The 72,089-nt window shown below is 36.9% G+C and overlaps 2 protein-coding genes and 1 long non-coding RNA gene across 18 annotated transcripts; 1 reads left to right on the top strand and 2 right to left on the bottom strand.

Annotated features, from left to right (window-relative positions):
- Positions 1-19,601: 19,601 nt before the first annotated feature.
- On the top strand, positions 19,602-54,213 carry LOC113297310. Its single transcript, XM_026545747.1, has 64 exons — positions 19,602-19,899; positions 20,837-20,940; positions 21,034-21,168; positions 21,271-21,321; positions 22,173-22,267; positions 22,348-22,465; positions 24,435-24,536; positions 24,643-24,834; positions 24,914-25,074; positions 25,495-25,665; positions 26,302-26,394; positions 26,503-26,827; positions 26,947-27,051; positions 27,135-27,230; positions 27,317-27,384; positions 28,068-28,188; positions 28,263-28,469; positions 28,558-28,761; positions 28,850-28,959; positions 29,440-29,536; positions 29,629-29,727; positions 30,684-30,845; positions 30,945-31,019; positions 31,146-31,613; positions 31,695-32,036; positions 32,130-32,261; positions 33,265-33,378; positions 33,461-33,645; positions 33,751-33,859; positions 34,842-34,985; positions 35,140-35,427; positions 36,125-36,781; positions 36,877-37,071; positions 37,378-37,481; positions 38,354-38,643; positions 38,782-38,866; positions 38,975-39,328; positions 39,587-39,949; positions 40,023-40,512; positions 40,935-41,098; positions 41,185-41,347; positions 41,481-41,750; positions 42,041-42,238; positions 43,020-43,062; positions 43,365-43,489; positions 43,680-44,186; positions 44,874-45,653; positions 45,747-45,820; positions 45,978-46,323; positions 46,404-46,502; positions 46,598-46,753; positions 47,605-47,786; positions 48,100-48,618; positions 49,144-49,321; positions 49,427-49,563; positions 49,869-49,995; positions 50,563-50,784; positions 50,874-51,233; positions 51,369-51,527; positions 52,060-52,341; positions 52,422-52,643; positions 52,728-52,780; positions 53,188-53,296; positions 53,467-54,213. The coding sequence occupies exons 1-64, from the start codon at positions 19,803-19,805 to the stop codon at positions 53,809-53,811; spliced, it is 13,128 nt and encodes a 4,375-aa protein (XP_026401532.1). The 5' UTR covers positions 19,602-19,802; the 3' UTR covers positions 53,812-54,213.
- Positions 54,214-56,739: 2,526 nt separating this feature from the next.
- Positions 56,740-61,178, bottom strand: LOC113297312. Of its 16 annotated transcripts, none has more exons than XR_003333440.1 (7): positions 60,906-61,176; positions 60,675-60,730; positions 59,331-60,564; positions 58,746-58,991; positions 58,383-58,630; positions 57,803-57,914; positions 56,740-57,118 (listed from the first exon to the last, which is right to left on the bottom strand). It is a non-coding gene; the product is annotated as an uncharacterized LOC113297312 (long non-coding RNA). The 16 variants fall into 16 exon arrangements; XR_003333435.1 differs by lacking the exon at positions 56,740-57,118 and having other exon boundaries at positions 57,139-57,914; positions 59,331-59,543; positions 59,699-60,564; positions 60,906-61,177; XR_003333433.1 differs by lacking the exon at positions 56,740-57,118 and having other exon boundaries at positions 57,139-57,914; positions 59,331-60,390; positions 60,525-60,564; positions 60,675-60,773.
- Positions 61,179-69,601: 8,423 nt separating this feature from the next.
- Positions 69,602-71,208, bottom strand: LOC113294635. The gene is made up of 2 exons (XM_026543022.1): positions 70,267-71,208; positions 69,602-70,120 (listed from the first exon to the last, which is right to left on the bottom strand). Exons 1-2 carry the CDS (start codon positions 71,206-71,208, stop codon positions 69,602-69,604), a joined length of 1,461 nt encoding a protein of 486 aa, XP_026398807.1.
- Positions 71,209-72,089: the final 881 nt, after the last annotated feature.

Raw genomic sequence — 72,089 nt, 5'->3', positions numbered from 1 at the left:
ACAAGAACCCTTATCATCTTTCCTATTTACAATACGATCAGAAGCTAACACTTTCCTCTCATTTCGAAAACCACCAATCTCAGTTTCCTCATCGTACTCTCTGTTGCCCCTTCTTCTTTCCTGCCATCTTATCCTCTGTTGAGAAAACCATGACAACCCCTTCCTCTCGAGCCTCACAATTGAGTTTGTCAATCAAATATAGGTTGTATTCTCAAGAAGTGAGCAGAAATTGTCTAAATTCCAGTTCTTTGCAACACCAGCAGAGCCAGCAAGAAAATGACAACATTAGGGTGGCCAGTCAAGATGAAGTCTATCCACAAAATGGGTTAGGGTTGTGCTTCAATGACAAGTTCGGGCGGCGCTGTACAAGCATCAAGCATGATAAGCTAGGTCTGAATTTGTTGTTTCTTCAAACACCAACAAAAGCAGCAGCAAAAATGATAACTGAAGGTCTGAATTTCAAGCTCTCTTCAGCATCAACATCGACAGACAATAGAGTGGTTGTGTACAGTAAAGACTATATACATCAGTGATGAGTGATAAAGAAATCAAATCCCTAATTTATTTTATGCATCTATTGATTATTGGGATTTGGATATTGGGAGAAGTCTTGTATAAATAGGAAAGAGTTTTCATTTTGTAAGGCAAGCCCGGAGTAGCCGGTGCAAGTGATCGTGGTTTTAGGTTTTGGGTTTATTTCAGTGTTTGTTATGTTCTAAAATCTCTGCTAGGGAAGAGATGAAACTTTTTAGTAATTAGAATTCTCTTATTTGATTTTACTTGTTCTTCTTCATGGATTTTTATTGATAAACATGTCTTAATTTCTGAATTTTGTCAATTTTCTTTCACCTTGTATGTCAATCATCCTAGGTAGTTTGGTTAACTCATTGTCAAAATTCAAGCCTATGTGAACTGATTTTAGTTCAGTCTTTGGTTACTTGTGCCTTAGAAAGACAAGTAATGCTAGGGATTGACATATTAGCTGAGGTTAAGTCATATATGTGTACTAGTGATTATATCACATCTTCAAGGTAGCTTGAGGCTAGCATCTTTATTGCTCATTGATTAATGGAGAACTAGTATATCAAATTAGAGATTCTATGCGTTTTGAGGGTGAATTCAATGCCCTACTTTACCATTTATTGCTTTGTAATCTTATTTCTTTTGTATAATCATCCATCACTTTGTCGTATCGACGCAAACAAAACCCCTTTTTGTTATTGTTTGGATTGAATCAGTTGTAGTAAGGCCATAGTTTCAACTCAACACCCACCTTGTCCCTGTGGATCGACCTCTGCTTGCCCTGTGTTGCATATCAACATTGTGCACTTGCAGTGATCAATGTAGGTTGTTAGTGCATTGCTCGGTTGAACCCGCCAAGCGTTGGTATGTCAAGTTTGGTTGTCATATTTTAGTGAATCAAAACTCATGTTAAGAGTCGCTTGATTATGTACTAGAGTTAACTTCGTATAGGTTAGCTTGAAAGTATTAGGATATGAGACATTACAAGTATTGTGAAGTCTTGAAGATGTGAAGAAGCAAGGAGCTACAACGACAACAATCATCCTTCCACTTGAGGTTAGTGATATTTGACTTGAACTGTTTCATTTCCTAACGTATCTTTCAAGTCGTGCATATTGAAAACAAAACTGCGAAGCATATTTGAACTCTATATAGACATAGTATTAAGGAATACAATACGAGTTTTATTGCTTAACCATTAAACTTTGTAGATAACACATCGCCATTATCATTTGCATGTTATTGTGATTATGTATGGGTATGAGGTCAGGATTTCATCCTAAGGAACAATGTTTTACACGTGTTCTAAGGAAGTAAGTTCATAGACTTGTTTGTGAACCGAAAAGGAAATTTCCAGGCGTTATTGGTTTTGTTATTCATTGCATATCTTATGAACAACCAATATGTGTGATTGAGTATAACCGTTCACGACTTGTTGTGTTCTTGGTAGAACTATTCACAAAGGCCATACTTATGTATTGGTATGACTTTTATTAGTGAAACCGATCTTAAGTAATCACCTGAGATGGTATGATCGGGTTTGTGATTTTATGTCTGACCAAATATGGGAAAGGGGAACCGATCCTAGTAAGAGGTGCAGTACATCACAAAGGGGAACCGATCTTTGTATGAGGTGCATCAAGGTTTATAGCAGAAAGGGGAACTGATCCTATGAACATGTGCAACACGTTTTTTGGCAAAGGGGAACCGATCCCATGGACATGTGCAACACATATAAGTTAGATACCATATATATGTGGGGAACCGATCCTAGTACCTAGTCAACCGAATTTTGGAAAGCTAGTGTGACTATACACGGTACTCACATGGAAGATAGAACCGAAACTTGTTTTGGTAGAACCGAGAAACCCATGATTGTGATTGAATGTTATTTGATCAATCGCATAGTTCTTGAAAGTCAGATGAACCAATTCTAAACTTGTTTGGAAGTGTGGCAAATCGGTTTCAAGTTTGTAAGTGTGAAAGAGAACTTACATAGTAAGGATGTCGACATACTTTGAACACATGCCATGAATGTTTATTATTTAATCGTTCAAAGTTATTCCTTAATAGATAAGGGAAGAGAATCCCAGGATCGAAACATAAATAAGTTAAGAATCTTTTAATTAAGGTATTTAACTTCATTTTGTAGGAAAATAAGAATTAGTAATGTGCATTTACTGATTAGAGATTTTCCGAGAGATTTAAATCATTATTTTTGGACAAAGCATTTCCAGGAATTATGAAAACCGAATTTGTGCTTTAATGAATATCTTGAGAATATTTTCGGTTTTGGAAATTCCTTGGTGTCCAAACTTCCTTGTCTATAAATACTTGAAGTTTGTCTTTCTAGCAAACTAATCCTTCGTGACAACAAGCTTCCTCTTTGTTGTGTTGTTACTGGTGTAGCCGCCTATTCGGAGAGGAGAGTAACCTAATTAGGTGAAATCTCTTACGACCGCTCAGTTTAAAGTCTTCTTTGGGATTGAGAATCTCTAGCATGTACCGTTGGTGGGAAACTAATTAATTGCGGTTTATCTTTTGTTTTCATTGATTTGATTGACTAACGGTGGTTGAACTTTGATTGCACCTAGTTTTTTTATGCTTGAGAATATTCTCTTCTGATATAAGATTCACTCAAACTAGTTCAGAGTTTCGACATGGATCTTTAGACTGTTGTTAGTTCTAAAGACGATCTTGTGATAATCCTTTGTTAACAGACTCTGTTCTGTGCATGATTGATCACAAGAGATTCAAGTGATTGTGTGCAGGTTATTATTGAAGATCTGAGAAGATTTGAAGACGAAGAAGATATTGAAGATTTCTGATTTGTGGGTTCATAATCTTTGGTGTGCACAATACTTGTTTCGGTAAAATAGGATCCAATTAATAATCGGTTTATCTTTGTGAAAGATTGGATTGATTAATTGAGTAGATCGACATCAACACAATTCTTTGGATTAATAGTGTTGTTGGCTTAATCTTAAACGATTACTTTGATAATTGAATATAAGATAGATCTAAGGACCTGACGAAGGTGTTTATGTTAAGATAAACAGATGAGCCTTTGTCCAACTCATATCACTTGGTTGAATAGAGTTGATACCAAACAGATTTGTTGTTCCTTTACTGTTTGGAAAACAAACCAAATGAATTGTTCCAAGTACGTGACTAAGTTCGGAGGCGTGGGAATACAGACGTAACTAGGTGAACTATAGGTTTAGTTGCTTGGTATCAACTATACGAAGTTAGGTGTAATTTTGTGTAGCGGCTTAATCCTAAGAGTATTCAATTCTGGACAAGGTCCCGGGGTTTTTCTGCATTTGCGGTTTCCTCGTTAACAAAATCTTGTTGTGTCATTTACTTTATATTTCCGCATTATAATTGTTTTATTATAATTAAAGTATATTACACAAACGTTAATTCCTATTTATTTGATAAGTGAATCCTATTGTGTTTGGTTAAGTCTGAACCTTTTTTATCAAGTAACATACTTCGTTGTTGTATTGTCTCGATCTCGTATCCATAGACGATCACACGAAGTGTGAACCGATTAGTTGTATTGTCTCGACTCAGTCCATAGACAATCACTTTCGGAGAAAGGACTTATAGGTAGGAAAAGTTTTAGCTCGAGGTATATTTGGGTACCCTCGCCTTTTCATAGGTACTGTTTAGAGACCTACCACAAGACTGGAAAAGTAATTTTTCAGGGAATTCGTGGTAAAAATAATTTTTATCTCTTGGATACTCAGTTTAATAATTGTTGAAATTTGACTAAGGTGGAATCTACACATATTTGGAATGAGCGTTTTGGTCACATAAATTATCGCCTTCTAACTAAGATCATTAACAAAGAACTTATTAAAAGTGTTCCCAAAATAAATGCTAAGATTGAAGGTGTCTGTGGTTCCTGTCAAAAGGGTAAACAAACGAAAGTTCCACATAAATCATCTCGAGACATTCTCACTAAAGCTCCACTTGATTTGATCCATATGGATCTCTTCGGTCCTATTCAACAACCTATTGTTGCTGGAAAGAAGTATGCTTTGGTTATGGTAGATGATTACACCAGATTCACTTGGGTATCATTCTTAGCTCATAAGAATGAAACCCTTAATTAGTGAGTTCAAGATTATTGTTAATAGAATTTAGAACGAACATGGTCGCAAGATAAAGAAAATTAGAAGCAACCGTGAAACTGAATTCAAGGACACTAAAGTGTTTGAATTTTGTGATAAACTGGGGATTATTCAACAATACTCGCCACCCATTACTCCATAAACTGGAGTTGCAAAATGGAAGAATAAGAACATTTAGGAAATGCCAAGGGTAATGCTCTATAACAAAAACTTACCGTTAAAGTTTTGGGAAGAAACTGTTTTTATAGCGTGTTATTTGATCAACCGTGTCTATCTACGGTCAAAGACTGTTAGAGCATTGCTCGGTCGAACTCGCATGCGTTGATATCTCAAGCATGTTTGTTAATGTTAGTGATCAAAACTATAAGTCTTGACTTCTAGTCTACTATAGATAAGGTCTCGGACTAGGATAGAAAGTGTAGTTGAGCTCAAGAACTCCATGGCAATCATCATACAATACGAAGGACTACTCAAGGAACCAGTGGATCTTCATCGACTAAAAGGTATGTGGAGACTTGAACTCATCTATCACTCAAAAGTCTATTTATCTCCTATCTTGAGACAAAAGTCATTTTGCTATATAGACTTAGATTATACACATTTTCTATTTCGAGCCGAGTTTATCTCGCCTATATATTCCTCGAAATATGTGTTGGTAAGCTTTCACTTTAACCAAGTTCATATTTACCTAGTGACGAAAGTCATGACAAGTTTCAATCACTTTGGAAATTGCTTATTTTGACGAAAAATAGTTTGTGAACAACTATAGAATATCAACGTCCTCTAAGAATGTTCCAATGATTGAAATGAGAGTTTAGATTATATAACCATTGGAGGATATAAGCATTGTTGTGGAAACACATATATATATATATATAAGTCCTTATTCCTTGAACCGAAGTTTGCGAACTTTGTTGATCAAGAGAACCGGCGTGGTGGCGTGAGCCAAGTCCACGAACTGGCGGAAGTTCTTGTCCCGAGAATTTCTGTTGGAGTTTGTGAACTCCGTCCGGGAACTTAAGTCCGCGAACCCAGTCCGCGAACTTGAGTAGGTTATATCTAAAAACGATGTTTGTGAACTTATTCTTATATAAACTAAGGAATGCAAATGCAAACCTTGGCTATATAGTTCATGAACCGATTCGAGTGAATCAAATCGTTTTTGCTTCGATTGTGTCTTGTGTAGTTACATAAGATTTCCTTGCAATTGAAAAACTCTCTAACTAGTTCATTTGAGTCACTTGAACTAGTTATGGTGAAGAAGATTATGGTTGATACGAAAGTGATCATATGGATAACCACTTGGTTGACTATTGTTGAACCAACAAATGTACAAGTTTGGGTACGGTTACACAAGCCTAGAAACGTGCATTTCATTTGTGTGTAACAAGCTAGTTTTCGATCTAACGGTTGAAAGATATTAGCTTGAATCTAAATCAGGTTTTCATCTAACGGTGAATATTGAATGCTTTGTTACCAAGATAACATTGATTGCAAACCCTAATTTGAAAGACTATATAAGGGATAACTCTAGCAACTGGGAAACCTAATCCCCACACCTTATGTGTGATACTAGTTGTGCTAAGATAGAGTCGATTCTCCTTTAACCTTTGGTTTCTTCTTCTAAACCAGGTTAACGACTTAAAGACTTCATTGGGATTGTGAAGCCAGACCGATACTACTTTCTCGTAGTTGTGTGATCTGATCTTGTTGTTTCTATCGTACGAGTACAATTGTAATAATTGGCTTGAGATTGATATCTCTGATAGGCAAGATATAAAAGAAATCACAAACACTTCGTCTCATCGTTTGTGATTCCACAATATCTTTTTTCGCTGCGTCAATTAGGATTATTGTGAGGTGATTGATAATATTAGGCTGTTCTTCGGGAATATAAGTCCGGTTTATCAATTGGTTCCTGTTCACCTTGATTTATCAAAATACGGAACAAAACTTGTAGGTATATTCGTGGGAGACGGATTTATCTATTACCGTAGACTTTTCTGTGTGATACAGATTTGTTTATTAAAGTCTTCGACTTTGGGTCGTAGCAACTCTTAGTTGTGGGTGAGATCAGCTAAGGGAATCAAGTATGTAGTATCCTGATGGGATCACAGACGTAGGAGCATAACTGTACCTTGGATCAGTGTAAGATTGATTGGGGTTCAACTACAGTCCATACCGAAGTTAGTTTGGAGTAGGCTAGTGTATGTAGCGGCTTAATATAGTGTGTGTTCAATCTGGACTAGGTCCTGGGGTTTTTCTGCATTTGCAGTTTCCTCGTCAACAAAATTCTAGTGTCTGTGTTATTTCTTTTCCACATTATATTTTGTTATATAATTGAAATATCACAGGTTGTGCGTTGTCCAATCAATTAGAATATCCGACCTCTTAGTTTTTGATTTAAATTGATTGACACTTGGATATTGGTCTTTGGTACCATCCAAGTTATCTCTCTAGTATTTGATAAAGACTCGCAGATTTCTATTTGCTTGAGTATATATCAAATCGAGAGACTGAGACTCTTTGATATAATTTTTATCTAGATTGAGTATGACTGTCTAGTTGATTCTCTAGAAGTATATTGGAGTTTGTCCATACAAATTGCTAAGTGAAATATTGGGTGTGGTTGTTGTACCCCCACTTTTTCAAATGGTATCATAGCAGGCAAACACGTTTAAGACCTTACAAGTCTGTGTTTGTAGCGATTTGACTCTATAGACAGAGGTGTTATCTCAATTAACGTACCACCAGTCTTCGATGACTCTAATTACTTATGGTGGAAAATTGTTATGCGAGCTTTTCTTCAAGCACGTGATTTTCAATAATGGGTATATGTTGTTAATGGCTATAATGCTCCCGTCGTGGTAGTTGGAGATGCAAACGTTCCCAAGCCTATTGGTGAATACACCCCTGCCGAGATAAATGCTGCAAAGAAAAATTCCGACGGTTTGAATGCCATTATACATGCCATTATCCCAAATCTTCAGCACCGTGTGTCAAGTTTCACGAGGTCTAAAGATGCGTGGGATATCTTAGAAATTGTATTCTAAGGTAACTCCAGTGAAAAGGAAGCTAGGCTTCAAAACCTTAATTCCGATTGGGAAAACCTTCGTATGGCAGATGAAGAAACAATTGATGAGTTTAATCACAAAGTGTCTGAAATTGTTAATGCATCTTTTGCATTGGGTAAGATTATTCCTGAAAAGGACATTGTGATGAAAATACTCAGATCGCTGCCATCTAGATACGACTCTAAGAAGCATACCATCGTTGAGGTAAATAACCTTGATAATCTCTCCAGAAATACGCTGGTTGGGAAGCTTAAGATCTTTGATCACGAACATTCATACAAAACTAAGGATGTTGTGTTCAAAGCACAAAAGGACACTAAATTACTTGATAAGAGTAAAAAAGTGTATATCTCTGAAGATGATCACTCTGAGACATATTCATCAGATGAAGATCTTGACAAGTCAGTCTCGATGATCACAAGACAGTTTAGAGATCTTCTGTTGAAGACAAGTAAACGGTTCTCCAGAGATAAGCCTAAAGCATCAATTAAACCTCATAATCGTATTCCTCCTAAAAACAGGAAAACAAATGAAACTGATGATGAGGATATGCCTCAGTGCTTTAAGTGAAAGGGTTTTGGTCATTTTGCAAACGAGTGCCCAAATCGTAGAAAATACACCGGGAACAAAGTTCTTGCTGCAACTCTTGATGAAATGTCTGACAACTATGATTCCAATGAAGACGAGAAATCAAGTGTTGCACTTCTTGGTGAAAATATTGATTTTGATAACTGTAGTAATACATACATCAATCTCAATATTCTTTCAGAAGAAAACCCAACTAATCTGGAAGAAAAAATTGACTCATTTCTTGGAAACTCTGTTTGTAATGTTTCAGGTTCCACCATGTGTCTAGCTGCGTGCACATCTCAGAAGCCCGACTTTTATCCTAGTTTTACGTGCTCGTATTGTTCTTTAAAGGGTCATGAACTTTCAAGGTGTTACAAGTACAAACACCAATTGAGACACGTCAACAAACTTCAACGAAGAGCAAATCAACTAGCAAATAAGCTTAAAATTGCTCAGAAGACCGCTGAGGTATGTAGGATCTTATCTTCATCTAAGAAGTTAGTTTCCAAGGATAAACAAAGACCATTGGATAAGAGAGTACGGTCGAATCGTTTTGATAGACAAAGGTCTGTGGATTCCTCTCAAGAGGAAAATGGTGGACAAATTGTTGTTCACCGCAACACAACTTGATTGGTTGTTTTGAAAATCTTGTCTCATGTGCCTGATCAAAAGAGACAATGATTTTGTACCACTCAGGCTTTAAGAAAAGTTTTTTTCTTCTTTTCTTAGTTTTTGTTCTTCTCTGTCTATCAACAAAGGAGGGTTATTATCGACAATTCTACTCTTTATAGGGTTGTGAGTTGGACGTGAACTTGTTTAAAGGTTTCGAAACCCTACATTCTTTTTCGTTCCTCAAAACCTCTTTTTATCTCAAGACTACTTGTTGAGTTCAATTTGTGAATTCCTCTCACAAACTCATTCGTATGGATACTCCAAGCATGATGTCTTATGATGGAAAAGATGTTAATATGATTGTTAAGCCATCAATCATGAAGGAAAAAGAGAAATCTCTGTTACCTCCTACCTTGAAAACAAAAAGAAGGAATGTGAGGAAGCCAATAGCCGTTCCTTCAAACTCTCAGAAGTTTTCTGATGTTCTTGAAGAGTTGAAGGAGATGCGAAAGGAGATTCAACAAATAAAGGCTTTTGTATATAAGACTCATGAGATTTAGAAGGCCATGGTTCGACAACATCAGCCGAGAAGGTTTATTGATATAAACTCCTACCTTAATGAACCTTATGTTCCAATGGTTGTTGACGACAAGGAGTTCGGGGACGATAAAGAATTCTTCAAAGGTCTTATTGCCCAGTAAATCTTCTATTTTCTTGTTTTTGTTAGAAGAATAACTAGAGATTGGAATAGCCATTATTGTGATTACACATAGCTATGTCCAACGTTTTCATCTTCTTGTTTTTAGATTTATTGGTTTAAATTTTAAACTTGTTTGGAAGATGATTTTTGCAGTATTAATCTTTATGGTTTTATATATTGCAAATTTGTTATGGGATATGTGTGTTTACGTCCGTGAACTATGATTGTCCCATACCTTGTCAAAAGTAAAGTCTTTCGTATGTCGATATGCATGTATTGATAAAAGAATAAATAGACTTTTGACATATACAAAAGTTAAGCCTATTATGTCAATTATTGATGGAAAATAGGTTAAAATCTTTTGTCTGCAAGAATTATGTCTATTGAATGTCGTTATGCGAATAGTGATGGAAAGTAGAATGAATCCTTGTGTATTCTGCATTATTGATCTTCCCTGATCCATATTTTATGTATTACTGTGAGGCTCCGTAAAGTGTCTTATGTTGAGCATAGAATGACCAAGTTGATTATTTTTATGATCAGCTATGTTGTTGTTCCGTCGTACTTTATGTCGAGCATATTCAACTAAATTAATCATCTTGTTTTGTTATTTAGTTGTTGCTCCGTAAGTTTTCTTATGTCGAGCATGACCAATTAAATTGATTACTTTTGTGATTAGTTTGATTGTGTATTTCGATTAGATTAATTATGGGTTCTCTTGTGATTAATCTAATTATATGTTTCTAAGTCTCCATAAGTTCACTTATGTTGAGCATTTGTTGATTAAATTAATCATGGGTTCTCTTGTGGTTAGTTTAATTGAATATTTTTGGATTCAAATTCATACTTGTATGTGATTTGTTATGTCCAAAGAAATCCTTCTTTTCTTTCGAAATTAAGGTCGCTCTTGTTGTTCTTTCGGGAATGACATTTTATGGGGGAGAGTTCTTAATTGAACTTGTGCTTAATTGCCAAATCTTTGTGGGGAGTGCGGCTGTGGAATAATATAGGGGTTATCTTGTATCTTTACAAACTCCTTGATGAATGCATTTAGCTTCGGCTTTATGATTGCATCTAAATAAGATGATATATTTTTGCTTTCTTTTGGTCAAGAAATGTCTCTTTCAGAAATTTCATTAGGATCCCGTTCTTGTACCTTTTCCAATTTTATTGACAAAAAGGGGGAGAATTAATATGTAGTTCACACTACAAATACATATGGTTTTCGGATCATTATGTAAAGGGAAGTGGTTTCCATGTGAGATGGAGTATTGACTAAGGGGGAGTGATATATATCACCATAGTATTGTTGTTGAAGTTGTGATACAATTGAACTTTGACGCTGTGTAACGATACTATGATACTGTATAACAATGATTGAGAACTCTTGTTTTCTCGTTGTTATAGCTATGGATTTTCAACAACGATGATGTTGAACTTACAACCTTTGGGATCATTTGAGTACTTGGAAGTGACGAAGATTTCAAGTAATATTGAAGATTAGGCGTATGAAATATGAGCTACAAAAGTTACTTTATTTATTTTTTGTATTCCATATGTATTTATAGTTTTCTCACTAAAATTGACAAATGGGGAGATTGTTAGAGCATTGCTCAATCGAACTCGCATACGTTGCTATCTCAAGCATTTTTGTCAATGTTAGTGATCAAAACTATAAGTCTTGATTTCTAGTCTACTATAGTTAAGGTCTCGGACTAGGATAGAAAGTGTAGTTGAGCTCAAGAACTCCATGGAAATCATCATACAAGACGACTGACTACTCAAGGTACCGGTGGATCTTCATCGACTAAAAGGTATGTGAAGACTTGAACTTATCTATCACTCAAAAGTCTATTTATCTCTTATCTTGAGACAAAAGTCGTTTTGCTATATAGACTTAGATGATTATACACATTTGCTATTTCGAGCCGAGTTTATCTCGCCTATCTATTTCTTGAAATATGTGTTGGTAAGCTTTCGCTTTAACCAAGTTCATCTTTACCTAGTGACGAAAGTCATGACAAGTTTCAATCACTTTGGAAATTTCTTACTTTGACGAAAAAATAGTTTGTGAATAACAACTATAGAATATCAACGTCCTCTAAGAATGTTCCAATGATTGAAATGAGAGTTTAGATTATATACCCATTGGAGGATATAAGCATTGTTGTGGAAACACATATATGTATAAGTCCTTATTCCTTGAACCGAAGTTTGCGAACTTTGTTGATCAAGAGAACCGGCGTGGTGGCGTGAGCCAAGTCCGCGAACTCAGTCCGCGAACTGGCGGAAGTTCTCGTCCCGAGAATTTCTGTTGGAGTTTGTGAACTCCGTCCGGGAATTTAAGTCCGCGAACTTGAGTAGGTTATATCTAAAAACGATGTTTGTGAACTTATTCTTATATAAACTAAGGAATGCAAATGCAAACCTTGGCTATATAGTTCATGAACCGATTCGAGTGAATCAAATCGTTTTTGCTTCGATTGTGTCTTGTGTAGTTACATAAGATTTCCTTGCAATTGAAAAACTCTCTAACTAGTTCATTTGAGTCACTTGAACTAGTTATGGTGAAGAAGATTATGGTTGATACGAAAGTGATCATATGGATAACCACTTGGTTGACTATTGTTGAACCAACAAATGTACAAGTTTGGGTACGGTTACACAAGCCTAGAAATGTGCATTTCATTTGTGTGTAACAAGCTAGTTTTCGATCTAACGGTTGAAAGATATTAGCTTGAATCTAAATCAGGTTTTCATCTAACGGTGAATATTGAATGCTTTGTTACCAAGATAACATTGATTGCAAACCCTAATTTGAAAGACTATATAAGGGATAACTCTAGCAACTGGGAAACCTAATCCCCACACCTTCTGTGTGATACTAGTTGTGCTAAGATAGAGTCGATTCTCCTTTAACCTTTGGTTTCTTCTTCTAAACCAGGTTAACGACTTAAAGACTTCATTGGGATTGTGAAGCGAGACCGATACTACTTTCTCGTAGTTGTGTGATCTGATCTTGCTGTTTCTATCGTACGAGTACAATTGTAATGATTGGCTTGAGATTGATATCTCTGATAGGCAAGATATAAAAGAAATCACAAACACTTCGTCTCATCGTTTGTGATTCCACAATATATTTTTTCGTTGCGTCAATTAAGATTATTGTGAGGTGATTGATAATACTAGGATGTTCTTCGGGAATATATGTTTGGTTTATCAATTGGTTCCTGTTCACCTTGATTTATCAAAAGACGAAACAAAACTCGTAGGTATATTCGTGGGAGACGGATTTATCTATTACCGTAGAATTTTCTGTGTGATACATATTTGTTTATTAAAGTCTTCGACTTTGGGTCGTAGCAACTCTTAGTTGTGGGTGAGATCAGCTAAGGGAATCAAGTATGTAGTATCCTGCTGGGATCAGAGACGTAGGAGCATAACTGTACCTTGGATCAGTGTGAGATTGATTGGGGTTCAACTACAGTCCAGACCAAAGTTAGTTTGGAGTAGGCTAGTGTATGTAGCGGCTTAATATAGTGTGTGTTCAATCTGGACTAGGTCCCGGGGTTTTTCTGCATTTGCGGTTTCCTCGTTAAATTTTTTTTGGTGTCTGTGTTATATCTTTTCCGCATTATATTTTGTTATATAATTGAAATATCACAGGTTGTGCGTTGTTCAATCAATTAGAATATCCGACCTCTTGGTTGTTGATTTAAATTGATTGACACTTGGATATTGGTCTTGGTACCATCCAAGTTATCTCTCTAGTATTTGATAAAGACTCGCAGATTTCTATTTGCTTGAGTATATATCAAATCGAGAGACTGAGATATAAACTCTTTGATATACTTTTTATCTAGATTGAGTCTGACTGTCTAGTTCATTCTCTAGAAAGTATATTGGAGTTTGTCCATACAGATTGCTAAGCGAAATATTGGGTGTGGTTGTTGTACCCCCACTTTTTCAAAAACCCCAAATACTCTTTATGAGTTGTGGTACGATACTTATACAAGAACCAATTCATGAACATAATGCCACGGTTTGCAAAATAAGTTCGCATACCTTATTTCATTAAAGTTCCAGGGACTTTAGTTCGCAAACGAACCAGAGTTCATGAGTATGAATTGTCATATTTACCGATTTTAGAACCTGACCACTATGTTCGCAAACTGAGTACGCGAACCACAATTCCAGACTTACCTAGTCTTAGCCGTTCACAAACCACAGTTCCGGACCTACCTAGTCTTAGTCGTTCGCAAACCACAGTTCCGGACCTTTGATAGTTAAACCTGTTCGCAAACACATTTCACAACACAAGAGTTCCGGAACGGAACTAATATTCACAGTTCGCATACAAGGTACACATACTGTGCTATATCCATACATTGGTAGTAGTTCTAAAACTCTCATTTAATCATTGAAACATCCTTAGAAGACAACAATGGTAATCTTACACATACCACTAGCTTCAAGTAATTTTCAAGTGATTAATCGATCAATAAGAAACTTTCCAAGTTAACATCAAATGATTGTCTCACACAAATCATGTAAGATGTTCAAGGTAATTTTCACATGATATCACATAATTGCATGCACCAATAATATTCTAATAAATTTCGTAAATCAATAATATAAAGCACAGTTTGGCTAACTTAGCTTATGTAAGTGGTGGTTCAGATTTGTCCTCACAAGAGATAAATCTAAGGATGTAATCGTTTGTCAAAAATGATGGTTCTGATTGGGATTAGAAATGCATCTAACGGACAAAATTTATAATGTCATTAACGTTCTATAATTCTTCAAAATAAATACTATATTAATTTGCCATGATAATATTTTATTAAATGTCAAATTAAAAATGATAATACATAAATAATTCTACTAATGATGATAATAAATATATTTTTGTACTTAGGATTAGTTTGGTATTGCTGCGGGCTTTACAAAAGTGCTTTTCCGATGTACGTTACTATGCCGAGCTATGTAAAAAAAGCACTTGAATGGTTTCCGATGTACGTTACTGTGTCAAGCTTTGTAAGAAAAATCAATTGAATGGTTGCAAATTATAAACTAAAGCTAAAACTTATTTTAATGGGAAAATATCAGGTTCAACTGTAGTTAGTAAAAAATGACAAAAGCAGACATATCTCTTAAAATTATTTATTATATTTTATTAGAGTACACATATGTAATATTAAATTTACTAATAAGTATTATTACTAAAAGTTATTATTTTTCTTAACCACTTTTTAAAAATTAATAATTGTTTAATCTTTATTGTTCATAAATTAAAGTACATTTCAACAATACAGTATAACATAAAAGATAGTTTGAAAATAAAAAATACTTATCTTTAAAGAATAAAATATAACGAATAAAAATTTGATATATATATTCAGGGATAATTTGAGTCAGTTATAAAATAAGATGGGATAGAATTGGAAAATAAAATATCAAATTAGGGTGAACTATAATATTTGCTTTTGAAGCTTTTAAAAGCTCATTCTCCTCTACTTTTAAAATTGATAGATTTTGGAAGTGTTTTGCATAAAAAACACTTTATGAAATCTTTACCAAACACTAGGATGAAAAATATTGCTATATACCTATGTTTTCAAAGTACTTCTTTTTGAAAGAAAAAAAAACAATACTAAACTTAGTTAGATTGGCTAACAATTATATAAGTGGACCATAATGACGGTGACAAGTATTGTTGCCCAATGAGTAATTTCGCATCGTCTCACGTATTTCTTGATAAATGGTTTAACGTTATATTTATTCAATGATGATGGATAACAGAGTTTATTGTTAGTAGAGCGTATTGTTATTAAGTTGAGTACTTAACGATTTGACTTACTAACTAATCATGGTTTTATTAGTTTTATGCAACGAATAACCTCACATTTGGAAGCATAATGTCGTAGAATATAGTGGCCTTACCTCTACCGATAATGTCCTCACTTAGCCACTGCGGTCATTTGATAGTATAGGGTTTTCAATGGTCACCGCTGCGGATATCCAGCAACAGCTTCTCAGGAGATCACCCATCCCAGGATTACTCAATACCGAGCATGTTTAACTATAGAGATTTTTCACTAACTATGAAGCCAATTATCCTGAAAAGGTCTCGGTGTTAGGAAAGGGAAAACCATTACCTATATTCCATTTGGAGAATCGTACATTCCGAGTCGTAGTACTATAATACCATCAACTTAATTTGGAGCCGTCCTCGGCTCAGGAATATGTTCATTCCTTGACTTTGGCATTTTTTCTCACTCATGAGACCCTTTCCCGACACGATCCATCAAGCATACTCTGTCACCCTCGACAGGTAACCCGTGGTCGACTCTAACACCATTTGCAAGGATCTGATCCTCCACCAATACTGTCCCCACTTGGTCACTGCGGTTATCCGACAATGTGGGATTTTCAACTGACATTGATGTGGTCATCCATCAGCAGTTTTCTGGGAGGTAGCTATCCCAAGATTACTCTCGCCCGAGAATGCATAAATACAATGCTTTTTACCAAATCTGGATCCAACTATGTTGAAAATTCCACAATGTTATGAAAATACAAGCCATTACCTATATTCCATTCAGTGAACTCTTCCTGCCGAATTGAATCATGTACATAATATATCTGGGAATTTTGAAAAACTAGAACTACATCGTATGTGAGTAAAATGGTTGCCATCGGAAATGGATTAACATTTTAAAATATAATAGTTTAAGTGAATGAATTAGCTTTTCATTATGTCATTGAAATAATAAGAACATACAATACGTTGTGTTTGTTGAGTCAATTCTGAGTTTTACTCTATTCAGACTATTCTTAAAGGGGAAAGAACAAGAAGGATACGAACACTGTTATATCTACACAATTATTCTTGAGACAAATGAGTTTAGGTGCTGTAATTTTGTTACAGCTTACAAAATTTAATGTTTAGGTTCCCCTCGGTTATTGGAGTATGTGGCCCGATAAACCACATATGCGTAGCTAGGGATAGTCCCTCATGGAATAAAGAGGAATAAATGTGGAACTTAATAAGCTTCGGCATGTCTATACATAGCACCGAGGACTTTTAGTTAAAAACCCTACACCTCTTATACCAAGGTGGTCAAGTGGGGTTCGGGGTTATGTGGTCGGGCCCTGATTAGTGTCCGATGGTTCGTGAAGATCCTAACAATTGGTATCAGAGCCCATGGTTGGATCTACTGTCCGAACGTATAATTGGTTGTGGATGTCACCCGGTTTAGGGCGCAAGTGGAGTCAGACTCAAGGTGGAGCACGCAAGGCCCAAAGTTGAACTAGCGCTCAAGGTGGAGTTAGTGTCTCACCCATTAACTCAGATGGAGCAGGGTTCTAGATCGGCAAGGCAATGTTCAAGGTTGAACTAGCGCTCAAGGTGGAGTTAATTTCTCACACATTAACTCTCAAGTGGAGTAGGGTTCTATGTGGGAAATAAAATGCTCAAGGTGGAGTTAGTACTTGCCTTCTCATTAAGTCAAGGTGGAGTAGGATTCCAGGACGGATAGTGACAATAATCATGATCGAGGGTAGCATATACAGATGGTAATCATATGATGAAGTCTGATTGGACTGGTGAAGTGGTTTAATCTCGCCAAGGTGGAGATTGTTGGATTATGTGGCGCGATAAACCACATATGTATAGCTAGGGATAGTCCCACATGGAAGAAAGAAGAGTACATGTGGATCTTAATTAGCTTGGGCATCTCCTTACATAGCACCGAGGACTTCTAGACTAAAACCGCACACCTCTTATCCCAATGTGGTCAAGTAGGGACAACATCGGTGCTATGTGGTCGGGCCCATAATAGGTTCATATGGTCCATGAAGATCCTAGCATCGTTTGGTCCATGAAGATCCTAACATCCTTCACTAAAATAAGGAAGATGCAGAAAGGTAATACCATTTCAAAGGATCGATAAGATATCTTTGTAAACTAAAAAACATATCAAATAATGTTTTTTTCTTTTTTTAGGGGGGGTGGGGGTGGGGGAGGGAATATGTAAAAATTAATTCCGGTATAATTTCATGGCTGACTTGAGGATGCAACTCGAGAAAGGAGAGGCATAGTATGGGAGAATGTCAAGGCGGAAAATGCTAGAAAGGATTTGTGGAGTGAAGAATAAAAATATCTATCGGGTTTTCCTTTACTTTTGTAATGATAAAAAAGGTAAACTTGATATAAATATATATTATATTTAATATTCATATGTCGGAAAATACATAACTAAATAAAAAGTATGCACGTGCCATTGCGGCACGGGTTAAGCCCTAGTACTGAGTTACATAGCAGAGAGGTATATACGCTCATCAAGTTCTTAACAACTCCACTTGTTTGCAGAATGCATGCATACAAATATGGAGTTTTACAGTTTTAGCCTTGAACTAAAAACCACCATCAACAATTACATGTTGCAAGTTCATCTTCCAACAACTCTAGAATTTAAATAAATAAATCTAAAAACATGCAAAATGAAAAACGTTGGAAATTGCTATGTGTAATCACAATTTTTGTTACACCAAACCTAGTTATCCTTCAAAAATAAGAATAAATTATTACAAGAAGTTTCCTAGATAAGAAAAAGAGAGATAAACTAATTTTTTTCAGACTCTTCATTGGTTTTAAGACCCTTGAATTTGTCCACGAGCTCTTCAGAGAAAATATCCTCATTGAGAAGTTCACGAACACGAGATTTCATGAGAACAAGGTCATCAAAAACCTTTTTCAACTTAGCCTTCAACATGTCTAGACCTTTGAGCGTTCCAACAAGTTTTAGTTTCGCTTCATCAAATTGTTTAGGAAAATCATAAACAACATCAGCAGAGATCATCGCTTCCCGTTCAATATCTTGATGATCATATGTAAAATAACAATCCACATCAGCATAATCAACAACTTCATCATTGACCAAAGTTTTCTTCTTTCTTCTTGTTTCAATACTATCACGATTAAGAGCTTTCTCCATGCTTTCAAGAATTCGAGACATATGAGACATGCTTGGGTGCAGAATCTTGGATGAAAATCACAAGTTTAGGTATATAAGGAGTTTGTAAAAGATATTCTTAGGGATGCACGTCGGTTCGTGGCCTGATTTAGATATTAGGGTTTTGCACGGTCAAACATTCGAGTTAGCACAAGAATTTGAGTCTGATTAAAATTATCATGGAAAGGTTGCAATATGGAAAAATAAAAAATATTGCTCATCATATTCAAGTACTACTTGAGACAAATAGTCACGCAGTAATCCTTATCCAACAGGACTTTTCATGGATAAGGTTCTAAGACTTGTACCTAGTTTACACAAGGGTGAGTTGTACGCTCACCACATGAATTATGTTGCTGCTTTCTTTTGTTCTTCCTTTTGAAACGTGAAAAACGATCATACAAATTACTGTCATCAAAATAAGAGATGTGATTAGAACTCTTACCTGAAATAGCTTTGAAAAAACAGGGCTATGACAACCACACCCAATAATTCGTTCGTCAATCTGTATGGACTAAACTCCAATATAATTCTGAGAGCACCAGCTTAAAAGTGAAATTCAATCAAGAAATATATCAAAGACTTTATCTCTTTCTCAATACAATCATCAAATCGAACAGATAAAAATCCGTGAGTCTGATTGATATGAGAAATAACTTGGACGATACCAAAGACCAATACCACACAAATTCATTCTAGTAGTATTTAAAAATGTCCCCATCCCCGATCACCATCGATGTCTTCCGTCTTCCTCCGAATATGCCGATTAAGATACGGCCACGTCTATTAAGTACACACCCAGGTGGGAGACGAATCCCGCTAGTCTAAAGTATATTTTTCCAGAGGGCATTTAAGGAAATAAAAAGAAACTATGTCGGCTTCTCTAGGGTATTCACGTTTTTACTTGATTAACACGTGGCGTCGAAAACGGGCTTAATTCTTTCTTTACTTGCTGTTTCTCAAACTTTCTTCGTTGAAATGAAGACACATCTTTATCCGTCTTTTAACTCACAAGATAGATTTTTCATAGACATGATTTGTTTACATGAAACACACACATTCTCTCTTTCTCTTCATTATCAGCTTCCAGGTTTTTGAGAGATGAATTGATTTTATTATTTCCAGATTATAGTTTGTTTGATCAGATACAAGGTCTGATTTAAATAAGATGTTGGAAGATCAAGTGGCGAATTTGTTACAGAGGTATCTGGGGAATTATGTGTTAGGTTTAAATAAAGAAGCTCTCAAAATCAGTGTTTGGCAAGGTTAGGTTTCTTCCCGTTTCTTTTCTTAATTATTTCTTCTCATTCGATCAATATATTTGAGAGTTTTGATTAGGTAATTGTGGAATCGAAGTTAATGCGCTTTTTTTGTTGTTGAATGGTAGTTGGACAAAACTTACATGCGAAATTGTGTCCACTGTGTAGTAGAATCTAAGATGTTTTTTGAAGTTGTTATGAATTAGGTTAAGTTCATTGATCAATGAAGTAAGATGGAATTGGTATAGTCAGGGAACTACTGAACTGAAGAGGTGGAGAAAGTTTAACCTAACTGTAGTGTAGGTTTACTTTGGTCAGTTAATGAATCTACTTCACTTTGGACATCTCTCCCTCTGGTTTAGGGCAAACACAATGACATATGCTTGAAATTTTTTTGCACTCATTTGTACTAGTAATATCACCTGCTACCATGCTAATGAGAAACAAAATCATAGACAAATACCATGTTATAATTAAACAAAATCTGGTTAGAGTGTCACCAGACTAGGTTGGGGATAAATTTAATTTTTGTGAAGCCTTTCTTTGTGACTGTTGCCTAGTTAAGGTGTTTTTAACTGGATAAGGTTGCTGGAACGATAACCGATATAAACCCCTGAATGTTGTTAGGCTTAGAACTATGACACACAATTAATGCAGCTGTGAATATGTAAGGCTTGCAATTGAGATTCCAGGTTGAACTAAAAGTTTATTCGGGTAAAAGATTATCAGGATGAACCATTGTGGTGTAAATTTCGTACAGGACTTTTGATGAACCATTATGGTGTTCCTTTGCTAGGTTTTTCATTCGCTTCTTATCTTGCTTTCCCTGAAAAGCATTATTCTGAACCTTTTGATCATTAGGGTGGATCATTAGGCCGGGTTATTCTCTTATCTGTTACTAGTAGATTTGTATCATTCTTCTTATGCATGAATGGGATTGCAGGGGATGTAGAGCTGTCAAATATGCAATTGAAGCCAGAGGCTTTGAATGCGTTAAAGCTTCCTGTCAAAGTTAAGGCAGGATTCCTTGGATCAGTGAAGCTTAAGGTTGGGAATTCTGACTTGACATTTTTGTGGTCTTAACTTTGAAACACGTCGAACCTTATCAAACTCTAAGCTTCCCCCCTCCCCCAATTCCAGGTTCCATGGAGTAGGCTGGGCCAAGAACCAGTTTTAGTTTACCTGGATCGGATTTTGTTGTTAGTTGAACCCGCAACTAATGTCGAAGGACATACTGAGGATGCTGTTCAAGAAGCTAAGAAGAGTAGAGTACGGGTAAGGTTGCACTAAAATGATTTGTGTAATTTACTAAGCTATTTGATGAAGATAAACTAAAAAGGCAACAAGTCATGTACATATTCTTTATTGTCACTATAGGATATGGAAACAAAGCTTTTGGAGGCTCAGGAGCGATTACAATCTGAGTTGGTATGCTTTCACTTTGTCTCTTTGGCTTCTTCGCTAATTCAAATGATCATTACCTCGGTGTTTTTTTGTTTTTAAAGTGAAGGTAGTGCCTATAGTTAAGGTAACTGTTTAAATTTTTGAGTTTATGGTTGCATTGGCTGATTTTACTGACACTGTTAAGTGAAACATCATTAACAACATTCTTCCGTGTATGTTTCATTGGACTGAGTTTTCATGTAATTATAGTTTTGGACTATGATTTTGTTGCTTGGATATTGTTGGGCGTGATCTTAACTTTTATAGATATAGAATTTAGAGTTGTAGTTGTTGGAGCACTTCGTGTGCATTTGAACTGGTTTTTCCTTCTCTCTGTTGTCTCGCGAGTTCACTTAACAAGGAAGCATGTCTGATGCAATAACTTTAAAATACCTGATAGGGCGAAGATGCCAGTGTGTTATTATCATGTTTATAGATTTTCAATGTTGGTTTTTAGAAGTGTAAATGACACCTGGGATGAAGATTTCTCAATGGAGACCGCATAGCAGCGAAGATGGATTTTATCATTGGACAATTTCCATCCGTTGGGATGTACTCAACCTTTGAACTTAATAGGCCAAATAAAAGTTTAAAGGAGCATTAGGAGCTCATTTGAAAATCAATAAAACTAATGATCCCCTAATCATATATGCAAGCGAATTTGTGACTGGTGAAAGGTTTGATGGTGGTCATGATGTGCTAAGTGATATATTGATGCTATCATGCTACAGATTGGAAAATAGTCTGACAAAGTTCTGATTAACAAAATCTTGTTTGGTTTGATTCATAGTTCTATGATTGCGAACTCTACATATAATTTGCCTGGTCTGTTTCAGAATACGTCTTGGCTGGGATCCTTAATCAACACAGTAATTGGGAATTTGAAGCTCTCCATTACCAATGTGCACATTAGATACGAGGATCTGGAGAGGTACATGACTTTTCCGAAGTTACTTTATATAATTTTCAACTATTTCAACTATTATATAATTAACGACTGCTTTTTTGTAGCAATCCTGGACATCCATTTGCAGCTGGTGTAACGCTAGCTAAACTTTCTGCTGTGACGGTCGATGATAATGGTAGAGAAACTTTTGTCACTGGCGGTGCTCTTCAGCGCATTCAAAAGGTACTGATATCATTGTATATAACTATTAGACTGCAATGACCTGATTCACCATTATACACTATGTATAAAGCACACATTATCTACATACTTAAGTTTCTTAGAGCCATCGAGTGCGATGTTATATGTGAGCCAATACCCAGATCAGGAAATTAGTTCCTTCAACAGATAACTGTATTTATCAGAAAGGAAATTTGAAAATGTCCACTTTCAAGTGTATGATGTTTTTTCTTGAAAGATATATTGTATAAACTGTGTTACAACGATACGCCTAAAAAAATAATTAGCCGTATCGATACGTATTTACACGGATACGCGTACTAATACTCCCAATACTTCAAGATACAACTCAGTATGAAAACTATGACTAAATATTAGAAAATTTAGATATTTTACTAGATTCTATGAGAAGTTTTAACTATAGTGACAAAATATTAGTTCCAAATCTGTCCACTGATCTTGCTCTAGACTTTCTTCCTTCTTATCCAGACTTTTTCTCTCTTCAGTGAGGTTAATCATACAGATTATATTTTAACCATGCAAACACATGTATGTATTTTGTTAAGTTTCTATCTTATATGTAATATATTTATGTTAAACTACCGACCAATATTGAGTATGCCGTATCGCCGTGTTTTAGTTTTTCAAGTTGGTGTATCATAGTAGCGTATTGGTATCTTGTATCCTATACCGTATCCGTATCGTTGCAACACAGTGTATAAATTATGCAAGAGGTATGAAAAATTATTTCTCTATAAGAATAAAAATAATAAATAATAACATGGCGAATCTATCACATTGTCTTTATTTAACTGCAGTGGCTGAACAACCTCTGTAAAAAATATTTATCAAAGTAGCCAAAACACTTTGGGAATTAGTGCAAACATCTTTATATGGGTAAAACACAATGAAGGGGGTATTCCGTGAGTAATGCTGTCGTACACAGTGTCAAGGCACCCATGAGATGTTATTAATCCCCGAATACGTTAAGTTGACCCTGCTGTCACCAATGATGAAGCCAGAGTTTTTTTAAGTGCCCTGGCCCTTTTAGGTGGTCTAGGCCGTGTTCCTCACTCCTTGCATGGTAATAAAATAAAAAGTAAATGTTGTATAACATACAAATATGCTATAAGGTGTCTTATTGGGAGTGTAACTCCCAAGGTATCCATGTTTGGCAATCTAGCACAATCACAGTTCATGTATAACACACAAAACAGAAGTCTACCTTAAAAGTCCATTAGTTGACGACCCGGCATTGACTGTACGAAATAAGGCATTTTCACCAGTTAAACAACACAGTGCCTAAGCGGTAGAAGTCCCTCCTCCCTAAGAGCGCCTATTTACAGATATTGAGCTCTGATCTGTTTATGCATATAAACTTTTGGAGCAATTGAGAGCCTTGACCTCGAGTTGTGTAAGTTGATAGGCCATCTTGTAATACTAAGTTTAGGGGGCCAAAGTCCTTGTAGCGCTTGCTGGCCGAGTTTTCAGTCTATGAGCACCTTTTTAGATGAAGCCCACAGCTCTTTGTTGAGCCACTGCATGTAGTTCAGTTGGGAGAGTGTCTGTGCTAGGTTGGGCAGTGCTTGCCAATTAAGTTTTGAGTTACATATGCTCAGATGGCCAATATATCCTTGAATCCGTTGTTCGTGTTTAAGTTTCTGTTCTTTTTGTAAATATCGAAGTGCTCATCTTGACTTTGGAGAAGTTGCAAAGCTTCAAAGCCTTTTAATTCTCCGACATAGTTTAGAAGGTAATTTTTTTTAGAGTGGAATTTGGAATGGGAATTTGACTTCTAGTACTGCCGTTTTCTTTTTTGATGTATTGATCTTGAGTATAGCAAGAGCTCTGGAAGACAAATCTGCTATTGCGAGTAACCATTTGACAATCACTGTCAATTTTATTTGTTTTGCTTGAGAATGGAACTTTTACTACTGGATACTCATGATTTTTAGTTTTCAATCTTTTACAGTCAGTGGAACTCGACCGCCTGGCGGTTTATATGGACTCTGATATTTCTCCCTGGCAAGTTAAGAAAAAATGGGTGGATATGTCTCCTTCTGAGTGGAGTCAGGTATAAGTCACCATGATTCTCTTATTAAAAGAAGATTGTCACACGTTTGTTACGTATTGGTGCCCATGGACGTGCGACGGTAACATTGATTTTCATTGAGCTTCAGGTGTTTGAAGTTAGCAACAGTGATCGGCAACCAACTAGTGATCTAAAGAAGGAGCATTCTTACATTCTGCAACCAGTTACAGGGAATGCGAAGTATTCAAAACCGAGGAAAGATGAACTTAGTAGATCAGGCCACCAAGCTGAACAGAAAGCAGTAGTTTACTTGGATGATGTTACTCTTTGTTTGTCAAAGGTTTGTCTTTTGATTCTTTTACCTCAGATTTTGTGGCAAGAGCATACAGTTCTCATAAGGTTTAGGTTTGCTGATGCAGGATGCTTACAGGGATATTTTGAAACTGGTTGAAAATTTTACTTCCTTCGATCAACGTCTGAGAAATGCTCATTATCGCCCACATGTATCTGTAAAATCTAATCCCAGCTCGTGGTGGAAATATGCTTACAAAGCTGTCTCCGAACAGATGAAGAAAGCAAGGTGAAGGAAGTCCCGCATTTCTTTTATCCATCTACTTGCTTTTAAGGTTCTAGGTATGAGAGTCTTGGTTGAGTAGTTTTACCTGCAATCTTTCTTAGATGCTGTCAGAATGCTCAGTTGTTCTGTGATCATTCTGTAAAACTGTGGGGACCAATAGTCCATTTGATACGTGTTGTTAGTGAACACTGTTTATCTTTTTGTAGACTTTATTAGGTACTTGTAAATATGTTATTTTATGTTGTTATCACGCGTGTGTTGTATTACTAGTTATTCTAGACATTTTTGATACTTGTATATATACATATATAGATGCAACATTATTAGTCACAGGTGTTTACGTTTGAGATTCTGCAAAGTGTTCTAGTTTCATTTCAATTATTCTCACATTCTCACATGCTTTGTGAATCTCCTATGCTGCAGTGGAAAATTATCTTGGGAACAAGTTCTAAAATTTGCAAGACTGCGTAAGAGATATGTAGCTCTTTATGCTTCTTTGCTGAAATCTGATCAAAGTCGGACAGTAGTGGATGATAACAAAGAAATCGAAGAACTCGATCGTGAGCTGGACATTGAACTCATTCTCCAGTGGAGGTATGCAGTTACTTTCTTTTCTTTTCAGTTCCTTAGATGAAATCTTTTGGTCAAGGTAATTAAGATGTCAACCCAAGTTGAGTTTGATTGATCACGTGATCTGCGGGACTCCCAACTCAAGTTTATCTTCTATCAAGTTATAACATCTCTTAACGTGGATGTCTTTGTTGATTTATGATCTGCTTGTGAACGGTAGGACCTGATCAGGTTTTTTAATGTTTGGCTGGTACTTACCGTACTATCATCTGTAGCATGAATAGAAGAAGCATTAACGTGATTTTGTGATTTTTCAAGTTTGGGAAATAGGACAGTTTATTTCTTAAATTGTTTGTGGGTCTCAATATGAACCTCAGAGCGAAGAATGTGCAGTTAAATCAAAAAAGTGTACTTAAGATGGAAACATTATTCAGTTCAGCAGTTAATGTGCTGCCAGCATATCAAGGTAAAAAAAAGAAAACCATTAAGCAGAGAAGTAGTTGTTGTGGCAGAACTGAACACTAGAGAGTAGGAGAATATATATTTAAGAAAACTGTACAGGTTTTACGATTGTTGCTGATTTAGACTAAAAGGTCCGCAGAAATGTGAGAATTATTAAATATTTACCTACAGATATTTTATTTTTACTTGCTTATGCAGGATGCTAGCTCACAAATTTCTGGAACAGTCAGGTGAATCAAATCTCTCATCGAAACAACAGAAAACAAGTAGTTCATGGTGGTCATTGGGATGGTTAACATTTTTCCTTTAGCCTATTTCATGTTCCACTTGCGTTCCTTGAAGTTAGGTAATTCCGTTTCCAATAACTGGAAAGTCTTGTAATGAAATTACTATTTCCAGGTCTAGTTCAACCATTAAGGATGAAAGTGAGCCTTGGCATTTTAGTGATGAAGATTGGGAACGACTTAACAAAATCATTGGATACAAGGATAATAACGATGGAAAATTACTGACGACTCAAGCCAAAGATAATGTGTTGCACACATCACTGGAAGTTCACATGAGACACAATGCTTCAAAGCTTGTTGCTGAACCTGAAAACTGTCTTGCCGAATTATCCTGTGAAAGCTTAGATTGCTCTATAAATCTTTATTCAGAGGCCAAGGTCTTTGAAGTGAAGTTGGGGTCATACAAGTTGTCGTCTCCAACTGGGCTTCTCGCGGAGGTAACCTTTATATTTATTTACTGAACCGTCAGGCATATTCTTTGTTTTGCTGAAAACCTGGTTCATACTTTCTGCAAAGCCTGTGCTCATGATTTGGATTCTTTCTTATATTCGTGCAGAGTGCAACCGTGAAGGATTCTTTAGTTGGTGTGTTTTGCTTCAAACCTTCCGATGCAGAATTGGACTGGAGTCTTGTCGTTAAAGCTTCTCCATGTTACATGACTGTATGCTTTCTCAGTAGTATTTTTCTGATTGCAAACTTACATTTATTTGTGGGTGTTTGTTGATTTTACAATTCTCTTGTCAGTATTTGAAGGATTCCATCGACCAAATTATCAATTTTTTTGATAGCACTTCTGCTGTTAGTCAAACAATAGCTATGGAAACTGCAGCTGCTGTCCAGGTGATTCAATTAATCTATGACCTTATTTTTTGAAATATGCTTCTTAAGATTTGGTGTTAACATGTAATCTTCTGTTATTTGTGAAGATGACAATTGACGAAGTCAAACGCACTGCTCAACAGCAAGTGACGAAGGCATTGGAGGATCGTACCAGGTTTTCTTTAGCTTTAAAGCTTTTAATATTCTACTTCTTGGCTTAGCCACCTTCACGCAGTGTCCAACCAAACATTTTGCCATCTTGTGGCGCATTCAAAATATAAATTTGACTCATACCCTTCACATGAATCCATCTGCAGCACATATGTATTGATAACTAGTTGAACTTTGCATTACATGCTGTCTTTGAATGTTTTAATATACTAGATCTGAAAGTTTTGGCAAGAAATATTTTCCATAGATTGTTTCTGATAAAGTCATACGTGACTTATCTAGAGTTTGCTATCAGCGGATTGGAGATTGTTTTTGTTGTCTAAGCTTTCATATCCATAATCAGTAGACTAGCAGGTTGTAATAAACCTGGGTAATATGTTTCGTGCAGTTTGCTTACCTTGATCCACGGGTTCAGGATGGTTTAGCATGGCCCATTATATTATCATCTTAGCATTTTATGACTGAATGTGTCGTGTGGGGGCTTCACATCCTTTAATATGTGGCTGAGAAACCTGAATTTTTGTTTTGCATTCCCCATTCACTAATGGAATAGCATTTGCCAGTGAGGTGGCGAAAATAATCTTCTTGTATATGGAGTATTTTGTTCTTTTATTCACTGGTCAATATGAAGTAAACCTGATTCCGTTTTATTATATAGTTGTATGATTGCCAATCTTGAACTTGTAGGTTTTTCCTTGATTTGGATATTGCGGCTCCTAAGATTATCATTCCTACAAACTTCTTCCCGGATGAATCTCATGCAACTAAACTTCTTCTGGATTTAGGAAATTTAAAACTTAGCACTCAGGTAACGCCGTGCACAAGCAGTTTAGACATCATCAAAAGGCCGAATCTGAAAACAACGTTTTTACTCTTTTGCAGGATGACGGTGAATCTGATTCACCTGACGAGATGGATATGTACTTGCAGTTTAATTTGGGTTTAAGTGATGTATCTGCTGTTTTGGTGGATGGAGACTACCATTGGAGTCAAACTCTAGTTGACTCATCTGCTAGTTTTTCCCAATCTAATTATACTAGCTTTTTGCCTGTCATTGACAAATGTGGGATAGTGATGAAGCTTCAGCAGGTTAACTACCAATTTGACAGTTTTTCAGACTATTTGTTTTCTATGCGATATTATGCTCACCCAGTAAATGTTTAATCATTGCCTGCAGATTCGATCAGAAAATGTTTCCTATCCATCAACGAGACTTGCTGTGCGGCTGCCCTCTTTAAGGTTTCATTTTTCTCCAGCTCGTTACCATCGACTGATGGAAATTGTAAAGATCTTTCAGAGTGAGGATAGTGAGAACTCAGATAATCTTCGCCCATGGATTCAAGCTGATTTTGAGGGATGGTTATCTGTTCTTGCGTGGAAGGTTTGTATTTTTTCTAATTATAGATAATGTTATTTGGTTATGAATCACAAAAATTCTAACTTTTTTATATATTTTTATTTTGTGGTAGGGAGTTGGAAATAGGGAAGCTGTATGGCAACGCAGATACTGCTGTCTTGTTGGTAGTTTTCTTTATGTCCTGGAGAGCCCTCTATCTAAAACATACAAGCAGTTTATTAGGTAATGCATATTCTATTATCTCCAAGTCGTCTTTGCTTAGGGCCATTAAATAAATAAGTATATTAGTTTCAGAGGTTTGAAGTTTAGACATTTGTTCTCAAAAGTAAGTAAAAAAAAATAGTGAAGCTTGATTCTACAAGCTACGGCTATTGTGCTAAAATATTCATTAAATCTACAAGCTTATTTGAACAAAAATTATGGTAAGTTAGTTCCTGTATGGTCAAGGATCTTTAAGGGAGTTTTAGGAATGGAACATCACTCCCTTTCTTTTCTCTAATGCAAATGGAAAGTCGTAGAAAACATGTAGAAGTTGAAAAAGAAAAAGTGGTCTTCAGTCTATATATAAGCTTAGTAAGAGGAAATCATTTAAACTTAATACCTTGTAAGAATTGAAACAGAACTTTACGTCATTAGAAGCCTTAATCTATTTGAGATACATGGTTTCCTTTTCATTTATGATAAGTAACTTTTATGTTTCAGGTTACGTGGAAAGCAGATATATGAGGATCCACCTGAGTTTGCAGGCAATGTCGAACATGTTTTAGCTATTTCCGATGCTTCACAATCCAATTCCAAGGTTTGATCTTTTTGGTCATTCTTTACTGGTTTACTAAATATATGCTTCTAGATGAGTTATGGTTCTTTACATCTTGCATTATCATTTTTTAGGTTGTTGAACATGCGAATGCTCTAATTTTGCGATGTGAATCTGATGAGTCGAGCAAAATCTGGCATAGCCGATTTCAAGGGGCAATATATCGTGCTTCTGTACGTATGAATTTTGACAGTGTTTTATTATCTCTCCAACTTTACTTACTATTTTTTGTAGGAGTAGGTCAATTTATACGTTTCTGATTTGGTACTTGTGTATTATGATCCAGTCCCTTGTATTTTGTTTATATTTTTTAATTTAAGTGGTTTCCTTAAACCAGGGTTTATAACATTGTAGAAATTCGGAAAATAAGTCCTTTTTGCATCATATGACAAAAATATTTCCATTGCACAAAGTTTTGTGGTATCGGACTTTATCCAGACTTTTTAGGATTAAAAGATGTTGCCATTCTAGCACTTGATGTTGATTTAGATAGCCAGCTTGCGATGCTCAGTAATACCAAGCCTGTGCATGAGGCTCTATTCTCATCAGTCAATTGACCAATAAAAAAAATCAGTCAACTCAACTGTTTTGTCTTCTTTTACAGAAGAAAATGAAGAAATCTTTTGGAGAATTTTTCTTCCTTAGAAACTTCTTTGTTAGAAGCCTAGTATTAGAAACTTCTTTGTTAGAAGCCTAGTAGATGTTCTGCCCTCCTGATAGTTCCGTCATACAGTTCATGAAAATTATGAACTTAATGGGATGAATCTGCCATCTTTTTACATCACAAACTGTCTTATTAATATTGGATGTTTAATTGTAATCAAGCATCTTTGAAAACCCGTTAGTGTAGGACGAGAATATTAAAATTGGCTCCAGGATGTGCATCACAAACACAACAAGAGAACATTATCTGTTCTGGGATACAGTCCGGCTGATTCTAATGTTGTAGTTTTCAGAATGGACATGATTGCGGATGATGAACAATGCTGCATATAAGGAGTCTAACGATTAAAAATGCCTTTCCAGGAGATGCTAAATGCGGATTCTCTGGTTGCTTAGTCACGCTTATGTGTGGTTGTTATCTGTTGGTTAAGGGTTCTGCTAAATGCTAAATTCTTTTCTTTAACAGGGTTCTGCTCCTATCACTGCTAATCTGTCTAATACTTCTTCGGACTCTGAAGATGCTGAAGTTAATGGTGACGGCAATGTCATGGATATATTGGAGAAGGAAAGTCTGTTCATTACGGGTGTCCTAGATGAACTGAAAATCTGTTTCGATTATAATAAGCAAGTAAGCTGGAAGTAAATTAATATCATGCCTTTATGGATCTTGTGATATATGTATTTATTGGGAGTACATATCAGTTTATGGTTTTTTTCTTTTCTTTAGAGTGACCATGCTTTCAAGACTGTCCTTTTGGCTGAAGAGAGTCGTTTGTTTGAGTTCCGTGCATTAGGCGGCCAGGTAATTTTGCGTTGAAAATTTGAAGTTTCATTTTGGATGTGGATTTTGCTCATATAATGGAAGAAAAGGAGTAAATACGTTGGTCTCCTCTTCATCTCGTGTGGTTTGATCTTACGCATAATACAGGTCGAAATATCACTTCGTGGAAAGGATATGTTCATTGGCACTGTTTTGAAAACCCTAGAAATTGAGGATTTAGTTTCCTATGAGGGGATGACTCATCCTCGCTACCTCGCAAGATCTTTCATCAAGAGAACAGAGGCCTTCAGTGCGGATGCTTCCGAAGAGTTTTTTGATGTCCCAAGAAGCTATAGCAACAACGAACTAACTCAGTATGAAGGAGAGGAAAGCTTTTTTGAGGCATCTGAGAGTTTGGGCGATGTCATTGACAGCCCTGCTCAAAACCGTGGAAATAAGAGTCCTAAACCTCTGCTTAAACCCCCCAGCTTTCGTCGTGTTTCTGGCTTGCTTCCTGATTACGAGCGTCAGGAAGAAACAGCGGACTCTATAACTGAAGCTTTGGATAGTTTTGTGAAAGCTCAGATAGTTATCTATGACTTAAACTCTACACTCTATAATAACATTGACAAGCGGGTGATCACTCCTTCCTTTTGTTTGAACTTCTGCCACCACTTCAATATGCTTATAACTGACTAGCATTCCTCTTCTGTGTAGGTGGAGGTAACCCTGGCTACCTTGTCATTTTTTTGTTATAGACCAACAGTTCTTGCGATTCTTGATTTCGTGGCTGCTGTTAACATTTCTGGTGATAGTTCTGATGCTTCTAATGAGAAGTCTGCAGTTCTACCCCAGGAGAGTTCTAGGGAGGATTTGGTTGATGATCAAAATTTATCTCCAGTCCAAGAGTCTGTCATGAAAGGACTGCTCGGGAAAGGAAAATCCAGAGTTATCTTTTATTTGACATTGAATATGGCTCGTGCAGAAATTCTATTGATGAATGAAAATGGAACTCGGCTTGCTACGTTATCACAAAATAATTTGCTCACGGATATCAAGGTTCACTTGAGCTATCATCTACTCTTGAATCCAGATCCTTATTTTTGTGTTTTTATTTTTCAGCTTTACATATTTAATTTCTGTGTTCCGCAGGTGTTCCCGTCTTCCTTCAGCATAAAGGCTGCTTTAGGAAACCTGAAGATTAGTGATGATAGTCTCCCCAGTAGCCATTCATATTTTTGGGTGTGTGATATGAGAAATCCTGGAGGCAGTTCATTTGTCGAGGTATTTATGTTTCTTGTTTCAAGTTTTCAATATGATGAGTCTGATTTAATGTGCGATAACCGGACTTCGATTGTTATTCACCAAAGTTTCTTTATTTTCATTAGTTGAATTCAACCAGTTTTTCCGTTCTTCAACTCGTTCCAAAAGCATTTAACTATCTAGAAATTTGTTCAATGAATGTGTGGAAGTGTAAGAAGTCAAAATTAAACATGTACAGTTGCAGAGTTTCTTACATTATTGTCTCCCTTCTTTCATAAACTTGACGCTATAGCTAATGTGTGGAGAAGTCTAAAAAGTTCTATACAGTCATTTCATATGTAGAGGTTCTATCGTATCCTGCATGGCTTGAGTCAACACCTGTTCCTACTGTAGCTTTCATTTGTTTTCGACTTCAGTAATGGTTTCTTAATTCACAATAAGAGAAGATTATTTAATTTATGGCAAGAGAAATTTAAGTCTGAAAAGCTAGCGATCATATTCGATACGATCCTTGGGAAGCTGGTTTTGTCATAACCCAAGTGGTTAAGTATGGACAAAGGCTGAAACCTTAACATCTTCCAGTGTTTCTAAATCACTTAAGAGTTGTATTGTGTAATGAGATTTGAACTAGTTATTTGTTGAATAAATTGCTAAAAGAATTAACAGCTTCTAACTTGGAGACTTGGTATTTTATTCTTAAATAATTTTGTTTACCTAAAGCTCGTGTCGTCTTTCCAAGCTACGTAGTCTCTGAGAAGAAACCTAATTTGTTTGGTGCAAAACTATATCCCCAGTTGTTTTTATTTTCAACTGTTTAGTCACTATGCGAAAGATTGAATCTGCCTATTCAATTGTGTTATGATGTTTGTGCTCTTGGAGTATTCATTCTCTTTTCCTTCCATTTAGTGAGCTCTTCCGAGAAATATCGCTCATGCTTCTTTCATGATTTATAAGCATTATCTCTGAACCTTAGCTCGTCTTAATATTCATGGATGGCAATCTAACCTGCATTATGCACTTGCAGCTTTTATTCACCTCATTCAGTGTTGTTGACGAAGATTATAGAGGCTACGAGTATAGCCTTTTTGGGCAGCTATCAGAAGTAAGGATCGTTTACTTGAATCGCTTTATTCAGGAGGTAAGCCACATCTAGGTTTTCTGGTTCACTTTGTTCACATTAAAGTGGGTATGTTCTCATCATTTGAAGGATCATCGTGCAGATTATTGGTTACTTCATGGGTCTTGTTCCTAACAATTCAAAAGATGTTGCGAAAGTGAAAGACCGAGTGACTAACTCGGAGAAGTGGTTCACTACATCTGAGATTGAAGGATCACCTGCTTTTAAGTTGGATCTTTCTCTTAGGAAGCCCATTATTGTGATGCCTCAGAGAACGGACAGTCACGAGTAAGCTTATGACGGTGGCTCTGAAATCCAGATAGTTCCTTTTTCCGTTTTTTTGGCATTTATAACCATTAAATACATAAAATTAATTTTAATTCCCTGTTGCAGTTATTTGGAGCTTGATGTGGTTCACATAACTGTACAGAACACCTTCCAGTGGCTTCATGGAGACAAAAATGAAATGGGAGCTGTCCATTTGGAAATTTTAACTGTTCAGGTACTTCACATGCCATAATCAGTGTTGATATGGTAGTATTAGCACGAGAACACTGTACTTCGTATGCCATAATCAGTGTTTATATGGTAGTATTAGCTGTTTATGCTTTTGAATTCCAACTGCTCGGTGCAACAATAGGCATTCTAATGTTAAGATGTGTCAGTAGACTTTTGTCGATTGAACATCTTTCTAATTCTTCTCCCTCTTCTTCTTGCTTAGTCCCTATTTTAGGGTTATGTTAGATTTTTTTTTCTATTTTCTTCCCAGCTCCTTAACCTTAACTATGATTAGCAACTACACTTACGCTGAAAACAGAATTTATCCACATATCATCATACTTCACAGCTGAATTGAACAGCATCATAACAACATGATACACAACATGTTAATAGTTTAAAGAGTTACTAGCAAGTAACAACATTCTACTAATATAATCAGGAAGAAGAAATAGAGAGAACATCTAATTAGAAGTAGGTCTTTCTTTTATGCAAGAGGTCTATCCTTCCCTTCATGAGATTGACATCTCCATAGCTACATAGGACTGCTCATTACCACTTATATTTAATGTAGTATTAAAAAGCTTGATTACTCACCATACCTTAATCCTGATTATTACTAATCTGGCGTATTAGTTAAGCAGATCCTGATTTGTTGCTGAACCATAGAAAAACCAGCATATACTTCATGCTTCAAACCCGTAGACTGCGCAATCAAAGTCTTAAGAGAGTAGGAACGATCTTACTTGGTCATCTCTGCTCTGGGCTTGACTGAGGTTCGGTTGCCTGCGGGTTCTTCCTAAAAGATGGTGGGAGGTTAACTCAGGTCATAGCAGCAGTTGTTGGCATTATATACTGTTGAATTGTCCAAAATTGTTCAGTAGTCTAAAATGATATGATCTAAGGTGGTCACTTGTGATGTTTTTGTTAGTGAAGAGCGTCTGTGAAATACATGCCAGTAATGTCCCGGCTTTAAAACCCTGCAGGTGAAAGACATCAATTTGACTGTTGGTACTGAAGCGGGACTTGGTGAAAGTATAATTCAAGATGTCAAGGGGGTTTCTGTTGCTATTAGGAGGTCACTTCGTGACTTGTTGCATCAAATCCCAACCACAGAGGCTGCCGTTGAGGTAATTTTATGCATGTTACTAATGCTTAAAGGTATTGTTTGGAATTCACCCGTCTTGCGCTGCAGACCACTTTGTTAATGATATTTCTAACTTTGTGTTGTCTCATGATTTGTAATAAGAATAATATTGACCTCAAGCTTTTTCTGTTCTTCAGATAGATGTGCTAAAAGCAGCTTTATCCAACAGAGAGTACCAGATAATCACACAATGTGCTTCGTCTAATTTCTCGGAGACCCCACATTCAATTCCACCATTGAAACGACAGCCAGAGACATCTTCACACAATATAGTGGGACCTGTAGCTCCCCCCGTGTCAGATGTTGAGTTTGAAGTGGGGAATAGTGAAAAGTGGATTACTATGACTGTTTCAGTTGCCATTAATTTGGTGGAATTGAGTTTGCATTCAGGGGAAACACGAGATGCTCCTCTTGCTTCTCTACAGGTATAGGGCTCTATTTTGTGGGTTTGTCCTGATTTACGTGAGAGGTTTTTTCCATAAAGATTTTTTAACAGTTCTTGTTAGGTTTGGATGTCCAACTTGTATTCTTTTTTTCTTTAATTGATTTTTTGCATAAATGTTCGTAAGATAACTGTGGAAATTACTGATAACAGATGCAAAACGGCAATAGTTGTGCCGTATATCATCAGTAGAACTTGTGGTGGAATTCTTTAAAATCTTATTTTCCCTAGAAACATGATAAGGTATCATTTGCAATATTGCAAGAAAGAAGCCCAGACGAGCTTAATATGCAAGCTCCGGTCTTCTTGATAACTGAGTGCTAATTGTTGGGTTGTTGTGATTTAATCACACTTCTGATTGCAAAGACATGCTTGTTGGACATCAAAAGGGAGATTAAAAAAGGCGAACTCTGGTGAGGATCATCTCACCATGGAGTTCCTTATCAAGAAAGACCATTTGAGGACTTCTCGCGCAGATGTTCCTTGGGGTTGATAAAATGCCTGTTTTACCAAGTGTTGCTCCTTCATATTACCATATTTTTTTGGATCATAAACTCTGGTGCTAACTTTTCTTTTTTGGAAACTTTATGGAGGGCCAGCGCTTAATGAGATGCCTCGTTATAATTTTCTCTCCATGTAATAGACTAAACTGGATGTTTCTTATCAATTCCTTGTTGCAGATAAGTGGTGCATGGCTTTTCTATAAATCTGATACTACTGGAGAAGGTTTTTTATCAGCAACCCTGAAGGGTTTCACTGTCATTGATGACCGCGAGGGAAGCAAAGAGGAGTTTAGGCTAGCGATTGGGAAACCAGAGAGTCTTCGATATGGTCCTCTTTTGTCTACATCCTATGACGATGACAAGAAAATTGCTGGTTTTGATAAAAGTGTCCTAAACGACAACAATGTAAAACCAGTTTTGACGATGCTTATTGTTGATGCCAAATTTAACCAGTCATCTACTTCCATCTCCCTGTGTATCCAAAGACCCCAGTTACTTGTCGCACTTGATTTCTTGCTGGCCGTTGTAGAGTTTTTTGTTCCAACAGTTACTAGTGCATTGTCGAACAAAGATGATGACAATCCACTTCATATTGCTGATGCAATCATTCTTGATCAGCCAATTTATTATCAACCTTCTGCAGAATTTTCACTATTCCCCCAGAAACCTTTGATTGCTGACGATGAAAGATTCGATCATTTTATTTATGATGGTAAAGGTGGAAACTTGTACGTACAGGATAGATGGGGAGAAAATCTCCACAGTCTTAGCGCTGAAGCTGTTATTTATGTGGGAAGTGGCAAGAAGTTGCAATTTAGAAATGTGTGCATAAAGGTATTCTCTTTCACTTGATACATCTTCTCTTCTTCTGGTTTTACTACCCTTAGTGTGATGACAGTTTCTTCTATGTTGAATGTTGGTGAATGCAGAATGGGCAGTTTTTCGATTCTTCTATTTTGCTTGGAGCAAATAGCAGCTACAGCGTTTCGGAAGATGATCAAGCCTTTTTGGACTTCGAGAAAGGGGATGAAGGATCTCTGAACGCTTCAGAGGAACATATTGACCATGTACCGACTAAAAATGCTGAGCCTGATAGGCCCACTGAGTTTATTATCGAGTTGCAGGTAATACTGTACTCCTTTAGCATGCACATCAAGTATTTTTATTGCTATAGATTATTACTCTACGCATATGCAATATAGTTATTACTCTACGCGGTTATAGATTACGTTGGTACAAAAGTTGAGGAACACGTGCCTTGCAAAAAACTGAAAAAATTCATTTGGAAATTTAAACTCTGAAAGGTTAATTTGCATATGCCGTAAATAACTCATGGCATAACTGGATTGGGTTTTGATATTATCTTTTGTTCCTTGAGATCCCATATTATCTGTCTTCTGTTTTTTTGACAAAATCAAATTTCTCTACAGGCTGTTGGTCCAGAACTTACATTTTATAACACATCAAAAGATGTCGAGGAATCGTCTAAAATGTCCAATAAACTTTTGCATGCACAACTGGATGCAGTTTGCAGGTGATACTCTTGTGACAATTCTTATGGAAGAATACCATTTTTTTAATCAAGTAACAAGTTTATATATACAGTATATGTTTACTAGAAACTGGTCCATACAAAGAACAAGATCACGAGCAGGTTCTAGAAAAAACTGTTTACAGCTCCCAATCTCATTCTAAATAATTATATGATAAATTCCTTTTCCATATTACCATGACCCCTTGGAAAGTACGGACTAGCACCCAGTTAGAGTTCATGAACCAATAAAAGAGAGTATGGGATATACTTGTATACAGTAATGCTCATTTTCATCTCTTCCCAAACATGACAACAATCAATCAAGTAAGAAGGTTTTCGTGCAGTCTACATAAGTTTGTGAACAAGTTGCATTGAACCTTTATCAAAGAAGTACACTATGAATGAACACATTAATTAATGATTAAAAAAATCAAGAACATTCCCAGTTGTATATTCAAAACAATTGCCAGTCTGGAACATAGTTTGAATGACATTACATTTCTTAGTACGCTTACTAATTACCCAGGATTTAGTTTTCCGTTCCCTTACGAGCGTTATCGTTATCTATTGAGGTAGACTAAGTGGACCACCAACCTTCTGCCCATGCACAGTAACAGGGACCTGCACGAGTTGTCTAGAATACATTATATTTAGTTACTTGGTATGCACGTCTTTAATAAGGAGCTCGTTTACTGGGTATTCCTTTTCCTAACAAAGGTTTAGTTTTTCTTTCTGGGCTATCAAACTCTGTGCCTGTCATTATAAGTTTTGTTTTTTAATTTTATGCTTAAGATATAAATAAATAAGAAAGTTCTAATGCTATGGCGAATACGGAAATTAATAACAACCTAAAATGTTTATGGTGTTGATAGGGTTGTTATGAAGGGAGACACTCTTGAAATGACAGCGAATGCACTTGGCTTAACGATGGAGAGTAGCGGGGTCAGGATTTTGGAGCCTTTTGACACCTCTATAAAGTTTTCTAATGCCTCTGGGAGAACAAACATACATGTAGCTGTTACAGATATATTCATGAACTTCTCCTTCAGCACTTTGAGGCTTTTTTTAGCAGTTGAGGAAGACATTATGGCGTTTATGAGGATGTCATCAAAGAAAGTAACACTGGTCTGCTCGGAGTTTGACAAAGTCGGAATGATTCAAAGTAGGCCGCCATTCAAAATTCTTGGGTTCCTTCTTTTCACGATAAAAAGAGGATAATCTTTGTACGCGTAGTCTGACAAACATGTAAATTCTTATATCTAGTAAGTTCAACTGATGGACTTACCACTTTGCTGTGCAGATCCCCACGATGGCCAAACATATGCCTTCTGGAGACCACGTGCACCACCTGGTTTTGCAGTTTTAGGAGATTACCTGACACCATTGTCAGTAAAAACCCTATCTATTTCTTAATTTTAATTTTTTCCCACTTCTGCTCCATGTAGTTCCGAGTCTTCGTATTTTGTGATTGTTCGTTGCTCTTCTCAATTTAGGGACAAGCCACCTACAAAAGGAGTTCTTGCGGTAAATGCTAACTTAGTAAGAGTGAAAAGACCTGTATCTTTCAAGCTAATTTGGCCGTCTCCGGATGCTGGAGCACTATCATATTCTCAAGGTGCCAGAAACCACATTGGAAGTTCTGAGATAGTACCAAATATTGATGATAGAAGGGAAGACGACAGCTGTTCCATTTGGATACCTGTTGCACCGCCAGGTTATGTCTCAATGGGGTGTGTGGTTTCATCAGGAAGATTAGAGCCACCATCATCTTCTGCTTTGTGCATCCTGGCTTCATTAGTGTCTCCTTGTGCTTTCCGGGATTGTATTTCTATCAGCTTTTCCGAACAGTAAGCTTTTGTTTCTGTATCCCTTTTCAGTTGTATATGTAGGTAGTTCCTCGTACTCCATCTGGCCTCTCTGATTCTACATCAGTTACGCACATAGTTATTATCGAATTAGGTTGGTAGACTTGCTTGGGAACTTTTGAATGATGGATCATCATCTTTCCATGCATCCAAGAATACCTTTCCGGGATTGCTTACTCGTCAACCTAGAATTTAGATCACATCATGCGGCTCAATCAAGTTCTCTTGCTTCTATTGCAGATATCCGTCAAAGCTAGCATTCTGGCGTGTTGATAACTCTGTTGGAACTTTCTTGCCAGCAGATGTTGTTAATATGAATGCAATAGGGAGGGCATATGAGCTGCGTCATGTAATTTTTAGTTACTTGGAAGATTCTTCACAAGCATCGATGGGTTCAAGCATCCAAGAAATCCCTCTGGATAGGGATCAAATTGTACAGTCAGAAAGCTCAGCAATCTCAAGTTCTGGGAGAAGGTTTGAAGCTATTGCTAGTTTTAAATTAATTTGGTGGAATCAGGGCTCAAGCTCCAGGAAGAAACTATCCATATGGCGTCCGCTAGTCCCTCCAGGGATGATTTTTCTTGGAGATATCGCTGTTCAGGGGTACGCAGCAATTTCAGTTTTGGTTATTTTACTGTTCCTCATAATTCATTTTAACTGTGCATCTGTTTTACAGGTATGAGCCTCCTAATACATGTGTTGTTCTTCACGATACTGGTGATGAAGCTCTTTTCAGAAACCCTCTAGATTTTCAGGCGGTTGGACAAATTAAGAAACAAAGAGGAGCCGAAAGTATATCTTTCTGGTTGCCTCTAGCTCCCCCAGGATATGTTTCGTTGGGATGTGTTGCATGTAAGGGCACACCAAAGCAGGATGATTTGAGCTTGTTCAGATGCATACGTAGCGATATGGTGACAGGGGGTCAGTTTCTTGAAGAAAATATATGGGATTCATCAGATACCAAGGTCACGACAGGGCCATTTAGTATTTGGACAGTTGGTGATGAGCTGGGTACATTTCTTGCTCGCAGTGGTTTCAGAAAGCCTCCCAAAAGATTTGCTCTACGACTTGCAGATGCAACTGTCACAAGTGGTTCAGATGATACTGTAATCGATGCTGAAATGAGAACTTTCTCCCTAGCAGTTTTTGATGATTATGGAGGATTGGTAAGGACTAGCATCATGTTAACTTTTCTCGGTTCTTTCTCTAAATTATCTCATGTTTGCAGAATTTGATTTTTGAAACCTTATTGCTTCATTGCAATACTGCATGATAAATTTATAAGATATACGAAGTGGAGTTCGGTCATTTAAAAGTATAAGCATTTCCTACACTCGGTATGATTAATATTAGCACATGTGTTGGAATCTTATGGTCTAAAACATCCAACCAAAGAGATATTTTACCTTTTTCTATCTGATGGGAAGATCCCACATTTTCAGATAACATTTTTCCGTTGAGTATTCAGAGTTCCAAGCTAAAGGTTAAATTGATTAGTTGCGTTTGATATTGCATTTTGTAGTTTAACTATAGCAGATGCTCTTTACTGTTCTAAAGAGTAACCAACTACTTCTGTTGAGTTCTGCAGATGGTTCCCTTGTTCAACATCTCTCTGAGTGGTGTTGGATTTAGTTTACATGGAAGATCTGAAAACTTAAATACAACCATGAGCTTCTCCCTGGAAGCCAGATCATATAACGACAAATACGATTCATGGGAGCCTCTTATTGAGCCAGTGGATGGATTCTTGAGGTAATCTCCCAAGAGAGCTGTTAATTGAATTCTAAATTGGTTATTAAATTTTATTTTTAATTCTTGTGCCCTAAACTTACGTACAGGTATCAGTATGATCTGAACTCACCAGGTGCTGCTTCCCAATTGCGTCTAACCTTCACGAGGGATTTGAATTTAAATTTCTCGGTGTCTAACTGTAACATGATTTTGCAAGCATATGCAAGTTGGAATAATCTTAGCCATGTTCATGAATCCTATAAAAAGAGGGTATGTTCTACCTAGTGCTTCTTAATAGACTTTCCAGTTGCTTAGGGAGAGTCTGATTTTTCAAATGCATGGTTTGATGTTTCACTTTGCAGTACTCTTCTTTACTTGATATACTTCTCAATGTCTTTAACAGGGCTCAGTTCTAAATTCATTTGATGGAAAATCAATTATTGGCTTTCATCATAGGCCACACTATCATATTGTCCCACAAAACAAACTTGGCCAGGACATATTTATACGTGCCACTGAGAAAAGGGGACTCCAAAATATTATTAAGATGCCATCTGGTGATGTGAAGCCTGTAAAGGTTCCCGTATCCAAAAATATGTTGGATTCGCACTTGAAGGGCAAGCTTGGTCAGAGGTTCAGAACGATGGTGACTGTCATCATTGTGGATGGACAGGTTTGTCTGAACTCTTTGGATGTCTAACAGAATTGCATTTGATTTTTAGATTTCTCAGTTTGGGTGCACTCTTATACTAGCCTAGCTTACTACTTGGCCTACTTTCTAAGATGCCATGTTAATGATTGACTTACAAATACTAAGACATTTTGGTCTATGAAATTCATGAGAAGATTAGCTTTGAATATTATCAACAAGTTTGTGCCTGTATGTTAGCATAACCTCCCGCACCAAATGCTTTGAGAATAATCTGCTATTTGACAATTTTGGCTGTATATATTTCAATACAGTTCCCTACCGTTGAAGCGTTATCTGCTCACCAGTATACAGTTGCTATTCGACTTGTTCCAAACGAGTACCTTCCTAGTGATTCACTTCTGAAGGAACAAAGTGCACGCACAAGTGGCACCATCTCGGATCGCTCCTTGCCTTCTGGATTTGAGTTGGTGAAGTGGAATGAAACATTTTTCTTCAAGGTCGATTCCCCGGTATGTGGATAACTGTTACCAACATCTTTAGATAAATCTCTGGCGCTTTAAAGAGTTCGTAGTGTCAAAGCTCTGCATAGAGATAACTGTCACTTGTGTTTGATTTTATTTTCTCATTGCTCAGTAGTTGAGGTTTCACTTGGATATCAATGACTTCATAAGTAACAGAGAAAAAAAAAGGAAAACTTGAGAGAGTGTGGAGAGAGATCATGAAAACCTTCTCCAGATTTTAGAAATACAAAGTCCAAAAGATGTTGTGCAGTATCATGTAAACCTAGTGACCCACGCAACCTTTAGTCGTATATGACCAGTGGTGCCGAACTAGTTGTATGACATGGAGATGTGAATTTAAATTGAAAAGGGTTAGTTCGATTTTCAGTCTCAGTCAAAATCTTGCGTTTGAATTTGGGTGTCAAGTTACCAGTTGATTCTCATCTAGCAGAAAAAGCTAATAGTTGACTCTTTTTGACCTTCTAAGACCTAGCTTTGACACAACCAAAGCATTACCCCTGCCTTGTGGGGAACAGAAGTAATTTGAACTTGGAAATATTGTGGGAAACAGAAGTAATTTGAACTTGGAAATAGAGTGAACCACTGTAAGTGGTTTCCTTGATTCCCCATGAACAGTTATATTACTAAGTGTTACCTTGCTCAGGAGTAGAATAAATGATGAACAACTGTTTCTTGAAGGATTCGGTTTTACCTGAAACTTCTCTATTCCACGTTTTTTGGAAGTTGATACCGGCTCTCCACTTCTCATGAATATTGGGTTTATGTCCAGGATTTTTACATGATGGAACTGATGGTGACGGACATGGGTCAAGGTATCTGCTAAATTCAAATTTGTGTCTCTTGTCATATTTTGAGTACTGAAACAAAACTTAGTGTAACATTGATGCGCCATTTCATTATGCAAGTATGGTGCGTCGTATAATTGTTACAAACATGTAATTCTCGTATCGGGTCTTCTGGAGTTCTCATTGATCTTTTATGGCCACCATTATGTGGGCGATAGTTGTTTTGATCAATAATCCTGGTGTGCAGTGAATATCGCCATTTTTCGAGCAAAGTCATTTCACAATTTAAAAAGGAATTGTTAATCTAAGTTTGGCTTTCCGTTTCGCAGGAGAACCTGTTGGATTCTATTCAGCTCCTCTGAAGCAGATAGGGAGCATTTTTAGTGAAAGTTCAAGATCATATGGTTCTAGTAATGAACTGAATTGGATGGAATTATCCTCTGCAAGACCGATGGTTAATCCTTTCTGCGATTTCTTTTTCATTTTAGAACTCCATTTCACACGTTCTATTATCTGCCTTTTTTTCTTGGGAATTGTTTTTTAGAAGAATTCCGCAAATTATGTATATGTCTAAAGGATTTTGGCAAGTGGTGTGTTGTATGTTGTATTACTAGTATTGATATTAATTGTTATGGATTCTGCAGAGCATGCCACGGGAAGATGAACATAATCAATCACATGGGAGATTGAGATGCGCCATACTCCTTTTGCCGATGTCTGAAGAAAATGTTTCTGAGACCTCAAGTGATGACAAGAGACGTGGACTTCTTCAGATAAGTCCTGCCCGGGAAGGACCTTGGACGACTGTGAAGCTAAACTATGCTGCACCTGCAGCTTGTTGGCGTCTGGGCAATGATGTTGTTGCCAGTGAAGTAAGTGTGAAAGATGGGAACAGGTTTGTAAATATACGGTCTTTAGTTTCAGTGACCAACAATTCAGAATTTATTCTTGATGTGTGCCTCACCATCAAAGGTTCTTATGGGAACATGAAGTCTGTTGATGACCACAAGCAAGGAGTGAAAGACATTGTTCGCGAAAGATTTGATACAGATGACTTCTTTGAAACTCAAAAATACAACCCAGACATCGGTTGGTTTGGTTGTCTGACCAAATCACTGCATTCGGACTCTGATGATGAAGACTCCCATCAGGTGAGTTTAACTCGATCAATGTTTTGATGTGCATTATTTTAGTAGGATTCTGTTAATTTACTTCTTTCTAAGGATTTACATTTCTGTGCAAGAAGCACTTCGCTGCTTTACAGTTACTTAATGCAGTATGCAGGGCAAAAATTTGTTATTTAGATAACCTGAACTCTTTAAAAGTGTCGCCGTTTTACATCAAATACTGCTCCTTAATTTGAAACAATCATTCTTTTCTGCTCGTTTTTTAGGGAACAGTTTTATAATAGCTAGTGTTGACACAATTTTGCTAGATAGAATTTGATGGTTGTAGACAGAGGTCTTCCACTTCGTCAGATGTCTAAAAATAATAAGTGGCTTTTCATTTTTGCTGGAGGCCTCTGTCCACATACAAGATACAGAATCAAGCTTATTTCTCTATCTTATATAGTTCTTGCAGAACGATCGGTCTTGTTTTTCTTATAAATAGTACATTTTCTGCTGTTCTGATAAACAAATGTATTTCAAAGCACATATACAATTTCTAAACGCCAATGTGGTTTTAAGAAATTCCAGCTTTAAACTTACTGAAACAGCAGTTTGCAGGATTCTCTCATTTCATTTGTGCTCATGTACACTTCCATCTTTTCCTTCTCAACAATCAAACTAATCCAAGTAAACTTACATATTGGGCGGATTTTTTATTTTGTTACACAGGAGATTTCAGAAGTTGACTTGCCCTCAGGTTGGGAATGGACTGATGATTGGCATATTGATAATGCTTCGGTAAATACCGCTGAAGGCTGGGTTTATGCCCCTGATCTCGAACGTCTAAAATGGCCCGAGTCATATAATCAGTTGAAGTTTGTGAATTATGCACGGCAAAGGAGATGGGTCAGGAACAGGAAAAGGGTACTAGGTGGTGTTAAACAGCGAATACCAGTTGGGTTGTTGAATCCTGGAGATACAGTACCGCTCCCTCTTTTGGGCCTGACACATCCTGGAGTGACATACGTCTTGCAGTTAAGGCCGTGGAGTGCTAATGAGCACAACAATTACACTTGGAGTTCACTTGTGGGTATGCCTCGTGATCAACCAGAGAATAAAGAAATGTCTGAAATAGTTGTTTCTAGTTTGTCCGAGTCTGAGGAACTTCTGTATTGCACTTCTAGCCAAACATGTGAAAGCTCTTCAAGTAGGGAAAACAGCCCGGGTTTGTGGTTTTGTTTGAGTATAAAAGCTACCGAGATTGGAAAAGATAATCATTCAGATCCTATTCAGGATTGGAATCTTGTTATCAAAGCGCCATTATCTGTAGTTAACTTTCTTCCCTTGGCAGCAGAGTTCTCTGTTCTTGAGATGCAGGAAAATGGTAAGTTTTTTGGTTGCTCTCGAGGAATACTATCTGCAGGTGAAACCATTGGGATCTATAAAGCTGACCTGAGAAAGCCACTCTACTTATCGCTCCTTCCACAGGGAGGGTGGTCACCGGTACATGTACGATATTGTGCACAACCTGTTCAGCTGTAGTGCTTGCTTCTCTCGCCTCTTGGTATCTCACTTTGTCATTTGTAACATTTTTTTTTTCAGGATGCTGTTATGGTATCGCATCCTAGCGGAGTTCCATCTAAAACTATAGGTTTGAAGAGTTCATTCACTGGAAGGTGTGTGGCGACGTAAATGTGCTACTTTGTTTGTTGATCCCTGCTTTTTCTTGTTCTGCTTTAGATTTTCACTTTTTGTAGTGTAGGAAAGCAGCCATTATCACAGTCAGACGGTTCAAAACTGACTTTAAAACTACTGGTTTTGTCTGTTATGCAGGATAGTTCAAGTCATACTTGAACAAAATCATGACCAAGAACAGCTGATGGTGGCAAAGATTATTAGAATCTATGCTCCTTTTTGGATTGCAAGTGCTAGATGTCCGCCACTTACGTATCAGCTTGTGGCTACAGCTGGAAAGAAAAAACGAAAATTTTCCCTGATGCCCAATTCAAAGCAGAGCACTGAAACGGTTGTTGAAGAAATAACTGAAGCGGAAATATTTGAAGGTTATACCATTGACTCTACATTAAACTTCAAGTCTATGGGCCTTTCAGTTTCTATCAGTCAATCTGGCAAGAAACACTTTGGACCTGTTACAGATCTTTCTTCTCTTGGTGATATGGTATGTTTTTCATGTTTTCCCGTGATCTAATCTTACTGTTTAACTTGTTATCTATGCTAAAAACTGACATATGTTATTAGGATGGTACCGTTGGTCTTTATGCATATGATGAGGAAGGCAATTGCATCCATCTTTTCATTTCCTCAAAGCCATGTCCTTATCAATCTGTGCCTACCAAGGTACTGTCACTTCTTCAAAGATGTTTAGTTCTTCTTAATATCTTGATACCTTTGGAGGCTTGTTTAGTGAACCTTGTCTACAAATGTCTTCTTAGGTGATCTCTGTTCGACCTTTCATGACATTCACAAACAGAATTGGTCAAGACATTTTTGTTAAGTTAAGCAGTGAAGATGATTCCAAGGTTCTTCGAGCTTCTGATTCGAGAGTTTCTTTTGTGTATCGCAAAACAGAAGGACCAGATAGGCTCCAGGTATTTGTCATTCAAAAGTGAAATCTGGTTTACTTTTGGTGAATTTTTTTCTTTCATCTCGCATATTTTAGTTTGTAGTTATATGAATCAGTGAAGGAGATATTGTTCAACATTTTTGAAACACTGGTATATTGACTGGGGGAGGCAGTTATGTGCAATGTGTATGTATAATTCATCCCACCCACCTTTGGTAGTTTCAAACTTCATTCCGGCTTCTTGTAGTTTACTTCTCTATGTTTGAGTTTTGAGAGAATACAGTGATGTCCTTCATTCCAAGCTAGGCAAGACGTACCGTTGTCCATTTCAAACTCATTAATCTCTGTGTTTTCTTTTTCTTCTTCTTACTGAGTTCTTTAACCTCTTTTTTCCCGATATGTGTGCCGCAACTGTCATATCTTGCTTGCAAGTCACTTCGTCATAAAAATGTAAATCGTGTATGTTCTATAACTCGCGGCCTACTAGCCATTAATGAGTTCGCTCATAGAGGTAGTTTGTAGCTGTTCTTGCATTTTGCTGACTTGTAATTTTTCAATCATTCTAAAATGATGAGAGTACATACGTTTAAGAGTTGAGCATTGGTAGGACTTTATTCCCCTCCGTGGCTTGTTCCATGAAAATTATGGTGAAAGTGCTGTGATCCTTCTTGAAAGAACTCATTAAGTATTTGAGCTTTATATATTATCTGCATCTTGCTTTCCATAAGTTAGTAGTGATTCTCACTTTTGCAACTGACCTTTTGTCTAACAAGAGACTTCAGTTGTTGGATTTGTGGAATTGTTGAATTGTGTGACTCCAAATATCTGAGGATCTATGTTCGGGCATCAGTTGAATGTTTGCTCATTGGTTGATAGGTTCGGTTAGAAAATACAGAATGGAGTTTTCCTGTTGAAATTACAAAAGAGGACACCATCTTTCTTGTTCTGAGGACATCTACTGGTAGTAGGAGATTTCTCAAGGCAGAAATCCGAGGCTATGAGGAAGGATCACGTTTTGTAGTTGTATTTCGTCTGGGATCCACATATGGGCCCATCAGGTACACAATTAATTACTAAGAACTTTTCCAGTTATTCACCATGCATGTACCATATGCATGGCTTAACATCGTTGTAACTTTGTTTATTTTGATGTTCTGGGAGGTGGAATGGAAACTAATTTGATTTAATTCAGTTTATCAACATTTTTAATGGAATTCGTTGGGGCTTAGCATCAAATATTTTAGTCCAAATGATCTTATCCCCTAAAATCTTTATCCATATAGTCTTTACGTGGTTCCTCACTGGCTAATCTTAGCAAGAGTTTAGATGCGCTGGATGTAACAACGGGCTAATAGTCGTTTTGTTTTGCAGAGTTGAAAACAGAACAATTGACAAGATCATCAGAATCCGTCAGTGTGGTTTGAGCGATAATTCCTGGATCCAGCTAAGTGCTCTTTCAACTACAAATTTCTGTTGGGAAGATCCATATGGGGAAAGGCTTATTGATGTTGAAATCCAAAGTGAAGATTCTATTGTTGTTCAGAAATTAAGCCTTGATAGGGCAGGCGAAGTTTCTTCTGATGTGGGAACACCAGAAGTACAGTTTCATGTTGTGGACATGGGACACATCATGATTGCTAGGTTTACTGATCATAGGACATCGGAATCAGTTTCACAAGAAGAGAGTACAGCCCTGGCAACCACTGGAAACTGGGGCACTTCAGAAATGAAGCACAAGCATAATACTTCTGCACCTATGGAGATTATGATAGAGTTGGGGGTCGTAGGGGTCTCTATAATTGACCATAGACCAAGGGAGCTCTCGTACCTGTACTTGGAGGGAGTCTTTATTTCATACTCAACTGGTTATGACGGGGGAAACACAAGCAGGTCGAAACCTCTCTTTATAAAAGACTATTGATTTCCTTTTGTTGATTTCTTCGCCTTTCAATATAATTTTTTTCTTGCATGTGCATCTTTTGAAGCTACAATTAACCTTCCGTGCTGTTGTTATGACGGTTATGTTGGATTCAACTGCTATAAAAATCTTTAGCCTCTCCATATGCTCCCTATCTGGTGCTATATATTCATAAATCTTCAATATGTGTTACCTTCTCTCTGCGAAGGTATTTAAATTGTTTTTTGTGCTCTCTGTTTCTTTGTAAGTATAACCTCCAAATGTCTAATGGTATTGAAAGTTTTGCAAAGTAAATAATGGTGCCTGATTATCATTCTAATCAAACCAGATTCTTTGTTGTTTAGCGAATTTCTGAAGAAACAAGTAGGCTTTTTCTGGGAACTTGAGATGATATTAACATATTTGATGATGATTGGGAAACTTGCAAAAGTAATTCTATCCTCATCTAAAAATTTTGTTATTAACTTACCAATCGTGTTTCCTTATGATATGTGTAGGTTGAAGCTCATATTGGGACACATGCAAATAGATAACCAGCTGCCACTCACTCTGATACCTGTTCTCTTGGGACCTGAACACACCGCCGATGCACATCATCCAGTTTTCAAAACGACGATTACTATGAGGAATGATAATAATGATGGCACCTTGGTTTACCCATATGTTTATATAAGGGTAACATTTAGTAGTTGTTATTTGGTGGTATTTTGTACTCTTATTACGAGGGTATTGGACTCGTGCGTTCATATTCTCAGTGAAAGTTTTTTTTCCCAATGCTAGGTAACTGAAAAGACTTGGAGGCTTAGCATCCATGAACCAATTATTTGGGCATTTGTGGATTTCTACAATAACCTTCAGATGGATAGGATTCCCAAAAGCTCTAGTGTTACACAAGTTGATCCAGAGATACGTGTCGAGTAAGAGTCTCATTTACTTGTTATTTCTGTTCTGGTACCTGTCTTTATCTGTTCTACGTGTAGCATCATAGTTCCACCATTCTCTTACTTTTACTTAAGCCACCTAGTTTTCATGTTTCTTCAAACTCACTTGACTTCTAAATGCTATTGATGTGTATTTTAGCGCAGTAAAACACCTGCTGAGAACATAAGAATTATATATGCAAATAATCTTCATCTTTTATATAAGCAAGGAACTATGCTCGAGTGATTCTTCAAGACGTGAGAAAGGAACTATTCTGATTATCCCTTATTGATGTTTTCAGCCTTATAGACGTCTCTGAAGTAAGATTAAAGATTAAGTTGGAGACAGCGCCAGCTCAAAGACCCCATGGGGTCCTAGGTGTTTGGAGCCCCATACTATCTGCTGTTGGAAATGCATTCAAGATTCAGGTCAGACTGCTAGTATCTGGTTTATGTAATGTTCATTTTATAGACTTCAAAACTTACACATGATGAGAAATTGAGCAGTGTGTGGCTAGATTCAAATTCAACTTCTGATTGTCTCGAGTGTGTGTATATCTTGTTGCACACCTCTAGACATTTTAGGAATAAAGGTACATGCAGATGGGGAGTACTTCAATTTGAAATTTTGTTTTTGTTTATTAAATGCTTTTTCCCTTCTTGTCCTCAGTAAATTGATACTTCGAAGTAAATAGTGCAGCTGTTACCCTTTTGTTAGAAACACGTTGGGATAAAGTAGTTTACTAGGTAGCCTTTTTCAATCACTACATCCCAGTACACTTCCAATGTATCGTGATTATCTTATCTGCACTTTAGGTGTATACTCCCGAAATAAGTGACATCTACATAAAACGTAAATTGAAAGCCCCAATATTGGAATTCCTTTGGGATCTTGAATAATGAGTTATCAGTTCTGCAAGACTCTTATTCATGATATAGTACATTTGTATCTGTATAACATCTCCTGTAGGTAACTAAACCGTGCTTTCATTACAGGTTCATTTAAGAAAGGTCATGCACCGGAATAGGTTCATGAGGCAAAGCTCTGTTGTTCCAGCCATTGTCAACCGTATATGGCGGGATCTGATCCATAATCCTTTACATTTGATATTCTCAGTAGATGTTCTTGGTATGACAAGCTCAACATTGGCTTCTTTAAGTAAAGGCTTTGCTGAGCTGTCAACAGATGGGCAGTTTCTGCAATTACGTATGAAGCAGGTAACTAGTATATTTTGATACTATTCATAGATGAATAAAGGTAACTCGTAATGGGGATTAAATAATGCGTTGTTTCACCGTGGAATCAGGTATGGTCTAGAAGAATAACTGGGGTTGGTGACGGTATTCTTCAAGGAACTGAAGCCCTTGCTCAAGGGTTTGCTTTCGGCGTGTCTGGGGTTGTAACAAAGCCTGTTGAGAATGCAAGGCAAAATGGTCTTCTCGGTTTTGCTCATGGGCTGGGACAAGCTTTCCTAGGGTTCATTGTTCAACCAGTTAGTGGGGCATTGGATTTTTTCTCACTAACAGTAGACGGAATTGGTGCAAGTTGTACTAGGTGCTTAGAAGTCTTTAATAACAAGACCGCCTTCCAAAGAATCAGAAACCCTCGTACAATCCACGCTGATGGCGTCCTCAGGGAGTACTCTGAGAGGGAAGCAACTGGTCAGGTATATTATTTTCCTTCACCTTCTAAGTTTTGATGCAAGCTGAAGCCATTGTACAAAAAAAAAATCTAGCGTTCTACTTTATTAGTTGCAGTAAGTAGATATGCAAGTGTTTGATAATCTACTCTTGCATTGCAGATGATTCTATACCTCGCAGAAGCAAGTCGGCACTTCGGTTGTACAGAGATTTTCAAGGAGCCATCGAAGTACGCCTGGAGTGACTATTACGAAGAGCATTTCATCGTGCCTTATCAACGAATTGTTTTGGTAACGAACAAGCGTGTCATGCTACTACAGGTACGCGAGCAGAACCTAACACTTCATTCCATCTTTTTGAACACCTAATAATGCTATAATACCTCTGTTCTGAAACACTATTGGACTGCTTGTGGTTAATTTTATACATTGGTACTTCCTGCAAATATCCTGATGTAATATGAACTTCCTCGGGCTTCAGTCTATTGATGGTTAACAACTCCCGACAAAAGTTCTTTCGTGTTGGTCCATTAATCATGTTCAACAATCCGGACAATCAAAATAAGTTCAGAGAGGGGCTTAAAAGTCGTCGTTACTAATAACATTTTGACATTCCAAATCGGAATTGTGGGTAATTTTTTCTTCCCCGGCAAAGCTCGGCAAAGAGAGCATAATTATTTTAGAAAAAGTAAAATGAAACAGAGCAACGGGAGGGGGACATAAACCAGGACCTCCAACAGAAACATTTAAAAACACCTTCGTCTAAATTTTTGGTGATTTGAAAATTGTTTTCTCTTAACTTTGATGCTTGATGTTCCTAACTCTTTATTTTCTTTCTATTGTTTGTGCATAGTGTATGGCTCCAGATAAGATGGATAAAAAGCCCTCCAAGATTATGTGGGACGTCCCATGGGGAGACCTAATGTCATTGGAGCTTGCGAAGGCAGGCTACTCCAAACCCTCTCACTTGATTCTCCATCTTAAGAATTTCAAGAGGTCAGAAAAATTTGTTAGGCTCATCAAGTGCAGCGTTGAAGAAACAGATGAGGAAGAACCTCAAGCTGCTCGAATCTGTTCGGTCATACGTAAAGTGTGGAAAAGATACCAGGCAGACATGAGATGTGTTACTTTAAAGGTCTGTATGCTCCATCTCAGATGTCTCCAACTTAACCTAACTGAAAATGCTAATTCAGGTCTTCTAATTTCCGTGGGCAGGTTCCTTCAAGTCAGAGACATGTCTATTTCTCTTGGGAGGAAGCAGATGGGAGAGACTCTCAGAACCAGATGAAACCCATAATTAAGCCAAGAGAATACTTCACAGGCGCTACTGGTGGTAACTCTGGTGATAAGAGATTCATAAAGCATACTATTAATTTTCAAAAAATTTGGAGCAGCGAACCGGAGTCAAAAGGTCGATCCGCACTGAGCCGAAAGCAGGTATTTTATTGTGTTGTTTTCTTACCTAAAACTTCCTTCTTGTAGATGGGTTACCACAATCTTAACATGAAAACTTGGTATTAGGTGTTGGAGACTGGTGGAGTTTGTAGCATCTGGCGACCAACTTGTCCTGATGGGTAACAACATAATCCTTCAATACAGTGTTCCTCTGTGTTACAATGTTATCTCTAGAAGCTAATTGTCACCTTTCACAGCATGTTGGGTTTACTTGTATATCAAAATTAGTTACATTTTATTATTACTGCTGGCGGCTTAAGTCGTTCAAATATGGGGAAATTCTTGTTAATCCTCCAAACATGTAAACATATCTTAACTTCGATTTCTTACCTGTTAATTGTATACGAACTCTAAAACTGCAATGCACCAGGGCTAACAAATACACATACCATCTTAGAGAAGAAGTTTTGAGTCTGTTTTCTGTTTTTGTAGTTTACCTTTTCAATTTAGATAAGTTATCCATTGAGCTCCTACGAGATGCATACTGTCACTATGTTAACTTAATTTACTTATCTGCTCGTTTCAGGTATGTCTCCGTTGGGGATGTAGCTCATGTTGGTAGCCATCCTCCGAATGTCTCTGCTACCTACCATAATGTTGATGAGCAATTTGCGCTTCCAGTAGGATATGACCTGGTAAGTCACAAATCTTAGCACTCCCTTGGTGTATGGGGTATTGTAAATTTCGTCATACTGCGTTTATTGGTTAACACTGTTACTACGATTTTTATCAATCGATCTTTCAAAGTTCATCATTAGGTGTTATTTATTTTAGCATAAGCTCAAAGTTTCTTTCCTATTTGTAGGTATGGAGGAATTGTATAGATGATTATGCAACTCCAGTAACAATTTGGTTTCCGAGGGCACCTGATGGATATGTCTCACTTGGTTGTGTTGCTGTTGCTGGTTTCATGGAGCCTCAGAACGATACAGCTTACTGTGTTAAAGCAAATCTTGCGGAAGAGACACTGTTCGAGGAACAAAAGGTTTGGACTGCTAAGGAATCATACCCTTGGGCCTGCCATATTTATCAAGTCCAGAGTGATGCTTTGAACTTCGTCGCACTACGTCAACCGAAGGAAGAATCTGAATGGAAACCAATGAGAGTTATTGATGTTCATCAACCGTTACAAACATCAGAACTGCATTGAAGATGATTAGTGCACCTATTGATTGCACTCTCCAACTATAGTGGGTAACCATCTTATTCAACATTCGATCCTTTTTGTGACCCGTCACTGTATCTTTTTGTACAATGCCAAGGACTGAGAATAGAAAAGTGAAATATATTTGTCAACTTGGAAAGAAAAATAGATTGTAAATGTGGGATTGTGAGTGTACAGCCTGTGTGAATGAAATTTGAAAATGAGATTTTGAGATCTTTCTTATGGAGTAATCTCCTGTTGCTATGTGCTGGGAGTTGAGTGGTTAAAATTATAAGCGAGGGTTTTACATTTTAGAATCACATGTAGAATCCACTAGCACCTTCCATCAGAAAGCTTATTTATTTTTGTGGAATTGTACAATGAAAACCTCGAGAAAACTATTGCTGATATCGTCGGCATTAAAGTAGCTACGAGACTCCTTCAGGATGTTATGGCCACATATTTCTTGATTGAAAACGGTACATATTCCCAAGGTTGTTCACGGAGGCATACCAGGTGGGCGGAGAACTAAATCATAGTAGACATCTTTCTATAATGACAAGATGTCTGCGAGGGAGTCTTTTCGGTACGCATTTGGGAAAAACCACTAGAGAGAACTCCTTTAGATACTAATACAAAAATATCTCCACGTCTTTCTCCAGATATTTTCTCCAGTTGAAGGGCAGATTCTCCAGATATTTTCTCCAGGTGAACTTCAAAAAAATATCCAAGTCTCAGTATGAATAAATATCTTGCTACGAACGCTGGTTCTATAGATGTTCCAGTGGTCCACCGATACCTTACGAGGTCTTCACGTGGGAGGAGGCGGAGTGTTTTTTTGTGGAACCCCAACAATGGACGATTCTAGTCTGATATGTCATATAGAGAGAAATGATCATCGACATCTATTGCTCAATACCTGCTTCACTGGAAGCAATTGAAGCGTCACTCACCTTAAAGTTGTGTCTATAGTATGCTTTAACGACATGACTAAACAATTGTTTTATGAGGATGAACTTTCTAGGTGCAAGTTTTTATTTAGTTTCAATCTAAAGCTACATTTGCTAGTAAGCAAAATTATTAGGTTATATGATACTTCAAAAAAACAAAAGACTTGTCTGCCAAATGCTTCAAAAAAACAAAAGACTTGTCTAATCAGTTGATATATAGGTGCTTGAGGGGAAAGGACTTATGTGGTGTGAGTTTTCAGTACAAGCACCCTTTCACTCTCAACAAAGAGACGAGGGATCTTCCATGGTGTAGGGGACCTAATTACAAAAACTTTACATGTACGAACCCTCTTACACTGCACTGCAGTCGCATGGGTGGGTGAAGCTGTTTTAGTTGAACAAATGAATCAAATCAACTGAGAAAAAACACTAGTACCTCAGGGTTGATTAATACGAGTCGTACGACTGTCCCAAACGGAAACGTGTCATGAAGATTTTCATTTGACCATTGATTTTCGATGTCGAAATGAAGTTTGTGAAAACAGGAAACGGTTTTTTTTTGGGAAAAACCTGACTCCTCTTGTGAGCTCCGAGAGAATTCAATATTGCTGAGGGAAAAATCCAACACTCAGGAAGTTCCCTTGATGAGCTCTTGCTAGCAGATCTTTTTTTTTTCCTAATATAAATATACAAGCCCTAGTAGCTAAGAAAGCAAAATCCACCCAGCCCCCAGTGCCAGTTCGTGACCAACTAAATTGTTGGACACTTGCGGAGTCACAAGCTAGGAGATTAATAATGGTGGTATTATCAATGAGTCAATATAAACAAGGTTGATTTACTATATATTCTTGTATTCAGAAATTAATCCAATCCGAATACTCATTTGAAAAATCACAAGAATTGTTTCTTGTACTAAGTTCATCTCCAAACGGCAAACCAATCCAGTTCATAGTTTAAACCTTGTACCCTCCCCACAGCTAACTATATACTTATCAAGCATTATTAGTCAATAACTAGATTTTGTGCCCCTTCTCAAACTTGATTCACTAATTCAATCTACAACTACAAATATAATGCATAAATGTCTCTTTCTTTGAACCATATTTTGTATTTGGTAAAGCTCGGCTTCGCCTCGCCCCAGTCCCGATATGATTTGGTAAAGCTCGGCTTCGCCTCGCCCTAATTGGTGAACCAAGTTTGAGAAGCTGCCCGGGAGTAGCACCTAGTGCTGCTCCAATAGAAAAAGTGATCAAACTCAAGTCTTTTTTAGGAGATGTTATACTAACTTCTCCTAGATTTTGTGCCCGTGCTACGCATCGGGCATTTTTTTTCTTTTGAATCATATTTTTTTTGTTTGGTGTCATGTGGCTTCGTCTCTCCATATCGTGCATTTTTTATTTGGTGTGGCTCGGCTTCGCCTTGCCCCGACCCAGTGCATATTTAGGATTTTTGATTTCGTGAGGCTCGGCTTTGCCTCGCCTCGTCCCGTTGCATGTTTAGGATTTTTTGTTTGGTGTGTCTCGGCTCCGCCTCACCCCATCCTAATACATGCTTAGGATTTATGATTTGGTGTGGTTCAGATTCGCCTCGCCCCATCGCGATGCATTTTTGATTTGGTGTTGCGCGCCGTCTTTAACCATATTTTTTATTTAGTGTTGTGTGGGGCGTTTAGGATTTTTGACTTGGACACCCCCGTCGTCTTTGGGCATCTTAATCTCTTCCAATTTGGTAGTAGATTTTTTCTTTTCCAATTGTTTCTCTCTTGATCTTAACTGTTGTATTAGTGGGTGAAAGGCCTGTGATGCACATTCCTCTGTTGGCTTTTTGGAATCTCTTAGAGCATTTACTCCTTTGATCCCAATATCTCATAATCGCGCCTCATTTCAAGTTTCCTCTCCAGGTATCTTTTATCCCACAATTGTTAATGCCTCTTTCCGCACAAAAGCCTGAAATATAGATTTGCTACTGGAGTACGAACGCGACGTAATGGAAAAAAGAAATGCAATTTTAAGATGCCAAAAATTAATGGGACTGCACTATAACTGCCACAGGCGTTTGATACGGACGTTTCCGTGTATCAAATGCCCTGTACTCTATCATTGTCTTTTCGGGCTCCATCCTGACAATGATGTTGAACTCTTATTCCGGGCTCCATCCTGGCAATGATGTTGAACTCTTCAGTGTTTTAGATGTATTCCGTGTATCCTAAACAGTCCTAAACATCTGCACCCTTTTCTAAATCCCAAAAATGACAACCACGCATGTATTTAGACCGCAGCAACTGAACCCAAAGGGAATCCTTCTCAAATAAGAACCTCCAGGCTAATTTAGCAACCATGGATTTATTCAAGTGTTTAAGAGACCTAATGAGAAAGCACAGTACTGAATAAAAGTTATTAAATATATAAGCGCATGACCTGAATTAAGCAAAACTCACATCACCACAACACCATCGACAAAGGGAGTACTCAGGGTTGTTCTGAGTACAAATTTCAGTTCACAAACACCCATGCCTTAACTGAACTAAGATGTATTAGAAAGAATGTATGTTCACGAAAACAAAAGAAAGTAAGAAAAAGAATAACATACACACTCTAAAGTGTAGCTAGGCTCGAGATCAATGAGCAATATTCTTTCTCGCCTCATGCAGATATGACATGATTTCAGTGAGAAGGGTTTGTTGTTTGTCTTTCCACTTAAAAACCATTGGTGGCCGAAAGAAAGAGGACTGAAGGAGGGATTGAGCAAATTGAGTTGAAAAAAAAAGTGCAGAGATCACCCACCTCACCATTAGTGAAATTTGTCAGCTGCTAGCTTGTACAATGTTGGATAAGGATTGTCCGAAGGGTTATTGCAAAATGCCAACTCCATATCATGTTTCAACTAAATATTCTTACAGAGGCACATCTTGTCACCACATCTTGCTTTTCTTCACATGTCATTTGTCAAAATTTGAGGTTCGGATTTCGTAAATGGTAATTAATCATTAGATAGGCAACAAATGAGAATATTTGTGAAGTGAAACTACCATTGGAATTGTCTCATACCTTCTTGTTTTCCATCTGTCTAGCAGCCTCAGTTACACCCAAGTTCAAAAAAAGTAGTGGTGAGGACATGACCCAGCGAAGAACCCATGCCATGGACTTGACTTGCAAAAAACTGCAAGGAAAAAAGAAGAAGCAAAAACCCTTACAAAAAGTCGGGGCAATGTCTATAGTTTAAATAGATGAACCGAAGAAAAATATATGTAAAGATGCTGTTCAAATAGTTAGTACATTTACTTTTTAAAAAGAATTGTAACATAATCACTACTCAGTGTATAGATGGATATCAATAAACTATATAAACCATGTATTATTTGAGCACACACAATATCCATCAACGTATTCCAGTAATATTTCTTTCTCTGTTGAGGCGCAAGGTTATTTGATTCCAGAATCATCTCTAATTGGAAGCACAAATAGCAGCAGTTATGGAATTCATCCGTAATGAGGGCTTTCATGTCACTTTTTAGATTTACATGGATATTGTATAAAGAACACAACATGAACTTTTTGTGTAAAGAATTATGTTTCCTTGCAATCAAATGCATAACAAATTTCAGAATGAGGAAGTAAGAAAATGTACCTTTTATTGAATCAAAACACTCTTGGAAGATTGCTTAATCGTCCCTGAAAACCACGAAAACATGCCTGTTGAGACCTCGGGATGTAAGTGAGCACGCATTTGTTTCCTTGAAGTCTTTGCAAGTTTTCGGTCTCTATAGATATCGGATTTCCTCCTCATCATCATTTATATGCCAACTATTGCTTGTTATTCTAACCAAAAGATACATATTTGCAGACATATAATCCTTGGATGTAACGAAAATATTACTGCAGACAAACAAAATTGTAAGGAAATCACTACCATCTAAATAACCGGCACTACGTACGTGGACCGAAATAGTACAGTACTCATAAAATTGCATAAAGATCAATAGATACCTACACCAGACTTAAGCTCTTCACCAACCCCCCGTTGCATTGCTTCTACTCTAAGCCTAACTATTTCTGATTCCTTTTTCGCATGGCACTCTTCAATCTCTGTTCTCTCTAGGATCATAATTTAGCTCTACTATAATTGGGTTCTTCGTTCGGATCTGCCACCCTCAGACTCTTTTTTATACTTCGGAAGCTCTACAGTTACATTCTCAAGCTCTTGTTCTATGTAGTTACATACCTACATATCTGCAGTCTGCATACAAAAAATAAGAAAGCAAAATTATTGCTTGATGATCATTTCAAAAATTATTATTATATTAGAAGCATGCAAAGAAAACTATTGCATCCCAAATAGATTTATACATCCTTATTGCTTGGATTTTTTAAGCTTTCCAACTGGTGATCCCCCAAACTTGATTACAACTTCATCCACAGACTTAAGAGATCGATATTTATAAATTTACTGTTTTAATAAGGGATAGACAATAATACACTGAGTGATTATTAGCCTTATTATTGATTCAGTTAAATATCAAATATTCTAAATGTGCTGAAAAAATGAAACATGTTCTTGGCAGATTAAAAATAATACCTGTTACTTTCCAGAGAGGTTTCTTGGTACATAAACTGTTGCGGAGGTCTGATGCAACAGTTGCAACAGATAGAAGGAATCATGGAGTACTCCACTACCCATGCCATGGCTACCTAAAAAATCTGTCAATGCTGCCATTGAATATTTGTCGCTGTCATGGTATATCTATAGAGATTGGGGTAAGTATAACATCTTTTGCCGCATCAATTGCACCTGAACCAATTATGTTAATGTTACCCTCCTGATCAACAAACTCATAGAAAAATATCAATTCAGTTCAATAATTATTAGAAGATAGTTACAATACTTGATTAACTTCATAAGATTTCGGTTGTGGTATTACGTATAACTGATTGATAACCTCTTACTTTGCTTCCTCAATGGATGATGCAATTATATGAAATGGTTCTTTTCTGTAATCAAACCATTTTGCGTGGCTTCCATCGTCAATCAAGGTCCTTTGCGGTGGAGTAAAAATCAGGAGAGATTACATAAAAAGAATACAGGAGAAAATTTTAGACTTTGGCTCTGTCTCACACTTTCTATGCCTATCCTACACCCACAAATACATGGAACTCTTTTAAAAGAAAGAAAACTGAATGAACTCGTTAATTCAAATAGATTAGGTAATTAAACAGCATGACAACAAACAAAATCTAAGAATTAATCCATGTATAATCACCTGCAATATATAAAAACAATACGAAATATAAATCAATAGCTAATAAAACTTAGCCTGAATGCGTTGATCATTTAACTAAACAATCTACAGATTAATGAGAACCCATGATCCACGGTCTGTTAGGAAACAGATATGAAAAAAAGCATATAAGAACATGATATAAGAGAGATGATGATTCCATTCTACGAACATGATATAAGAGAGATGATGATTCCAGTTTACCTGATCATCAGTTTATGACGAAGAAGAAGCAAACTCTAATAAGTAATAATACCTTCGGATTTCATAAGTAAGAAAGCCTTAATTAGGAGAATCACAGGGCATCTAACGAATGCAAATGAGGGGGACTCACCAGGTTGAATTTCAAGTGATGCCTGTCTATAAAGATCTCCAAATCAATTGAAGGCCAAATAACATATAAAAGATCTCCAATCGGGCTTACTTTACCACTCTATACAGAACTTAGAATTGAAAAACTGAAAAGCAGAGAAGTAAAGAGAAAAGTGATATACCTTAAAAGACATATCTTCAATGAAGCAACGCACCAATGACCTAATATTGAAAACAAAGAAACAACCAAAAATTACTCATATTATATCACCAAAATAAAATTAGGGATTAAAAGTTGGATAAAATAAATTAGGGTTCTTTTTGAAACCTACCCCAAAACGAAAATCGGAGATATCATCAGGGATTCTTCAAATTTCGCTTCAAAGACCTGGCGAAGAGATTGCAGTCGAACCAATAAAAAACCCCTTCACCTAATTCTTAAAGAAACTTAAATTGAGCCAATACATCTAATTATACTTCAATCAAGAGCAAACCCATCCTAATTTGATCAAATTATAAACCCATCTAATTATACAGAGTTAATTAAAGAAAACCTAAATTACCTGGTTTTGTGATTCTTCGTCAGAATGGTCCCCTAACTTCAATTTATAACAGCAACCGGTTTTTCTTCTTCTTTCTTCTCTCGTCGAAGATGTAGAGACGATTTTTGGGTACGGCTTGAGAGATTTGTATCGCGATAAGGTTTTTTTTCTTCGGCTTTTCTATGTTTTAGTTTTCGATTTTTCTTTTCATGGATATAAATAAATAAAAAAATTCCTTTATTTTATGAGAAAAAGCCTTGTTTTTCTCTCCTTTAAGCAAAAGTGAAAAGGAGCAATTATGTTTGAGGTTGAGGGTCACCGTTCAACGTGGAGCTTAAGGAGCTTAGGATTTTAAAGGTATTAGATGAAGCCATTACTATAAATGGACTAGACGAAATTCCTAGTTTCATGGAGCTACGTACCCTAGTGCTAGGGCTGTCAATGGGTACCCATTATCCGGAACCGAAACCGGATCCGGTAGACTTGGGTCCGGTTCCGGATCCTAAAATTGGACCCATTAGCAACTTAGGACCCGACGGGTAATTACCCGATTGGACCCAAATCTAAACGGGTCCGTTCGGATAATACCCGTTGGGTACCCGCGGGTATCGAGTAATACCGGTTGGGTACCCGCGGGTATCGGGTAATACCCGTTGGGTACCCGCGGGTATCGGGTACCCGTTTATTCATACTTTTATTCATGTTTTTGGTAGTTTTAGCTTTGATATTTTACTCGTTTTAAATTTTTCTCTTACATTTAATCTTTATTTAGTACATTAATAAGAAATAATAATAAATTTTATAAAAATTATTTAAATCCAAGCCAAAAAGAGACAAATATTAAGTTTTTGAAGTTTTTTTAATAGTTTTCTTAAGACCCAACGGGTACCCGGGACCGGCAGGTATCCGGGTATTTAGACGGGTCCGGTTCTGAGTCCAGGTCCGGGAAGACCCGGACCCGTTGAACCCCTGCCTGGTGCACAAAACAAACAAGAAGGTTACATTGCAAACAAGTTAGGTCTCTCGATGATTGGATAAGCTCAAAACATAGGCCATATAAATGGTAAGAAATTTCATTATAATGAGAGATACCTACGTAGGCAACAGCTCAGCTCATAAAGAACCACAGGATCAAGTTAATTAACTACCATGAAAAACAACACATGGTCTGTTTCTGTTGGGTATGCCCTAACATTTTGGTGGGTGTTGTTTGTTTACTTTCTTATTTGATTATGGAGAATAATTTCAACATGGAAAAAGAAGGCTATTATAGGGGCGTCACATTCCATTAGAGGAGCGTCATTTAATAGGATAAAAATGGGTCATCCATAAGTATCAAAAACCCATTATCTCAAATAATTTTGTAATGACTAAACAACCCTTATTTAATTAATTTTAATTTAATTTAATTAGATAAAAGTTAAATTAATGAATTTTGTTGTATACTTGGTGAATTCCGGGACAAAGTTTTTGTGGGAAGAAAAACTGGTCGTAAAATAAACTTCCACGGTTGGAAATAATCCAAATCTAGACGTAAAATCACTTCTACGGTTGGAATTAAAAGGAACCTGGACATAAAATGAGCTTCTACGGTTGGAACTAATTCAAACCTGGGCAAATAAAATTCTACGGTTGGAATTAATTCAAACCTGGACATAAAATCACTTCTACGGTTGGAAATAATCCAAACCTGGACGTAAAATCACTTCTACGGTTGGAAATAATCCAAACCTGAACGTAAAATCACTTCTACGGTTGGAATTAAAAGAAAATTGGATGTAAAATCGAATTTTACGGTTGGAATTAAAAGAAACCTGGACGTAAAATAAGCTTCTACGGAGTGTGACGCCCCAATAATAACCTTCTAGAAAAACCCCTTCAATTCTCCAAATTAAACTAACTTAGTGAATTATAAGGAAATTCCTATTTTCTTTTTTATTTTTTTTTTGCTCGATTAGAAATTCCTAAGTTTATCCTGAAAATTCCTCTAATATATATATATATATTCTGATTTCCAAAAAAAACATCATGTTAATAACGGCAACAACTCCATGGATACATTTTCTAATTACATGACCAAAAGTGAAGAATCAACTCTACGGGGTATTTTCTACTTGTCTATGTATGGATGGTTATTAAATGAAATTATTGGTTTGAAGTCTGAACAGAACAAAATATAAATCAAAATAAGTGTTGGATTAAAATTGGAACATGGAGCAAATGACAACCACAAATCTCCCGGCTGGGGAGTACACGAAACCTTCTTATCCTAAGTGAATCAAAACCAAACAAAGTTTAATAATACAATAAAACTATTTTCTCAAAAATTTGTATTCCACAAGAGTAATACGTGGGGAGAAGGCAGACCCAAACAAAAGCTTTATATTTGGCGGGATTGATTGCGTTTTTGTATGTACATGTGAAAGAGCAAAGCCATAGTTGTTGTTCGTACATATAAATACATTGCATTAGCTCAGAAAATTCCAGCTACAGGAGGTCCAATTCCAATCGACAAACTTATTCTGATATTATTTAATAATTTGAGCACTAGGGAAATACCAAATGTTTAGGGAAATATCAATTCATATAAAACAAGTAATCCTGGTTATGGGATTGGTATCAACCCCGCTAATATCGGTATCCTTTTTGTTAATTGGACCGACCGAGCGAAGCGAGGGAGGGCTTTTATATGGCCATATTTGTGAATTGTAAGTGATCAATTTTTTTTTTTGATACTAAAAAAAATTTATTAACTAGAACACCGCCACCACGGTGGGGAGGGCCGACCGAAAAAAATCAAACACCGTTATGGAAAGAAATTTTCATACCAAACAAACCACGGTGACGAAGGCTCGGCATACTATTGAGTTGTACATGGTGTTCCAGCAGATAGCTCGTGTCATAATGGCCGCAACATTGTTGTGGTGGCCGCAACAGCTGTCGAAGGGGTTGAAGTTGTGCACGCACAGATGGATTCAACGGGGTTGGGCTAATTTATGTATGGGTAGTTGGGTACCCTTCGAGCGTGTATAATATGAGATATCAACTATCAATTTTGATGTACTACTTCAGTTTTGTTTCCACGAGTATTAAAAAGCAGATGCATGGGTGACGCGTGTATCATAGCTAAGCTAAGGGTAGTACAGTAGTTTCCGTTAATGAAAAATGAAGAAAACCTAATCCTTGATGTTCTTGTCCGCAGTCCGCCTTTCTTCTTCCTCGTCTCTTTTCTAAACTAAAGGTACACTGTTACATTTTTCAGATTTAAATGAGTAATTGAAAACTCCATGAATAAATTGCCTAGTTTAATTGGGGCCATAACTTCCAATTGGGGGCCATGAAATTTTGTTTGTCCCCAAAATTTTGCAGGGATGTAAAAATCGGAAGATGAATATACTATTTTACCCTTGATTAATATTTTTTTTCTTCAAATAACGACCCTTCACCGACATTAACGACAATTTAGGGTCGTCATATACATCATGATCAAAACAATAACGACTCTAAACTGTCATACACTAACGACTCTTTTTAGAGATTAACGACAGTCTATAACGACATTTCTAAAACATTAACGACTGTTCAAATCGTCAAATGCGTAACCAAAACAGTAACGACTCTTCCAAAGGGTCGTCAGGGAATTGATCATTTTTATGACGACCCAAAACTGTCATACATTTCCGCAATTAATGAATCTTCGACAGTTTAGAGTCGTCACTTAAACAGTCTAAACATTAACGACTGTTGAGGGTCGTCAATGAAAATTTTTAATACCTTGACGATTTTTCATACTATCTGGGCAAAAAAAAAAAAGACTAAAAATTGCAGACAAAAAGTCTGGAAAAAAAAAACTCTAATTAAGTAAGACTAACACTAATTAATTAAATTTTAACACTAATCATTTAGGGGCATTTTAGCCATTTAAAAAATATTTTTATAAGGGGTGACCCAAATTAGGTCCTGGTGACCTTTTTTGTCCTCTAATGCATGGCCCCCAACTAATTCCGACGGCTCCCAATTAAACTAGGATAAATTGGATCTTATGTGCTTTGTTCTTCATTTCTTTTGTATTTTTTCTTTATCTTTGTTTGATCAATTTCTTAAAATTAAAATGATTCAATGGATAATTTGATGAACTTTAAACTGCAATTGTGTTTGTATAATGTAATCGAATAAAATTGTTGAACAATTTTTTCTTTTTTTTTTAATTAGAAGATTAAATTTATTAAAAGAAAAATAGCTTCAGCCGTGGGAAAAAACCCAAACTCGGAATACAGTTCTACTAATGGTGTTGCTGATGTGGCGGTGGTGGAGATTTTGATTAGATTGATTATAATTATTTCTTGTTAGTTTGGGTACGATTGATTGAAGTAGAATTAGTTGAAGGGAGGGTCAAACAATATTCAATTTAAAGAGTTAAGGTGGTGCTGATGTTTTTCCTGGTTACGATAGTGGGTTGTGGTGGGGGTTACGGCGGTCGTGCATCTTATGTTCTTATTTTTTGATTGATTTTTTAATTAACCTCTAGTGTTAGTATTGTTATCATTTGCATCAAAGAAAGAAGAAATAATATAGTTAAAAGAGGTTATGCCGGTGACGGTGGTGTTGCTGCCGGTGACGGTGGCTGAGTTGATGAAAAAAGAGGTTATGTGATAGATATAGAGGAGGAGGTCTTTCTATTGGTGGTGAAAGTGTTGCTGGTGGTGCAGTTGATGAAAGTGGAGGTGGTGCTATTGATGGAATTGAAGGGGCGGCGGCGGCGATGTGATATAGAAAATGGTTTTTAAAATGTTTTTTTTTGTTGGTTACGGTTACGGTGGTTTGTTGGAGAACAGGGAACTGAAATTTTTTGCAATATTACTGTGATGTAGGTGTGCCGATGGTAATGATGGTGGCGGAGGTGGTTTTGCCGTGCTGGTGATAGAGGCGGCACTGTTGGTGCCATTATGGTGGTGGTAGGTGAAGAACATGGCGGAGGTGTTGGTATAAGTGGCGTTTTGGCGAGGTGAGGTGGAGGTGGTGTTGTGGTTGGGGTGATGGTGGTGCTGTTGTGTGGCGGTGGTAGCAGTAGCGAAGGTGGTGGTGGTGGTGGTGGCGGTGGCAGTGTCGGTGATGATAAATATTGATAGTAAATGGTGATGGTGAGTAATTGTGTATGGAGGTCGTTACGGTGGTGCCGAATATAATGTCGAACGACTGGGTGAGATGGGATATAACGGTATTTTCATTTGCATAATGAGGGATGTTTCTGTCCAATGAAAAAGTAACCAAAATTTTCGACATGGAAAATCAAAACTTTTTGTGAAATTGAAAATTTTCGTTACTCTACGATTGACAAAAAAGTGGTCATTAAAGGGACTCCCTCCCTAAGGGTCCTTTGGGCCCTCCGGTCGGTCGGCCCAATTAAACTGCAATTCAGCTATAATCATCTTTCAGAAGTTTGATAATGCAATCTGGGACATTAGACATAAAACAGAAATCTAGATCCTCATCTCTTGCTTTACGAGCTAAAGAGTGAGCTACATTATTGCCCAGTCTATGAATAGACTTGAAAAATCAGAGTTTACTTCTACTGTTGCTCTTAGACTTAACTCTCTCATTAACAGATCTTATCACATTATCACAATCCATCTCAAAAATAGCTCTATCTATCTGCAATTCCTCCAGCCAATCCACTTCCAATTCCAAAGCTTTACATTCAAAATGCTCGGCCCCATAATCCTCATCCACCTCCTCTGCAAATTTGCAACCTTTAGCTCCTAAGCATTGACCTGTAAAATCACGGATTATTAGCCCAATACTACATTTTTTAGTTGCTGGAATATAAGAACCATCAATATTTATTTTAATGAAATCCTTTTTAGGAGGTTTAGCTACATGCAGATTTGCAACTACATGAATCATATTATGAGACACTTCTTGAATAGTACATTTAATACCATCCTTTCACATTAACAAAAGTCCACCAGCAAGACCTATTCTACCAATGCAGAAAAAATTACAGTAGTTCAGAGATTTAGCTAATTTGATCAATTAACACAAAAAGATTGGATGTGGTGTAACCAAATTTTTAGTAGTCGTTTTTTCACTAAACAAAATTGTCCCTCCCTTTTATTCCAATTACAATAACTTCTTATGTATCCACGCCATCATAAACACCAAAATCCAAAGAAAACATCTACAGTGAAAAATTTGTATTCCACAAAAGTAATATGTGGGGAGAAGGTAGACCCAAACAAAAACCTCTAAGCTTTATATTTGGTGGGGATTGATTGTGTTTTTGTATGTACATGTGAAAGAGCAAAGCCATAGATGTTGGTCGTACATATAATTACATTTTATTTCTTTTAACAAAATGCTGAAATAATTAAGATATTAAACTGTTTTCCTCCCCAACAGGAGGTACACTGTGGGTGCTCTCATGACTTCTAGTAGGATTGTCATAGCTTGTCCCTTGAATGAAATTAAAGTTACTATCATTACAAATTGCATTAAAAATATCTTGTGGGAGATTTGAAGGAGAGAAACTCCTCTCCCCAACTACTTTTCTGAGCTTAGCCAGATCGTCAACAGGATCGTTCCCTCTCTTTCAGGTGTGAGCTCCTTTAAAGGAGAAAAAACTCTTTGATATGTGTAAGAGTTCTTCTAGAATATGAACGCATTGCCAATCTATATCTAAATTAGTTCCTTTGATGTAGTCCATAACTTTACTATTGTCCCCTTCAAGGATGATGTCTCCGAGACCTTGTTGTCTTGCTCATTTGGTGGCCTCTAATGCTGCCAAACTTTCTGCCATCACTACTGAGTTTGCTACCGTTGAGTTGCAACCTGCTCCTTGCACCGAACCTGAACAGTTACGACACAGATACACATATAATTGCATTACATTAGCTCAGAAAATTCAAATACATACAGCTACAGGAGGTCCAATTGACAAACTTATTCTCATATTATTTAATAATTTGTGCACTAGGGAATACCAGAAGTTGTGGGAGATATCAATTCATATAAAACAAAGTAATCCTGGGTTATTGGATTTCTGGATTGATATCAGCCCCACTAATATTGGTATCCTCTTTGTCAATTATGAGTTTTTTTATTTTCTAATTCAAATGTTTACGAATTTGAATCCTAGACTATCTTTTTTGTTCTCTGTATTTAACAAGTTACTTCTAATATCAACATAATTTAAAACCTAAATGATAATGATTATGTTACACTTGTAGTGGTTGAATTTATACAAGAAATTAGTGCGAGAAACTGATGTTCAAAAGGAGTAGATGGTAGTCTTAGGCATCTCGAATTGTATTCATTCATAATAGGAATATAGAGTATTGTAAGAAGAACATATTAACCAAAAACAGTACTTCAAATTCATCATCATTTAGGTTTTACGAAGAAAAAAATGTTTTATAAATTGTGAGGGAGTATGGAAATAACCATGTGAACGAAAAAATGGCGCGTCTTGGATTGTGCTCATTTATGGGAAGAATATAGAGTATTGTGTATTTATAAACAACGATTTCAAATTCATAATTGTTTGAGCTTTATAAACAAAAATTGGTATACAAATTGTGAGATAGTATGGGAATAACCATGCCATCGAAAAAATAAAGCGAAAAGATATATACCACTCCTTAGAAGTATACATTTAACAAAATAAAACAGAAATATAATCGCTAGTTTTTATATTTTTTGAACAATATAGAACTAATTAAACTCTCTATTCCATAACATTTTTTTTTTTTGGTGTTTGCACGATTTTTAAAAAATAAGGGGAGAGGGATACTTTTAGGTACGTATATAAATTTTATCCTTTATGGATAACAAATTATTAAATTTTATATAACATACCTCTCAAACTATGACACAGATATTTGTAATTTTATAGCATTTTAAAACACCTGCATAAAAAATATACACATGACTATCAAATTATACATATTTCTTATTTTAAATTTATAACAATAATCAATCAAAAATATAATTTTAAAAACATTGCCTTATTTAATTATAACTATTAACTTTTGTGGAACAAAAATTTTAAATAAAAAGATCAACTATTATGAAACGGAAGGAGTATCACACCTGGAACCCATTTGCAATTTGGTTCAAAATAGTAGGAACTGTATATTCTCATATTGTTGTCGTACTATGATCTGCTCCATGATTTATCAGTCCATCCACTGTTTGCTTATCTTTCTGTTGGAGGTGCTAGAGTACTATGCTGCTCCGGTCATGTTGTACATGAAAACAATTAGATTTTCTGGATCGATTCAAAGCAAATATTTGTCTATTGTCTGGTTGTTATGTTTTGACACTAATGGTGTGGTTATGCCCGGAGATTGTACCGTGATTTTAGAAGTTGAAGAACATCTATAGATGACTTCTGTCAAGCATGTTTCAGGTATTACCTCGCTATTATGAGTTTATAATCAGGCCTTTGTGGTCGGTCTTAGTAATTATTTTTTTATTTTTAATGAAAGATAGTCGCAAGGGATTTTATTAAGCGAACCAACGGAATTACACAGGATCAGTTTGAAGGGTTGGTAGGCGAGCAACAAGTTGCGTCCCAACACCTTTCTGAATAATAATCCCTAACCTATAGTAAAGAGAACTGCCTAAATTATTATTAGCATCATGTGCAGCCATACAATTTTTCAATCTCTTCAAAAGAACGGTAATATCATCTCCAAGATCCCCCAGTGATGAGAAGGCTAAAACACTAAATCCATATCCATGAGTCGAACAACTGGCAACGTATTTATTTCGTTTGCGGTAATGGCAGCAGCAATGGCATGACCAAACGTAAAGTTGCGATACCCACTTCCGGCGAAGGGTGACACACTAGTGACATCAAAGCAGACATCACGTCCGTTTTCCCAATTGTAAATTAAGATGTTGGCCGGTCGTTGAGCATTAGCCTTGTTCGATAAACACCCAAAAACTGCTTCTTTCCTAGCCGCGACACCTGCTTTATAGCACAAATCAGCAAAAAGATCTATTACTAAGTCATGCCTGAATTTGAGCCCAAAGTCACTGGCACAATGAAGTGCATGGTTTCCGAAGCGATCCGTGAGCCTATTGCAGCAAGCACATGTACTGTCCTCTTCAAATAAAGGTATGCCAAGACGGTATTGAATCACTGAACGAAACTGTCTAGGGCCCATTGCTTTATTAAGACCGGAAATAGGAATGGCCTTAAGGTAATCATGTGCATTATCCATTCTATTGCACTGCCAAAGGATGGTGTCACGATCAGACATGAAGAATGTGGTTGGGATCTCATGTTTAACAACATCAAAGAAAAGAGTTGCCAGAGAATGCATAGGCTGTGGGCAATATCTTTGATGCCGAAAGTGAAAGGAGATAGACAACACACATTCATGAAGTTATCGAGAGCACGCTGGTAATGGGGACTGAAGTCAGAAACTGAAGGGGTACTCAGAATGGTGTGCTGCAGAAGTTGCGTCTGATGACATGAGGCGAGATAGCAGTACTGAGTCGTGTCTTGCATGGTGTAAACACCAAGTCCTCCATCTCTGATTGGAAGCGTTGAAATACGATGTTGTAGTGGTCCGTAGCCGGCTTCATCGCCTGTGATCAGATGCCTCAAGAACAACAATAAATATTGGTCGAACTGTGTTGCAGCTACTTGCAGTGCTTGGGGATGAGTCGTACGCATTGCGAAATATAGCTTCGATACACCTGCGCAATTGCGTACCAACAAGAGTTCACTTTGTGGGTCCTTGAGGGTCTTAGTACAATACATGAGATGAGTAGTCTTGTCGACCCTAGCCAGGACCATGTCGTTGCAGTACTGCATGCTCAAGCTAACTGGACCTCCAAGCAACCAGACACCATCAGAAGACTTGGAAATGCCCCTAGGAAAGACGCCTACTGCTGTACTTCGAGGGTCTACTGTTGGCCAGAATAATTCAGTTTTGAAGATGTTCAAGCATAATCCTCTATTGGGGCCATCCGACTGTATGATTTGTAAGGCTTTAGATACCTCCATTGTATCACTAGCGATTGTTCCGTCGTCAAGATACCAACAATGAAGGTCTAGAGTACATTGTGACGCAATCTTACAAACCAGTGGATGAAGTGTTAAGGAAAATAGTAGTGGTCCCAGGGAATCGCTCTGCTGAACCCCTTGGGAGGAAGATAAAGTATATTCATTGTAGTACATCCTTGCAGGCATGGCATAACAAAACTCAACCCAACGTGAGATGCTTGGGAACTTGTCTCCAACCTCCCGGATTAATGCAGACCTGTCTACAAAGTTAAAAGCATTAGTAAAATCGATGAGCAACATCGACATATTGTCTTGAGATCCTTTAACTTCTAGTAAATGCATTCAATAATCACCGTTAGATGAAAAACCTGATTCAACCAAGCTAATATCTTTCAACCGTTAGATCGAACTTATCTTGCTACACACAAATGAAATGTACCCTCATTTAGGTTTATGTAACCGTACCTAAACGTGTACACCATGTTTGTTCACAAATAGTTAACCGAGGTTAGCCATATGATTACTCTCATCTCAACCTTATTCATCTTAACCATAACTAGTTCAAATGACTCAGATGAAACTAGTTAAAGAGTTGTTCAATTGCTATATTCTCATGGATTTATACAAGAACACAATTGAAGCAAAATCGGTTTGATTCACTTGAATCAATCATGAACATTATAGCCACGGTTTGCAAAGATTACATTCCTTATAATTTAAATGTTTAAGTTCATGAACTGACCGATTTGATAAAGTAACCAGCTTAAGTATGCGTACTTAAGCAACCGGATTTGAGTTGGATTAGTTTCCAAACTCAACAGAAATTTTCGGTTCGAAAATTTCCGCCAGTATGCGTACGGGTACGCATACTTAAGGTGACTAGTTAAGAGCTTGTTAATTATAAACTCAGCAGAATTTTTCGGTTGGAAAACTTCCGCCAGTATGTGTATAGGTACGCATACTTAACCTGTCTCCTTCACCAATTTCGTATACACACATATGCATACTCATAATCTCAACTCTTCATTTCAATCATTGAAACATTCTTCTATAATGATAATAACCGTTTCACACACTATTAGCATCAAAGCAATTTTCAAGATATTGAAATAATCATTATCGAAACATTACAAGTCTTACACCAAATGATTGTATCACACAAACCATGTCAGATGTTACTTGGCAAT

This window comes from Papaver somniferum, chromosome 7 (genome assembly GCF_003573695.1).
Source record: "Papaver somniferum cultivar HN1 chromosome 7, ASM357369v1, whole genome shotgun sequence".
Lineage (NCBI taxonomy): Eukaryota > Viridiplantae > Streptophyta > Magnoliopsida > Ranunculales > Papaveraceae > Papaver > Papaver somniferum.
This window is presented reverse-complemented; position numbering and strand designations above follow the sequence as displayed.

Bases quoted from the DNA above. Each gene is read 5' to 3' on its own strand.
- LOC113297310 (XM_026545747.1), top strand. From the start codon at position 19,803: ATGTTGGAAGATCAAGTGGCGAATTTGTTACAGAGGTATCTGGGGAAT. The intron at 46,754-47,604 runs GTATTTGTCATT...ATTGGTTGATAG, and splicing joins AAGGACCAGATAGGCTCCAG to GTTCGGTTAGAAAATACAGA. The intron at 52,644-52,727 runs GTATTTTATTGT...ACTTGGTATTAG, and splicing joins CCGCACTGAGCCGAAAGCAG to GTGTTGGAGACTGGTGGAGT.
- LOC113294635 (XM_026543022.1), bottom strand. From the start codon at position 71,208: ATGTCGATGTTGCTCATCGATTTTACTAATGCTTTTAACTTTGTAGAC. The intron at 70,121-70,266 runs GTGTGTTGTCTA...ATCCTTTGGCAG, and splicing joins CTCTCGATAACTTCATGAAT to TGCAATAGAATGGATAATGC.